Source organism: Tachypleus tridentatus, chromosome 6 (assembly GCF_004210375.1).
Source record: "Tachypleus tridentatus isolate NWPU-2018 chromosome 6, ASM421037v1, whole genome shotgun sequence".
Lineage (NCBI taxonomy): Eukaryota > Metazoa > Arthropoda > Merostomata > Xiphosura > Limulidae > Tachypleus > Tachypleus tridentatus.
The window spans coordinates 27,138,979-27,210,204 of NC_134830.1; the positions used below are offsets into that span (position 1 = coordinate 27,138,979).

General features: G+C 33.6%; 1 long non-coding RNA gene across 10 annotated transcripts; it reads left to right on the forward strand.

Moving 5' to 3' along the window:
- The first annotated feature begins 46,846 nt into the window (after window positions 1–46,846).
- Window positions 46,847–59,905, forward strand: LOC143252128 (uncharacterized). Of its 10 annotated transcripts, none has more exons than XR_013028848.1 (7): window positions 46,847–47,082; window positions 50,403–50,501; window positions 52,554–52,624; window positions 52,971–53,076; window positions 53,604–53,686; window positions 55,223–55,376; window positions 58,846–59,905. It is a non-coding gene; the product is annotated as an uncharacterized LOC143252128 (long non-coding RNA). The 10 variants fall into 10 exon arrangements; XR_013028844.1 differs by having other exon boundaries at window positions 46,849–47,082; window positions 50,403–50,519; XR_013028846.1 differs by lacking the exon at window positions 46,847–47,082 and adding an exon at window positions 47,475–47,586 and having other exon boundaries at window positions 50,403–50,519.
- Window positions 59,906–71,226: the final 11,321 nt, after the last annotated feature.

Sequence of the window (71,226 nt, forward strand, 5' to 3'; positions counted from 1 at the left end):
ATAAAACAGCAGAATCCATGATTTTTCTTATTTATGCAATATAAAAATCTCTTTTTAATTATCATAAAATCACCGATAACAAATTTTACTTAATGATTCACTCATAGTCTCTTTCCCAATCACATACACATCTCTAACAAATAAAAAGGCCCGGCATGGCCAGGTGGGTTAAGACGTTAAGGGTTAAGGACTCGTAATCTGAGGGTCGCGGGTTCGAATCCCTGGAGCACCAAACATACTCGCCCTTTCAGCCGTGGGGGCGTTATAACGTAACGTTCAATCCCACTATTCGTTGGTAAAAGAGTAGCCCAAGAGTTGGCGGTGGGTGTTGATGTAAAATTAGGGACGGCTAGCGCAGATAGCTCTCGTGTAGCTTTGCGCGAAATTCCAAACAAAAATAAAATATCTTTAAAAATGTTTACATTCACGACAAAGAATGGGCATCTAATCCAGTGTGCATTTGTTATTAATTTTACACATTAAGTTTGTTTCAATGTACGTTTTTTTTACTGACTGATTGATTGAAAAACATTTTACAATGCGCCATATGGTATATATTCCATAAAATGTATTTGCATGTCAGTCATATATACTAAAACTTCTCTGAGGGTTTACGACACAAAAAAAAATATTGGGTTTCGACGGCCGCAATAGACAAAGAACAGATAGCCTTTCGTGTACTTAACAGCTGAGAAACCATCTTTTATAATATAGTGATATCACGCTGAATGCCCTTCATATGCTTGCAAATAGTGATTGGTTTTTTTTCTTCTCAAAATTGTATCTATTTTATTTAAAATGTTTTATGAACATGTTTTCTAAAATTAATTATAATCTAGTAATAATGTATGTATAAAGAATGAGTATTGTATTTCTAATATTTCACGAAAAAACATTTTTTAACTGTGGTTGATCATCTCCTTTAATATTCCATAATTAGCAAAATTCCTTATAGATTGAAACTTGCGAAAAACCGAGTCTCAAAGACTCAGTTAAGTGTATGACTTTTCAAATTTTGGTGATAAAGTCAGTGAATTTTATTATGAATTTCAAGGTCTTCTCTTTGAACTGTCTTCTTGCAGAGCTGGAGAAGTGCGCTTTAATTCGGGCTTCCTCAAAATTGAAATGTGCTGCGGGTAAACCATGCAGGTTATTATAGAGTTGTAGGCAAGGGTTCGAAATGGACAAAATTTGATAAATTTGTGTCGTTGTATCTCCTTAACAACCAAACAAACGGAATTTAAGCCAATGATTACGGTTTTTATGCGCTAGCAATATCATGCATAGAAGTGAATATAACTGATTAAGTTTCATCACTCATTACGATCTCTGCCAACCTACCCTCAAATCAGTGTAGTGTATCGTCCTTATATATATATATATGATTAGCAGAATTTGAAAAAAAAATTGTTGTGGCAAAAAGCACCGTCGTTTCATGTAAGTCACGTGTCGATCCGTACCGCAACGACCGATATATTGGCGTGACAGACGGATGGTTTTTTGGCTTTTGTAGTAGATTTTACATATATAAACACTGAACATACAAAAGTTTAAAAACGCGCTAACAATACTATAAAAAAACACTAACAATACTATAAAAATACTAACAATACTCTAAAAACACACTAACAATACTATAAAAACACACTAACAATACTATATATAATAATTTTATTTGAAATATTCATAGCACTTTATTTTAACAGCTTATATTGCTTCACTTCGTATGCATATTACAAATAGAGTATCGAGTTTTCCAATATCAGTTATCCATTTTATCAATGCTGATTTAATATATATTTATATATCATTGAAGAGTGGTGTTATTTTATTTGGAAAATTATTTTTAATTTCCAGTTTAACAAACGTTTCAATCGTATATAGAAATAAAAATTTGGTTTTTGTGACCCGTGCCTGTATAAACAAGCTCACCACCACATGCTGAGAAAACTCATTTACAAGTAGCTTAAAAGCGAAAAACGTTATTTCTTTAGAACTTTCGGAAGCAACAAAATCTATTCATTCAGCTAGAAAGTTTTATCTATTAAAATATTAAAGTTCTTCTATTCCACTATTTATGTCCCGGTAGCTCAGCAATAAGTCTGTGGGTTTATTATGCTCTCGCAGTGGGCTTTTGTTTGTTTGTTTGTTTGGAAATTTCGCACAAAGCTACTCGAGGGCTATCTGTGCTAGCCGTCCCTAATTTAGCAGTGTAAGACTAGAGGGAAGGCAGCTAGTCATCACCACCCACCGCCAACTCTTGGGCTACTCTTTTACCAACGAATAGTGGGATTGACCGTCACATTATACACCCCCACGGCTGGGAGGGCGAGCATGTTTAGCGCGACGCGGGCACGAACCCGCGACCCTCGGATTACGAGTCGCACGCCTTACGCGCTAGGCCATGCCGGGCCCTCGCAGTGGGCAGAACATAGACAATCCAATTTGCAGTTTTGTGCTTAATCACAACAATAGTGGCAGGGATTTTGGTTTAAATTTATGTGACTCTAGGCCGAAGCTTAAGAGCGTGACCCGGCATAGCCAGGTGAATTAAGGCGTTTGACTCGTAATTTAGGGGTCGCGGGTTCGAATCCCCGTAGCACCAAACATGCTCGTCCTTTCAGCCGTGGGGGCGTTAAAAGTGACTGTCAATCCTACTATTCGTTGGTAAAAGAGCAGCTCAAGAGTTGGCGGGGGTGGTGATGCCTTCCCTCTTAACAGACCTGGCCATGCCGGGCCTTGTATGAAATGTAACTTAGGTTGTTATGCAGTTTTATAACTAGAAGTCAAAATTTTAAAATAAACCACAATATTCCCCCATAACACTAAAAAAAATGATTGTTTAATGGATTTACATACAAGGATTAAGACAGATAAATCTTGCTAATCATTTCAAATTTAAGTACTCCAAAAACTACTGCCTGGACTAGGCCTCAGTGGCTGTCTACTGATCGAAAGTTCGAGATGTAAAGCTGCTTTCAGCCGTGGAATCATAATAAAAATAACAGCCAGTAGAGTTACTTAGTTAAAAGAATTGAACAAAACACTTCTGGCGAGAATGCTGCTAAATGGTGGTCTACCCCTCTGGTCAATTGTTCAAAATCAGGGACGACTATACCTGAACCACAGGCGTCACTAACCTTTTAACTCACGTGCGTGCCATGATACCTGTATCAACAACATATTTATTAATATGAGAAATATGTTCATATAAACACTGCACTGACTTAAAAAAGAAAATCATTAAATAATATTTACTCTGTGTATGCGTGCTATTTATTACCTTTTGACAAATTTACTGGATTGTTAAGCCTAAGTCTTTCGAAAAAAATTGTTTTCCGGAGAACTACTGTATACACAAAGACTATTCGTTTTTCATTATTCATATAAATAAAACTCCAAACTAAATTATATCTAACTTAAGTATAAATTATTTTAAGATTTTCACAAACGAGTAAGTTACTGAATAATTTAATTAGCATTCATCAGATGAGAGCACGCTAAACAAAAGCAAAGTCGTAATTAAACCACAGTTAATTTCTTTTTTTTTCAAAACAGTACGATAACACTTCGTAATATTGCTTCTTGGCATCTTTCCAACTGTGACTTAATAATACAAAATATTAACCAGTGGTGCGGTTAAATTTTCTATCGAAAACTAAGAGATAGCATATTCTGGGAAATCCTATACCAACTACCTGGCATGGCCAAGTGGGTTAAGGCGTTCGACTCGTAATCCGAGAGTCGCGAGTTCGAACCCCGTCGCACCAAATATACTCGCCATTTCATCTGTGTGGGCGTTATAATGTTTCGGTCAATCCCACTATTCGTTGGTAAAAGAGTAGCCCAAGAGTTGGCGGTGGGTGGTTATGACTAGCTTCCTTTCCTCTAGTCTTACACTGCTAAATTAGGGACGGCAAGCGCAGATAGCCCTCGTGTAGCTTTGCGCGAAATTAAAAAAATAAAACATCGAACGTAATACGTTGAGACGTATATAAAAAAAAATACTACATTTGTATAACAATTGGTTGACTAGACTCTTTATCTTTGGTATGTTTTACATTTTGCATATTTCTTGTGTATTAATATATTTTTGCGGTTAGTTTGAAAAATTGATTCTTAGATTAGCTACTTCATTTTATATATTACACTACCATTAGGTTGACATATTGCATCCAATAACATAATATTTTTGTTGTTACAACACTAGCGCTCTAATCTGGCCTGATCGTTGGGGATGCTTGACTCCCCAACCTGCAGACCACGGGTTCGAGTCCCGTCACAGCATATGCTCGCCGTTTTAATTGTGGAAAGAGAGGACAATAAGGTGAGGTCAATCTCACTCTTCGTTGGTAAAGAAATAGCTCAAGAACTGACTCTCTAGTCTGTCACTTCTAAATTTGGGTACTTAAGTAGCTCAGAGCGAAATTCAGCAGAACAAAACTGGATATAAATGACTGTCTAAATAAGTGTAGGTTATGTCATTTCTACTCATACTCACGCTTGAAATCCCAGCATTAATTAATGGAAGTAACTGAGGTATTTGTGACACAATTCTTTTTAAATTCTGAAGGTGTAATTTGATTTGTTTGGAACTAAGCACAAAGACTACACAATGGGCTATCTATGCTCTGCCCGCCACAGGTATTAAAACACGGTTTTTATGGTGAGGGTCCACAGATATACCGCTGTGCTACTAGGTGGCCTGATGGTGTGGTTTCGTACATGAAACTCTCTGCTCCGATTGCAGCTTTTCAGTTTGAATGAAATAAAGTTACGTTATTTTACAGTTTATTTAGTAAAGGTGGTAAATGTTAAAAAAATCTATATTCATGCAAAACCAAAATTTTCCTGCTCCGTGATAGAATCAGGTTCCTTTTAAACACCAAACAATTGGCTTTGTTTGGATCATTGTTTTGTGAAAGTAAGTTATTTTTGATTACTTTCAACAATCGGATTGCTATTCTTCTGATTTCTCGAAAAAATAGATATAAAAAAATGTTGAGATTGAATATGAATAGAGAAGTGAGAATAAACAATTTAAACATGATTTAAAACAGTTTATCTTGATCTTCAGGTATAATGATCAATAACAGAATTCTTCACTGCTCACTCGACTGAGATGAAGATTTTGAACGTGACATCAATCACCAGACTGAAGATTTCTTTATTTCTTGTTAAGTGCAAAGTTACACTATGGTCTATGCCCACCACTTGTATCGAACCCAAATGTTTAGCGTTATAAATCCTCAAGTTTGCTGTTGAGTTATCAGGACTTTTTGGAAAAAAGATACATATAATTGATTGTGATATTAGTGAATAATAATAACGACATTATTATTGGCTGTTGGTTGTTCATTCAAGTATTTCATTTCGCTCGTAATGTACATAACGTTTCTAATTATTCATATACTAAAAAATGAACCGTTTTTTTTAAATGAAAATACCAATACTATCAGTACTTACCTATATCTTAATGTGACATGCCTAAATGAAATTATATAAAAGATACATTTGTAGATGGGAAGTCTATGAAAGAGGCCCGGCATGGCCAAGCGTGTTAAGGCGTGCGACTCGTAATCTGAGGGTCGCGGGTTCGTGCCCGCGTCGGGCTAAACATGCTCGCCCTCCCAGCCGTGGGGGCGTTATAATGTGACGGTCAGTCCCACTAGTCTTTCCTCTAGTCTTACACTGCTAAATTAGGGACGGCTAGCACACCCAGCCGTGGGGACGTTATAATGTGACGGTCAGTCCCACTAGTCTTTCCTCTAGTCTTACACTGCTAAATTAGGGACGGCTAGCACAGATAGCCTTCGAGTAGCTTTGTGCGAAATTCAAAAAACAAACAAAGCAAATGGTCTATGAAAAGGTGAGGAGAGGGGAAAACAAACCTTTGTGAACGGCGTATGCTAGTAACATGATAATGAGGAACCATGTTGAATATGCAATGATACAGTTCTTTAGAACTTTATCACGACAACACATTAATCACAATTAAAACTGATGTGATAGATTTATTTTTTCTTCTTAAAAATACATTTTTCAATTACTGGTATTTAATTTTCCTCATAGATTTAACTACTAATTCTTTCAACAATAAACATTTGTTTTTATCAGTACATTTTTCTTATACAATTGCGTATTGTCGAATTATTGAAACCGATAAATAAATACCGTGTCTGAGTATGTTATAACTGTATATATAAAAAGGCAGGTTAAAATTCGTGTAGCGTACGATGAATATTCTTCCAAGTTTGTTGTGATTCTTTCTCAAAACATAATCATTTTGTTGTTTTAGTTTCAAGCTTTTATAAATTAAAATATGTGTTTTGCTCGTTCAAAAGTTTGTAAATACAATTCTTACGTATAGAAAAAGTTCAGTTACCTTTTGAAACTAGATATAAAACACATCTTACTAATTGAGAATGCGTAATAGTAAATACTGAAGCAAGAACTGAGTTGAACAACTTACTTTAAAAATGATTGGGAAAGTCTCGTTTTAAAGTTCAATTCCATATGACACACTTTGTTACCCAAACAGTGTAGAATAAATTATAAAGTTATTAACGTTCTTACATCGTTAGCTCATGTATTAAAAAAAAAGAAATACACACACAATATCAATTTCATTAAAATGTAATTTAGAATATTTTAACAAATCCTACAATTTAATAACTTGTGCAAAATTCACCCTTGAAGTGGAAGATTGTAATTGTTCGTTTGGAACGTGATTAGAAAAATAATTGTAACACATATAACATAGTGTTTGTCCACTGTCTAATTAAGTTTAATCTGACTGTTAAAACAAGCACTGGAAACCATCGTCCTTATACACTAGATGAATTATAGGAAACAATAGGGGAGCATTGGTTTATTTTAGAAATGATAGTCTTACGACGTAGCGTTTTGAAGAGAAACTTGGTTTCAGGACTACTGTGAAGAAAGAGTACGATCTAACGTGGCGACATGGGCTGTAACGACATAGTGGTGCTCCAAATATCTTTTTTAATAAAATGCATTCAACGATCTTCTCTGCTGCAGGAAGTAAAAGTAATCAAATGTATGACTGACAATTTAACGATCGTACGTTCAGCTTATATATAGCACTTAATCAGACCAATCTCCTTTGAATTTATTATTAACTTTTTTAGTATTTAGACACTAATCACAACGTGACTTTCATTTTCAAAGTTCAATATAATGCCATTTTAAAAAGTGATCTAGACGAAGAATGATGGAAAACTAGAAGGCGGACGATTTTTCAAATGTTTCTTTTCATGCGTTTAAAGAACGGATTGGAAAACAAATCGTCCTTAACATATACTTTATTTGTGACCTAAAATTATTTTGGCATTACTGATGGATTCGTTGACCATCGGGTGTGTTAAAATAACAACCTAATCAGACATTTTAGTAACGAGTTTCTAGAAATACAAAATTAGAAGCTCGTTACATCGGCTGATCTTATATGAAGTATTAATTATATTTGTAAAGAAGACTGCTGGGCTTATACACATAACCAGTGTTAGGAGATGCACATATATGGCTTTCAGAATAAAGCTACAACAACATAATTTGGAGCGATAGGCGCTCGAAAAATTGGATTTCAGGAGTGAAATCTATGTTGACGCAATAGAAATGGATAAGTCGAGGTATGTAAATGAACAAACCTGCATTTTCAAGTGAATCACACAGCGATGCAAGACATCTCTTATGAGCTTGTGTTCTCAATATTTGCTTACAGTGGATCAGCGGTAGGTTTATAGACTTACAACGCTAAAATTGAGGGTTCGCTTTCCCGAATGGAGAGGGCGCTGTAATCAATTATATAGCTTTTATTTTCAAAAGAAAAAATGCACAGTCTAAATAGAGTTTCTTGCAAATAATAGTGATGAGTTGTCAAATGTAATCATTGTGTCTTCTGTCTTCACTTCAGGTTTTCTCAAACTTTTTTGCTATAGTTGTCTTCCTCATTCCTTCAAGTCCTTCATATCTTAATTCATCAGTCTTTAGTGCACGTATTTCACATCTTCAACTCTATTAGATTAACCTGTCGACTGCCAAGTATTTCAGCTGCTACAATACAACTCTAATGCTTCTTCACTTTGTAATTTTATTTGGAACGAAAGTGAAATAATTTGTAAGTAGGTCGAATGAATGTATGGTGCTGACATCTAGCATTGAAGTTAGGTGTTATTGAGAACGAATTAACTCGTCCGTGGCACTGTGTTACCGATCGGCTTGGACGAGTTATCTCGTTTACGGCACTGAACAGGTTAAAGCCTTATTTCTATTTCTTCCTGCGATTCGTTTCTCTTCGTATTTGTTTTTCTTGCAGCATATGAATTGCTTCTTTGTTTTCTCGAAGACATTTTCAGGTGGTATTTCTTAGCATTTTAAAGGTTAGGTATATACATTACTCTTCTTCTAAAGGGTTATTAATCAAATAAGAGCTTTATTTACACTGAATTTTATACCAAGGAAAGTGGTCAGTTCTATATATCAACTTTCTGCTAGAGAAGGGATCACTGTGATTAAGTTTTGTTTTTTTTTTAATTTCGCGCAAAGCTACTCGAGGGCTATCTGCACTAGCCGTCCCTAATTTAGCAGTATAACACTAGAGGGAAGACAGCTAGTCATCACCACCCACCGCCAACTCTTGGGCTACTCTTTTACCAACGAATAGTGAGATTGACCGTCACTTTATAACGCCCTCACGGCTGAAATGGCAAGCTTTTTGGTACGATCGGGATTTTAACTCGCGACTCTCAGATTACGAGTCGCACGCCTTAACCGACCTGGCCATGCCGGGCTATGTAATTAAATACAGAGCATAATTTCATTATGTACCCTTGTTTAAAACAATGAGTACTTTTTCAAGGGGCTATGTTCATTACAGTCACACTTTTATGAACAGCATAACACTAGCCCACTGCATTCTATCTCAAATGATAGCTTTTAATTTCTAAGTCTCTTCTAAGTCTCAATAACTTTAAAATTCTTGATTGTTAAAGGAATGTCACTGAAATTTCAAGCACTCGCCAGCACTTCCAGACACTTTACTAAGTTCCAAACCACTCTGACCATGATCATGTTTATATTTTAAACACAAACCTGGAAACACCACAGGACAGTGAGTCACACATTCTGTCTGTCATTGAAAGAGTTTGCTTGGTTTGTTCTGAATTTCGGGCAAAGCTACACGAAGACTATCTGCGCTAGCCGTCCCTAATATAGCAGTGTAAGACTAGAGGGAAGACAGCTAGTCATCACCACCCACCGCCAACTCTTGGGCTACTCTTTTACCAACGAATAGGGGGGTTGACCATGACATTATAACGCCCCCACGGCTGAAAGGACGAGCATGTTTCGTGCGACGAGAATTCGAACCCGCGACACTCAGATTACGAGTCGAACGCCCATCTGACCATGCCGGGCCCATTGAAAAAAGAGACACACATTTGATCCTGAGCAAAAATAACCTAAAAAAGCGTTTCTGTCACAATAATACATGTAACTTGAGCTCATTTATACCAGTATCAGTTAGTTTAATTGTTTTATTTTAATAGGCTTGCTTAAGTATATTCATATATATACTTGGTAAATAGTTTGATATCAGCTGTTGAATGTGCTCAAGTGAAAGATTGGAATAATTATTACATGTAGGCAGTAAACTTTACTTTTCTATGATAAGCTCTTTCTACAACTTGATTTTAATCTTATAAATCAATTATTGCTAAATTATAGCCTTTATCTTTGTATTATCAAACCTTTTAGCTGTTACCAATCTACTGTCTCTGTCTTCTTGCTAATTCTTTAGCTCTTGGTAACCATTAAATTAAGAAGACACAGAAATAGTTAATTGTAGTTTGTTTTCTGACTGGTGTAATAGGCGTTATTGTCATCGAACCTAATATTATTTAATCATGTTTCAGCTTCTGTGCAGCTCAGTCTACTCTCTGTATCTAAATACTGAAGATCAGTAGTAACTAATTTCCTATCTGAGCAAAAACAAAAGTTTAGTTTGCATTTAATTTAGTCGTGTAGCTAAATCGATAAACACTAGAATTTCACAAACAAGAAAGATGTTATTAACGTGATATAGAAATGTTGTAATACAATGAAAGTGAAATTGAGCTACACGACTAAATTAAATATCAATACCCCCCCACCTGCCATATGTTCAAATATATATTATTCATTTTTTATTTCGTTTTTCTTTGGTGAGGACCTCGTGTGTGCCTTAACATATTAAATTGGATACACGATTATGCTAGCTTATATAAGATTCTCTTTCGTCAGTGATAGTTTATAAAGTTATTTCAAAGCACTTTCAAAACGGAAAATAAAATAAATATTTCTGCCTTTCCAGCAAAACTTCTTTCACTTAATTAAAGCTTCACAACTGAACATTGTTGTTATCATAATTATTATCTTGGTTAAGCGAACAACAATAAATTGAAATTTTGCCATGTACATTTCAATATATTAATTCCCTTAAACACGGGATGCTAAGAGGAAAAAGTTATCTTATAATTTCTCTTACGATTTGAGATTTCACTCAAAGCTACAAGATAGTTAACTGCGCTAGTGGTCCATAATTGAACAGGGATATATTTGAGGGAATGCAACTAGTCAAAAACCGTCCATCGCTAACTATTGCGCTACTCCTTGTCAAAACCCGTCCACCGCTAACTATTGCGCTACTCCTTGTCAAAACCCGTCCACCGCTAACTATTGCGCTACTCCTTTTACCAGCGAAATATCGAACATCATTTTATACCACCTTCTCTTGAATGGGGTAGCATGTTCGATAACAGGGATTCGAACACGAGACCCTCGGGGTAGGAGTAAAGCGACTTAACCATTGGGCCATGCTAGACTTTACATGACAGCTTCTAAATATCATGAAAGCATTAAATCGAATAAAAATAGAATTTTTTTATTATTCTATGATTAGATCTGAATCCGAATCAGTGCGTTTTTTATTTATATGTAAAGTCTGATTAACTAAACAAGAAAATGAACATAAAACTCTCCGAAACTTTGAATTAATTAAATATTTTCCAGAGCTCACTTGAATGCGATTAAACAGGTCAATTTTGCTTCTTAAGTATCCATGATTTAATTTGAACACAAGTCTTTCAGCTGTAACTGTGCTGTGGGTAACTAATATCTCAAACATTTGCATTATAACGCAGTTAAAAAAATAATTCAGTTAAAATCAACAAAGTAAAATAATTTACTATAGTGATTCAAGTTGGATTATAAGTTTGTTTGTTTTTTGCTGATTAAGCAAGAAAGTAAAAATAAGTATTCGAAGTTAACACTGACTTCATCTGAATGTAATCTGGAGTAGATTTAGAAGGTCGGATGCCAACTACAGCAATAACAAAGCTTTCAGATTTTTTGGAACACATGAAAAAGAGACGGTATCGTAGTGCTATAGTTACATATTTTCTTCCTTATGCCATAAAACACATTTAAGACCATCTGAAAATCCAAGATCTTTACATGGCACTTACGATTACAAATTCCACCGTATGGTAATGGTGCACAAACCGTATAAATAATAGTGAAGTTATTACTGCTTTTAGGGGATATATCTTATACTGAGTGTATCTTAGTTTCATATTTACTGTGTGAGTATATATCTTTATGAACAGGCCTAGCATGGGCAGGTGGGATAAGGCGCACGACTTGTAATCTGAGGGTCGCGGATTCGAATCCTGGTCGCGCCAAACATGCTCGCCCTTTCAGCCGTGGGGGCGTTATAATTTGACGGTCAATCCCACTATTCGTTGGTAAAAGAGTAGCCCAAGAGTTGGCGGTGGGTGGTGATGAATAGCCGCCTTCCCTCTAGTCTTACACTGCTAAATTAGGGACGGCTAGCGCAGGTAGCCCTCGTGTTGCTTTGTGCGAAATTCAAAAACAAACAAACAAACTAACACTGCTTAATTAAGGACGGCTAGCGCAGGTAGCCCTCGTGTTGCTTTGCGTGAAATTCAAAAACAAACAAACAAACCTTATTAACCAACAAGACCTTAAGCCTTTTTATACTGGATCTACAATGACAAATAAATCTTACCATAGCAGTGTTTACAGTTGCATATCCCGTAGACCTGTCACAATTTCAGTTGATATATTTGATAGTTAAGGTTATAACGAATGAACATTACGACACAAATTCTTGATGACGAGAAACCCACTTGAAATAATCTTTGTTAACCTGAAGATGACCAAGAAAGGTCGAAATGTTGTTCTTTGCTTACCAATAAAAGTGTTAATACCCATACCAGCTGTTCTGCGATACATTACGACACAAAAATTTACTGTTCTAAGCGACTTCGTTTAATCTGAGGGAACCAACTATTTTCATACGATTAAGAATGCATGTTTATTTACATAAAAGGTTAAACTATCTTCTTATTGAAACTAAAATATACAAAACTACTGAGTTTCGTACCCTTATTAATGTTAGTGTGCCCACATTTTGTGATCTTGCAACGCTAAAGTTTCAGGTGTTATGTTACGTACTTAAACAAATCAGAAATGTTATTTCGTTAGATGAACTTCAAAGAGGTTAACGAATCCATTGTCAGTTGATTGTTTGTTTGTAATTAAGCACGAAGCTACATAATGGGCTATATGTGCTCTGCCCACCATGGTTTGTAGCGTTGTAAGTCCGCAGACATACCACTGTACCTGTAAATTTGCATCTTTAATCTATTACAAATATTTATATTGGTATTAAGAATTCCAAGGGATTGTTGTTATTATTGTTTTATTGCAAACCTATATAATGCCTAATTTATGCTCTGACCGCCACGGGGAATTGTATCCCGGATTTTGGCATTGTAAATCCGTAAGATTACCCTAATCGACAGGATTTGTTTATTTTTAAACACAAAGTGCTATCTATGCTTGTCAACCACGAGTTTTTAGTAGTGAGAGTTCTCAAACGACCCTCAGGAAGAAGCTGCACATCTAATAAAGGGTTTTACATCAGTATAAATTACGTATAAAAACAAGTTACACAGTTTATGAAAAACAACTTCAGACAATACTGCAAGGCTTTATTGATTTTTAATAAAGCAAATAGTGTCAATTTCAAAGATGTTTCATTTAACGTAAAATGACAAACATTTTTTTACTTTTTATTACTGATTGCTTAAGATCACGCTAGCCGGTCATCAGTCAATCTTATGTCTGCAAAAAATAAAAAATAGCTGATAAAAACAAAACAAACTTGAATTGCAAGCTGGAAACACAAAGCAGACATTGTCTGATAATTTGACTTAACTTAGGTCGACATATATATCCTAATAAATCCATAATCAATAACATGTTGTACCAGAAACAAATGTATTAATACATACATATACGTATATTTTTTAAATAAATATATCGCGAAATTGCACAAAATGTATAAAATAATAGTCATTCACAACCAATATTAAAGTAATACGGTTTCCAATTTCGTGTATGTTTTATTTTTTTATTTATTGCTTAAGAGCCAAGATAATTATTATTAATGCCGGAAAATACTGTAATCTATTTATGGCTGAAACTTGCGTTTTGAAGTGTCTGCGCACAGTACACTGCCTGTATATTTGTTTTCGTCTAACACCCAAAGTAATAAATAAGTCGATAAAATCGTATATCAGATATAAAGTGAATATTTTGAAATATTTGGAACTGAGATTGCTGTTTCGAAAGGTTCTATTCCCCAAACGGCGTCCTACGTTGCAATCAAATATTCACTCTACCTGATCTGGGTCTTATATCATCATTTTTTTTTTTTTCAAATTGAGTTACAGCAAAAATGGTTCACAAAGTATATGTTTTAGCATAAGAGTTAAGGTTCTTCTTGTTTTTTTTATGTTTCTGATATATATATTTACAGAATGTTAAGAGACAGCTCAAAGTGTACGCTACCACGAAAATGTTTTATCTTATCTGGAGCGGGGCCTGGCATGGCCTAGCGCGTTAAGGCGTGCGCTTCGTAATCTGAGGGTCGCGGGTTCGCGCCCGATTCGCGCCAAACATGCTCGCCCTCCCAGCCGTGGGGGCGTTATAATGTGACGGTCAATCCCACTTTTCGTTGGTAAAAGAGTAGCCCAAGAGTTGGCGGTGGGTGGTGATGACTAGCTGCCTTCCCTCTAGTCTTACACTCTTAAATTAGGGACGGCTAGCACAGATAGCCCTCGAGTAGCTTTGTGCGAAATTCCAAAACAAACAAACATTATCTGGAGCGAGTTGTTTTTTCATACAGTAAGAAACATTTCGAAAACAAGCGTATGATTGTTTTTAGTATTTCTTGATGTTATCAGAAAAATATGTTTAACTAATATATATAAAAGCAATAATTTACAAAGAATGGATAGATAAATAAATAGCAGTAATACTGTGTATTTTAAACATAGATATGTTTGTTACCAAATATTCAAAAAATTAATAAATTGTTTGTATGAGATTTACACTCACTTGAGTGCTACGAGCCCATTACTTATCGCCATCTAGTTACCGTTTTCAATATTAAATCTTTAATGTTTCGAATCGCATCCTTTGTCTGCTTCTAATAAAAGCTGTTAACAACTAAATATGTAACGCCAATAAACAACCAGAAAAACTTAATAAAAGATAATATCCCCTCTTCATTTACTTATCACATTACCTGAGAATAAACATCATTCTGGTTCAAAGTGTTTTGCTTAAAAACAATTTAGTTTCTGAAGTATATCTTCATTAAGCAATATGTTACACTTCCACTTTATCTCAACCAGGCTTACAATGTTAAAACAAATCTGGGGTTCGATTCTCTAGCGCGAACATAATGCAGATAGTTCATTGCGTGGCTTGGCACTGAGAAGATAAAAAACACTTTTTAGTAATACATATTTGTGTTTGTATCCTGAAATATCTCACATTCAAAACCGATACATAAACATGCATTCCTCATCTTTATCTGTACGTTTTGTACCTGCATGTAGCAGTTATTTGAGAATAAAACCGTTTTCTACAATTGGCTCTGTGGCAATCTTAGATATCGAACCCTAATTTTTGACGTTAGACGTTTTCCAGCTAACCAATGGGAATAGAACAATAGAAATGTAAAATTACAAAAAATAAAAATGTTATACTGAGTTTCTTGTAACTTAGGCAGTATTGTACGATAATAATTTTGTCTTAGAAATTTTCTAAGTAATTTTCAAACATCAAACCATCTGTTACTTTAAGGCAAGCGTCTGTTTATGTGTAGTAACTTATAGTGTTTTACAAAAGCAATGACTACGTTTGTGTGCTCAAAATTAAACCCACTTATACAGTTTTCTAGTTGTTTAACAACGCCTCTGTATAACAAAAACATAATTTTTGGTAAAGACGTTTTTATGAAAAATAATAAAATTTCAATAGAGAGCAGTTAGTATCACTGTTGACATAAAAACACCAATTAAACCATCTAAAAACTATCCAATGAACAATGTACTTCTGATAACAGAAAATGTCTTGCACAGCTTTATATCCATGTTACAGCTTCAGATAAAGTTAAAAATTAGTTTGTTCTCTAGATATGGTTCAAATAAGCATAGTTAATTTTCATTAACCATTTGCTACTTTTCCTCTTGAACCAAATCTTATCTTTACAATCAATATATTCAGAGTTTGGTTTAACAGTTATAAAGAAAATAAAGATACCTCAAATCAAATAAATGTTTAACTTTATTACAAAATACCCTCCTTTATCTTGACGCGTTTCAGTTCACCAAAACAATGCAAGTTACGAGCGTTAATGTTTAATAGCTGTACAAGTAGGGTTTAATTCAAAATATTAATATACGCGAACTGAAAAAAACAACCTTATACAAATAAAGCGGTGTAAACTAAAGATATCAGTGCCCAAGCTACAATAAATTGTGAAGCTATGATATAAGTACAAGGCATAACAATTCACTTAAGGTATTATCTATTATTTAATTAATGCTTCCGAAGGTATACCATAATCCTATCTTAACCTAAGGCAACACCCAATACCTGTCTAATTTATATATATGAGTATTCTTAATGCCATACGTGTATACTTTAACAATTATAATAAGTTATATTCGATATCTTAAAAATAAAAACAGTAAAATTTGTCCTTTATGTCTTTCATCCATCGATTTTTAACATGAGATTTTTCATAATGGTTAACTTGTAAAAATATAATGCAAAGTATATCTCGCGAAGTCGGTTTTTGTTTCTTAAATTAAGTCTGTTAGACACATCTATTTTGCTTTTTCGATATGGATTCTTCTTTTAATAATTTGAATCACAAAATCCCATACTTAAGTAATCATACTTAGAAATAAAATATTCAAGGTCAATAAATGCGAAGTGTTTACGTTTCATGCGCTTGTTTGCGTGGTTTCTAATTTCGCGTAAAGCTACACGAGGGTTATCTGCGCGAGCAGTCCCTAATTTAGCAGTGTAAGACCAGAGGAAAGGAAGCTAGTTATCACCACCCACCGCCAACTCTTGGGCTATTCTTTCACCAAAGAATAGTGGGATTAACCGTGACATTATAACGCCCCCAAGGCTAAAAGCGCGAGCATGTTTCGCGTGACTGGGATTCGAACCCGCGACCCTCAGATTACAAGTCGAGTGCCTTGACCATCTGACCATACCGGGCTTGTTTCATATGCAAGTCTTCGGTGAATCAGAAGCAGGTTTACTTATTTACAAGCTAAAAATACGGGGTTCAGTTTCTGCGGTAAACATTGTGACTGTGCGATAAAACAATAGAAAAACAAAATAATTCATATGTTAAGTAGGACAATACTTAATTAAAAAAAAGATAACCAGTCTCAACAATCATTCCAAATAAAAACAAACAAACAAAAATACATGCTATAATTTATCTATATCGTGGATTTCAATTGTGCTCATATGTATAATTCGGAGCTTATTATAATATTTTCTCTGAATAATTATTTTAATCAGGAAATGCCGAAACCTAAGTATTACGGAACTACTTTTGATTCTTATGTTTGAAATGAGAACTAAGTGCACGATGTTTTCTATCTATGGTAATAGAGGTGATGAACATGTGACTGTGTGTGTACATAATCTGAGTTGTACAATATAAACATCATTGTTTCTGCATTCTAGATCACTTATCAGCATATTAGATACTGAGAAAGGGAAGCTAACAAATTTCTTGCATGACTGTTTCCTTTACAAATCATGTGTTGAAGATATCTACCTAAAACGATTCCAATCGACGTCTCATGTAAGGAACAAAGGGAGGAGTGACAATGCAAGCAAAACTCAGCTTTTTTCTGTAGAAGACACATGAATGTTTTTTATATTTGTTTAAGAAACTGTTTGTTATTTTTTTAATTTTGCGCAAAGCTACACGAGGGCTATCTGCGCTAGTTGTCCCTAATTTTAGCAGTGAAACACTAGAGAGAAGGAAGCTAGTCATCACCACCCACCGCCAACTCTTGGGCTACTCTTTTACCAACGAATAGTGGGATAGACCGTCACATTATAACGTACCCACGACTGAAAGGGATAACATGTTTGGTGCGACGGGGATTCGAACTAGTGACCCACAGATTACGAGTTGAACGCTTTAACCCACCTGGCCATGCCGGGCCGTGTCTCATAGCTACAAAGAGATTTTAGTAATGCTCAAAAGTTTGTGATTATATGAAAAAATAAATGTCTTATTGCTTAGTTAAAATTCGTATTGAGTTTGTGTATTTTATTCAAAACTACTCACGTGTAGCAATAACTTTGAAGTAACAGCTAAATTATGTATTCCAATAAATTACTCCTATATATGTGTAAAGTAGAAAGTATAGATCCAAATGGTTTGCAACTGCTCAGAAACTGAATAATGTAAGTGTGTTATACTGATAAAGTAAAAAGTTACAGATATTATCATTTTCTTCGTATGCTTTACAGATAACATTGCAATTCGTCTTTCCTTTTGATGCTAAACGAAAAAAGATCGCTCGGCAAAAACCAACTTGAGTCAGTTCTGTATGTGAATAGTTGAATACCCCAATAGCGAACCTGTACCGTGATCAAACCTTTTTCGTCAGTAGTTTTCTTACCTCACTGAACTGGAGATAGAGATGACTTATATTAGCTTTACGTTCAGTTGTGTGATAAAAAGGACACCTCACGTAATATCATCATATTTATAGGTTTGTTTGCTTGTTTTGAATTTCGCGCAAAGCTACTCGAGGGCTATCTGTGCTAGCCGTCCCTAATTTAGCAGTGTAAGACTAGAGGGAAAGCAGTTAGTCATCACCACCCACCGCCAACTCTTGGGCTACTCTTTTACCAACGAATAGTGAGGTTGACTGTCACATTATAAAGCTCCCACGGCTGAAAGGGCGAGCATATTTGGTGCGAGCGGGATTTGAACCAGCAACCCTCGGATTACAATTCGAACGCCTTAACCCACCTGGCTAGGCTAGGCCATTTAAGAAAGTACTAACAGAATAGATGCTACTCCATCACTCTATGACTTCTTTTCACCTACTATATAGGCTATAAACCGGGTTTCGATACCCGTGGTGAGCAGAGCACAGATAGCTTCGTGCTTAATTTCAAACAATCTTATAAATGCTTGTGGAATACGTTACATATAGGCTTGTTAGAAAGTCCTAAAAGCAAGATACGGTGTCTCACTTTGGAAATGGATGTCTGAAAATAAATGTAATGAACTGTTTTTACTAACTTACCTTCCTGAAAGAAGACGTAATTGACTGCACCACCACTTACTTCGTACGGGCAAAGCTTATACCAACATTATATAACATCATTGTTCATTCGTTTGGTTCGTTTTGGAATTTCGCACAAAGCTACTCGAAGGCTATCTGTGGTAGCCGTCCCTAATTTTGCAGTGTAAGACTAGAGGGAAGGCAGGTAGTCATCACCACCCACCGCCAACTCTTGGGCTACTCCTTTACCAACGAATAGTGGGATTGACCGTCACGTTATAACGCCCCCACGGCTGGGAATGCGAGTATGTTTGGCACGACGCGGGCGCGAACCCGCGACCCTCGGATTACGAGTCGCACCCCTTACGCGTTAGGCCATGCCGGGCCATCATTATTCAATACGCTGGACGTGTTACTGAAAATACTTTGAACAACAAGATCTCCACAAGCAACCATTTCAGAGAAACAGCATTACTGAGAACAATGACAAGAAGGTTTCATGCTCTCACACCCAGTGGTACACCGGAGCGTCTGCAGCCTTACAACGCACACCACACTGCGTTGCTTTGTGCCCAACTTCAAACAAGTAAACAAACAATTTATGATTTTACGATTACAGGTAATCACATTATTTAACATTTAGTATATACACGAAGTGAAATTTAAAAAAAAAATAATTTGAAACTTGTAAAAGCATAAGTGTGTTTAAATTAAATGGTTTTTTGTTTGTTTGTTTTTTAAGTGCATAGAAAACCAAGAATAATTCTCTGTCGTGTAAAAACAATAAAGACAAAAATTCCTGGACTTTTCCATCCTCTGTAATTGAAATTCTTCAGTTGCTACGGAAACTCGAATTACTTTGGGGTGGATCGCGCTTCAATTTCTTGTCAAGATTTCTCTCTTCATTACAGTCCAGTCGAATGACTGATTCACACATACTTTCCTACAGCTCGTTTCACAGAGTTATCCCACCTTTTCTTCTTCAATATAGCCAATCGACTTCGCAAGGTTTTCTTTGATCAGCGCACTCTAAACGAGCTAGAATAACTGACTTTCTTTGCACATGTGCACTTCATAATTGCGCACGCAGTAGGCAGAAACGCCCCTAACACGGGTGCTCATCAGACCACAATTGACAGTGAGAGTAGTTATCACCATAAAACCTTGCCAAAAACGAAAGGAAAAAAAATAAATAAAACTTTTACCACACAGACTGAATGAATGTGACCACTGTTTGAACGTCGATCAAGATTCTGGGCGAAAACCTAAAGTGTGTACTAACGTTTCTTACTACCAAGCTTGTCTACGGAAGTTTGTGGAATCCTTTTATTCGCCTTCTAGGTGATATGCAATTGCCGTGTTCAAAACCAAAACATATACGTATAAAAAGAACAAAAGATATTTATTTATCTTAATAAGAAATTATTAACCTTTAGTAAAACTCCTTCATTTGTAAATGATATTAAAACTAATTTAGTCTGTGAAACATATAATGTAATATATAGTTCATTATAGTTTTTATTACAAAGTACAATGACGATACATTTAAAATATCATAGTTTTGATTCTTACTTATGTCACTAGATGGCAATAAAATACTATTGCAGGTTATTAACCCTTTTGAATAAAGTAACTTGGTGACGCCCCTTGAACAGAAACCTATTGACTGTAGACAATCTACAAAAATGAAGTAAATGTTTGAACGCCCCGAAACTACAAATTGTCATAACACTTACGCATTTCATTTTAATGTTTCACCTGTTGGTGCGAATATGTCCACGCAGTTTTCTTTTTCAAAATCTGAACTAGTTTCCAGTATTAGTTAACGGGAAGATAGGCTGTGTGGCTGTATCAGACGAAAATTTTCAACAATATTACAGTCGTTCAACACGTTCAAATCGAAATTCAGGATGTGGAAAAAGATACAGGGAAAGTTTATATATATATAAGTTTTGAAAGTGCTGTAGTGATAGAAACTGATACATCTATGGGATTCTGTAACCAAAGCAAGCCTTTTCTTTTCTTTTATGTAATGGAAGAAAAATATAATAAAATGCGAATGTTCGATATTACATTACAAAATAATACTTTGTGGATTCAGAGACTAATTAACGCAGTTAGAGTATAGGCTTTGACTGTGTTGTGTTTTGTTGAAACTTTTGCTGAGCACCTCGAATTCATTGCACTGATTTCTAAAAGGAAAACATAGAAAAAACTAAAACTCACAAGTTAATTAATTTCTCAGGTCAGGTACCAAAATTGTTGGTTCACATTGAAATATCAGTGTGTAATTGTCCACGTGGATGTTGTTCCTCCGAAGGGTGTGGTTGTTGTGACAGGCGTAAAAGGTGTCAAAATTTTAGAGCACTGGCTTACAACACCCTCAGTCTGATGTTATGTTTTTAGTTCTCCAACTGACACAAGGTTTTTAACCAATATTCCACCTCCCATTTTTTCTTAAACAACTGAAAGTCTTTCTTTAAGTGCTTTCAAAGAAACCGTATACGTAATCGAATTTGTTCTCCTTTCACACCAGTACCTTAATTGCTATAGTCGCAAAAGGGTGATAAATCCTCTTGTTTTGTTTGTTCGCTCTTTTCCTTTGACTATAACAAATTAGTAAATTTTATGGAACACTCGGAATATTTAGAATACTTTAGAATGATGTGCTAAAAGAATAACAGACTTAAGCTATCAATATATCGTTTTCAGTCTATCTACATTCGTTTCATAGTAAAACGGTAATATCAGATAGTTCAACATTGATATAAAAATAGCATAAACAGTTATATAATGAGTAATATCAATAAAATAATGTAATTCTTAGGCATTATTGATTTATTTCAGAGCTCGATAATATATTTTACAATATAAACTGAACCAGTGATGTTCTTAACATAGAAAGCTTTGAAGTGTTTAAGAAATACTCAGGTAGGAACATAAATCATTAAAAACGAAAAGAGAAACTTTGTTAGCAACCTCATTATTAGACAGTACTAAGATTAAGTAATGATGAAAAATAATATGTCATCGATGTGAGGTACACATTATTTGGTATTCCAAATCTATCGAGTGAAGTTGGGATGGATTATTGTGATAATGTTCTGTGGTGGTTGTTGTATTAAAATTATATAAAACATTTATATGCCAAAATGTTCCAAAACATATCAGAGTATATATAGAAAATTGTTAGGGGCCACAAAAATCATAATAAATAAACTTTTATTCCATAATACATATAGTTTATTTATTAATTAATTAAAACAACTGTTAATATACTGTAACAGTCAAACATAAGAAAACATATAAATGAAGGAAACTAAAATTTAACTTAAACTAATCAGTAACATTAACTGGGGCTAGAAATATAACATATCTTCGCATAGGTTATAAGTATTATTTGCAAAAATGTTTAATGTGATAAAATTTTAGAAAATATGGGACTTAATTAACATATAACTGATAACACATATATTTGTTGAATTGATGTGAAAATACAGTAATCACTATTTCGGGTATTTGTGGTTTGTTTTGAATTTCGCGCAAAGCTTCATGAGGGCTATCTGCGCTAGCCGTCCCTAATTTAGAAGTGTGAGACTAGAGGAAAGGCAGCTAGTCATCACCATTCACCGCCAACTTTTGGGCTACTCTTTTACTAATGAATAGTGGGATTGAAAGGGAAGCATGTTTGGTGGGAGTGTAAAGGGGATTCGAACCCGCAACTCTCGGATTACGAGTCGAGTGTCTTAACCACCTGGCCATGCTGGGCTCCATAGGTATCGAAACCATATGCTAGCGTCATGAGCTTTCAAACATACCTCTGATTACCGAAGGATAGAATTATTAATTTGGGGAAATTGAGGGAAATTCTAAGAAATTCTGTATTAGAGAGAAATTATCACGGTTCGATTGTTCTCTTTTTAGCTGAGTCTGAAATTATCTTGTCCTTATAACTTTGAAAAATTACTTTATTTTCTCCTTTAACGTCTCTACGAGCTTGAAAACTCGTAGACTGTTGTATTGTATTGTGGGTTTATGTTCTAACAAAATCAAATGAATGTAAAATCAACTTAATTATATAGAGCAATTCGAAGAGCATGATAGTTGACACTGGCCCGGCATGGCTAAGCGCGTAAGGCGTGCGACTCGTGATCCGAGTGTCGCGGGTTCGCGCCCGCGTCGCGCCAAACGTGCTCGCCCTCCCAGCCGTGGGAGCGTTATAATGGGACGGTCAATCCCACTATTCGTTGGTAAAAGAGTAGCCCAAGAGTTGGCGGTGGGTGGTGATGACTAGCTGCCTTCCATCTAGTCTTACACTACTAAATTAGGGACGGCTCGGTGTAGCGGGCTAACAACCTACTCACTTAAATATCTGTTGAAGAATCCGCAAGCGATTGCGGCCCTATGTTCCTTGATGGAATCTAATGGTGAATGAATGAATGATAGTTGACGCTAATTCAAGTCCTTAATGGAAAAACATGGATTGAGTCAACTCAATATCTTAAAACGACTGCACACGTTCCACAAATACTTCATATTTGTAATCTAGTTTCATCAGTCAAAAATAGTGCTCTTTAAAGAATGAAATTCGTCAAAAGAAATAAATAACGAGAAAGGTAGATAATAACATTTTCTAAGCAATTACTAAAGGGGTTTATTTTGCAACGTTTTGTTTTCACGTCCACTTAAAGATAGAACAAAATATAACTGATTATGGTAGAGAGTCAGTTAGAATTTGAACATAGTTTCAAATATATAAGATAAAACTGACATCAACTTAGAATTCTCCAGGCCTGTCTTATTGTCACAGGCTTAGTAACTAACAAACAAGTTACAACATTACGAATATAACTCACAACACTGCTTTTTTCCTAAAGTGTGAGGTCCCTTGAACAGTCCTAATATAAAATTAAAATATTATAATAAATGTTATTTCACCTTTTTTGGTGGTCTTTCTTCTGAGGCCCATGGTATACAGATGTGATGGCCTCTTCTTCTTCTTACAAACCATTCTGTTATAGTAGGGATTTTCCTAAAGTAGGTAGTGGAACAAATCCACTGGCAGCTTCATTCTTCATAAACCATTAAAATAGTCTTAACAGAAACTCTGTGTTCCTCAGTAGATTTAGTTTCCATTAACAAACTCTTCTCGCAAGCAACCCAACTGGCTGCTCTTCCACCAATGTACTGCGAAAGATATTCACAATGATAACTGTTAACTTTGATCGCCTGTTCTTTGACCACCAACCTAAATTTGAGAATTGTTCAGCCTTACCATGTCACTTTAATGAAATTCAATTTTATCAGCGTTTACATTATAACCACATTTTCTCTTATCTCAAGCTGTTTTAAAGCTTCTCTAGGTAAATTCATGTACACAGTCTTTACTTTTCACATCTGAGAAAGTTTTTTCAACCATTATTACTTCAGAACACACTGCAGTATTTGGTTCCATCATGGAACCGACATGGCCAAGTGTTTAGGTGACTGACTCGTAATCTGAAAGTTTTGAGTCCAAATCCCCGTCTCGCCACACGTGATCAATCCTCCAACCGTGAGGACTTTATAATTTGATGGCCAATCTCACTATTCGTTGGTAAAAGAGTAGACCAAGAGTTGGCAGTGGGTGGTGATAACCAGGTGCTTTCCTTCTAGTTTTACACTGCTAAATTAGGGACGACTTGACTCGCACTCTGACGATAGAGGTTTTGAATCTCCATCATACCAAACATGCTCATCCTTTCAGCCGTGGGAGCATTATAATGTGACGATCAATCTCACTGTTCATTGGCAAATGAGTATCCCAAGAGTTAGCAGTGGGTAGTGATGACTGACTGCCTTTCCTCTAATAGTTCACTGCTAATTTAGGGACAGCTAGTACAGATAAACTTTGTGTAGCTTTGTGCAAGATTCAAAACAAATAAACAAACAATGGTTCCTCTACACCCCAGTCAATAAATAATAAAATGTTGCCATTAACAACTGATATGAGTATATCACTTCTTGGTGGTATGAAAACCATTATCCTTATTTCCACTGAACGTTTAACCTCTGGTGCAGTAACTAACACTTATGGAATATAGGCTATGAAACTAGCCTGTCCTAGCATTGTGAGACCAGAGAAACTTACTACAATAAGGGTAACTTACAACTTCCGTATTGAGTAATTCCAACTAAACATCTTCTAAGTCCGACTAATTCCCATTATTTTATGTCATATTACCTCTGTCTCTTCAGCTTAATAATAGCTGTTGATTTCTAACATTCTCGGCTGTGATGGTCAGGTTCATCATTACTATAATAGTTACTTCTGTATTTTTAGTATTATTTTCAGAGAAGCTCTTATTTTGCCCAAGCTCTATTCTGCTGTTCATGACATTATGTCTCTTCAAGTTACACTTCAAACATCCATTATCTTTTGGTGTTTATTACTTCAGTTCTGTTTCATTAGCTGCCTTATTAATTTTGTCAGTTCTTCTTCACTATTGTTGTGTGTGAGTGGGTGTTGGAAGGTAATGTTTGAATACTATAGGATCTGATATCCTATAACTTCTAGATAGTGTCTCTAAGAGCTCGTCTGTGATCTTAATGGTGATAATTCTCTTTCCAACTACAAAGCTTCCTTTAAGTTCATCAACTTTGCTACAGCTCAGTTCTCATGAATAATAAAAATAAATAGTAACAAAACGAACAAAGCCTGCCAACATGTAAAACATATATTTCACCTTTACTAACTAATAACATAAATTTGAGACTGGTTGGCCTTCGATACCTCCAGTAATTTAGTTATCTACTGCATCTGCCTCGTAAGCACAATCAGAGGCTCAGATATCATTACTCACTTTTTCCTAATAATATATTTTAATCCTATTTGATTATTTCAGCCATAACCGCCTTACTCCGAAATTCCCTTTATGTGATATACGCAAGAAGTTTCCTCTGCTTTTTAAAGATTGGTTGAAGTTAGATTAAGAGATGGTTTGAGTTCACTTATCAAAAGAAACTCCTTTATCGAAAGAGTTATTTCACTCTCTGCTTAACATAGGATACTACAGTCTGCGTCGATGTAGGTAGATGCTGATTGATTTCATTGGTTCCATTCAGATGTTCATAGTTCCTGGTGTTGAGTGTTTCTTTTGCCGTTAAAGTGCAAAGCTTCGCAGTAGTCTGTATGTGCTATGTCCACATCGAGTATTGAAACCCGAATTTTAGTGATATAACCTTTCATATTGGGCCCGGCATGGTCAAGTGTGTTAAGGCGTTCGACTCGTAATCCGAGGGTCGCGGGCTCGAATCCCGATCACACCAAACATGCTCATCCTTTCAGCCGTGGGGACCTTATAATGTGACGGTCAATCCCACTATTCGTTGGTAAAAGAGTAGCCCAAAGGTTGGCGGTGGGTGGTGATGACTAGCTGCCTTCCCTCTAGTCTTACACTGCTAAATTAGAGACGGCTAGCATAGATAGCCCTCGAGTAGCTTTGTGCGAAATTCAAAAACAAACAAACAAAAACAAACCTTTTATATTTACTACTACATCACTGGAAGAAAAGGGCAAAAACTTAAGGTGACGAATATAATTGCTATTTTTAATGGTCAGTTTCTTCTAAAAATTATATTGTCAGTTCAGTCATAAATATAGAATATAAATACACAATTAATAATATAATAATATAAATACACAATTAATAATATAATAATATAAATACACAATTAATAATATAATAATACAAATACACAATTAATAATATAATAATATAAATACACAATTAATAATATAATAATATAAATACACAATTAATAATATAATAATATAAATACACAATTAATAATATAATAATATAAATACACAATCAATAATATTTTACCAAATTCACTTAAAATATAGCAAACTGCCATAAACCACAACATTACATGTGGTTTAGACCAATCATTGCACTTGCTAACGATTTCTTTGTTTGGTTTTTAATTTGGCGCAAAGCTACACGAGGTCTGTCTACGCTGGCCGTCCTTAACTTAGCAGTGTAAGGCTAGAGGGAAAGCAGCAAGTTATCACCTCTCACTGCCAACTCTCGGACAACTCTTTTACCAACGAATATTGGCATTGACCGCAAATTATAACGTTCCCACGGCTGAAAGGGCGTACATTGTTGATGTGACAGGAATTCAAACTCACGACTCTTAAATTACGAGTCGAGCGCCCTCAGCGATTCTGTATGTCTACTTAAAAAAAAATGATTCACTGCTAATTTAAGAATATTTATTTCCTTCCTTTATCATTATTTTTCATTGAAAACAATTAATTATTTGATTCTTTAAGAATGCAATTAAGAGATATTTCCTGTTTTGTTGTGAGTAAAACTTTAGTTATAAACTATTGGTAAAAATGGTTCATTCATTTTTTACTAGTTTCAAAATAGACTAAATTAAGTGGCCCGGCATGGTCAGGTGGTTAAGGTGCTCGACTTGTAATTAGAAAATCCTGGGTTTGAATCCCCTTCACACCAAATATGCTCGCCCTTTCTGCCGAGATAGCGTTATAATTTAACGATCAATCCTACTATTCGTTGGTAAAAGAGTAGCCCAAGAGTTGGCGGTGGGTGGTGATGACTAATTGCCTTCCTTCTAAGCTTACACTACTAAATTAGGGACGGCTAGCGCAGATAGCCCTCGTGTAGCTTTGCGCGAAATTCAAACCAAACCACACTAAATTAAGTACGTACATTTAGGCCTTGCAGAACATTACATGCATTTACCTTAAACTGATGCCATTCGCCATTTCATTAATTTATAAGGTAAATACATATTTATCATATAATTGATCAAAATTCCCTCATCTTCATCATTTCCATCCATTACAACTGCTTAATTTTCATAATTCATAATAGTCTGAATAATTTCAGAAGTGAATTGTTGTCTTCGCTATTCAAGTTCTATTTGCTGTACAAATACTATCTTTATCCTTTTGCCTTTTCTGGTGAAAATCCAGAAAGTTTTACTGTTCTTTATAATTTAACTTTGCTGTAAATCAAAACTTCAGCTACTGAACATAATAAAACGTTTCTAACAAGACAGAAGTCTGAAGTATTCATGAGGTTTGGGAAAGCAAACATTAAAAAAGAAACAGAGATGGTAAATAACTTCGCGAGACTGCTCAGTGAGTAAATGACTGGATTCTATGTTGCGGATTGATTACTGAGGTTAGTGAATGTGCTACGGTATTCTTATGTTAAACTACCTTCTGCAAGAAAATTAGGTAAGCTCAAGATGATTCATGAAATAATATTGAATTTAAATAAAGTGATTTAAATACTGGTCATGATGTGTCGTACAAAATAAAAACAATATTCATCTATTCAAAATGACAAAAACACAGTGGGCGTAATTCTATTGTACAGTGCATGGTCACTTATTACTGTATCACAATTTGACCAAGAGGCTTTTCTTCCTCAAAATGTTTTCCAGTTGACCAACTCACTTAAGATCCTGTACATTAATGTTTCAAACAGTTACTTCCTTAATTGGAAATTTATAATTTATACCTGAAGATTAGCACTACCCATGTAACTAATTGTTCTAATTCAACATATGTGAGACCGTAACATCATGATATCATCTAACCTGCCACTGAAAGGCACTACTGTCGATATTCTTACAAAACATGCAGTATTACAGCAATACACTCATAAGTAAGAATAAGTATCATCTCCAAAGAATAAAGCAATTAGAGAGAAGTCAACTTAATAATTTCCACACATGTAAGGGAGTTACACAAGTTTAAAATCAACGGAAACTTTTAAAAATTATTCATTAAATAAAAAGGTAAACTTTCAAACCACGATGTCAGTTAGTCAGTTTTTAGTGACTTCATAGATACAAATGGAAACTTAACAAGAAAGTAAATGTTTAATTCTATTTGTGAAGTAAGCCTATTAACAAAAGTAGTGTGTAAATTTTATATGTTAAAGTCAAGAGAAAAATAAAAATACCACTTTCAATATCGTTAAATGGAAATGGCTTAGCATAATTTTATTTGAATGATTAGTGACAAAAACTGTTACAAGGGTTTATCGCATATGTACCTCATGTATATTTAATAAATCTCTTTCCCTTAAAAATCACATATGCATATTACTCCCAGTCAAAAGTTTTAACATTTAGTAACTTCTTTAAAAAAATATTCATGCAGAGAGGACTCACCAGCCTCGTGGCAGCTTATGCCAATAAATGGTTAATCATATTCAAAAGAACAGTATTATAATCAAAACTAGAAACAGGAAACGAATACTAACCATTGGGTTCTAACGTGTGTTTTGATATGTGGACCTGAATAATGCAGACGTAAGTTATATTTTTAATGTTTTAATTTAAATGTTAGTTAATAAAATGATGAAATCATCAAGAAGAAAAATCACTTCATGAGCACAGTAGGTATTGAGTTCAGGTTATATGATTCAATACAGGGGCACCGCTAAGCTCTGACACACGGGCTCGTGTCCCATATCTACAATTGGTGTCTCAAAAAATCAGAAAAAATATAATCAGTATCATGCTCAAACGCCAAAAAAGTCCCGCAGTTATATCCCCGAGCCTTGAATCCTCTAAGTACCTAGGGACTCTGATTAAGTGTTAAAAAATGTATTCAATGAGTTATTACGTCTATTCTGCTAATCAGTGTTCCATAAGTGAATTATACATTTTTATTTATCATCATCAATTGCATTTGACATAATTCTTGGTCTTCCGCTGGGAAAACGGTAAGTCTTTGGACTTACAACGCCAAAATTAGGGGTTCGATTATCCTCGATAGACACAGCAGATAGCCCGATGTGGTTTGGCTATAAGAAAAAATACAGATACATAAATCTCGAAGTTTATGTATGAATATTGTACTTGAAATTAGGTCTACATTTAACTGTGAAGTTTGCATGGAAAAATTAATTATGAAATTAAGCCAGCAATGAAATAACTTAATGAGTTATTGATGAACTGTAACTGACATTATTTTAAACAAATAACCTAAGAAAACATTTCCAGTGACAGATTTGTTTGTTTGTATGTTTGAAGTTGGGTACAAAGTTACACAACAGACTATCTGTGCTAGGTCCATCTCGAGTATCTAAATCCACAGACTTATAATGCCAATGGGGAGTTCCAAAGATAGAATGCGTTAAACATTGACGTCAGGAGTAGGATTGTTTTGGTTAACATAAAGAGAGTTTTGACCGAACTTCAACATATAAAACATGAAAACACAGGCACAAAGCGAGATAGTAAACTTGTTGAAGATCTTCTAGCGAAAAGAACAAAATCTACAATATTGAGAAGAAGAAAGTTACCAAAAGTTAAAAGGCCAAGAATAAATTTATTAAGATTGAAAGAAGATAAGACACGGTAATTTAAAAAAATAAAAGATAGAAGCTTAATATACAAAGAAAAAGAAAAATATTATGGAAAACAAAATCGGCAAAATTCATAGAGATGTACAAAGGGATTACAACAATATTGAAGTATAGAAAAACGTATCGATAAAATCCAGAAAGATTTCAATGATAAATTCAAAGAAATACAAAAAAGATATCACTGATGCAGAAGAAAAACATCAGTGATGGAACAGAACATCTTGGAAACAAATTGGTGGCCGTAAATATTAAACCAGCAACACTTCTTTCTGTATCTGCCCAATAATTTCAATCTAAAATACTATCTACTATAGACAAAGAAATAGACAAATTCATTTGGTATACGCATATTACCACTATTAATGTACCGTCTGATACTAAAAGATCTTACGAAACTACTCCATCCATGTCACTAACAAATTCAATTCTAGAAGTTATCTGACCAATTCATCAACAAATTGAATATCCTATAGGCTCTGATGAATAGGCTCAATTCAAACTGATTTCCAAAGTAAATAGATGTAATAATGGACAACAAGTTATCCATCTTGCTACTTATTTCAAGGGGTCACCTTTAATGACATCAAGTAAAAAACATTCAGCTAAAAGCCTTAATAACTATCAAGCAGGTTTAGAGTGACACACCGGAAGAAAATACAGAACAAAGTTCTAAAGAGGGTACAGAGCAGGCTTTAGCCAATCTTGCAGATGTGGAAAGGCTTGAAAACCCAATTAACTTTATTCAGATGCTCTTCTTGAAATTATGTATTGATTTAGTATATGATCTATTCATAAGTTCCATAACAAATGATGACATGAGAGTCAGGTTGAAGCAGAGTTGGAATAAATTTTGAAAGAAAACTCTCCAGTTTGAATTGAAATCGATTAAAGTCCCTTATAAACTGCTAAAGGCACCAACTAAATGTCAAAGAACCATCAGAACATGTGGTGTTAAATCGTCAACACCCCTACAAATAGTTTAGAAGAATTGAAAGAATTAGTCAAGCAATTAGTTGTACAGAATAGGGGAAGTAGGTAATCGGAAAATAGGTGTTTTAAATGCAGCTTGAAAGGATGTATTGCGAATAATTGTAGCTTAAATCCTGCTTGAAATAACCATTCTTCAAAAAAATATTAGTGGAAATAAACGCTTATAAATCTGAATAAAATAGCCACTAGAGCTTGGACTGAAATAAATTAACAGTTTTTATTTAACCAAAGAGTCAGTATCCTGAAGAAGTGTCTCAAAGTACAAGTAGATCAAAGAAACCACTAAGACATAGAAAACATAAAAACTAAGAAGTTTAATGTTTGAGAACATGATGTATAGACAGAAACTACTGTAGTATGTTAATCAATACTTGTTTCACAATTACAAAACTTAAATCCAATTTAGCAATGAAAAGTGACCTAATTCCCTCCAAATGGTAAATAACAAAGAAGTGATGTGACCAGCAGGTGGACATAATGTTACGGCAAAGAAAAATTGGAAGTTACCTTTACTGAATAAAGCTTTTCTATACTTCAATTCACATATTGATAACTGAATTCACATGAAGATGTGGATGAAAGATTGGAGTAACTTTAAATAGCTTTAGATTCTATGATCAGGATATCCTTGTGTACTGCATCACAATTACTGCACCAGAGATTGAACTTCAAGTGAGAACAGGAAGGGTGGTTATCGTACAACCGAAAGGTGAAATACTAATACCAAGAGTTATTAGCAATAAATCTTCATGGAAAGACAGGAAAATAATGGGACCAAACACTCTGGCATGTACTGATAGATTAATGTTATGTACTGATAGATTAATGTCATGTACTGATAGATTAATGTCATCTACTGATAGATTAATGGTTGAAAGAGATTTCGTAAATATGAAGACCATCAATATTCTCTATGACTTTACTCGGAAAAGGCATGACTAAATAGTGATAAAATGCAAACTCACAATAATGTTAATGCTGGTATGGTATGACTACATAATCCATGCCACAATAAAGGATGAACTGCGAAATTAAACAGATATTGGAAAGGGCTGTATATGGTACTGAAAAACAATGATGTGGTTTATATAATCTGAAATGACAGGTAATTCAAGTCAAAGGTCACCTACCATGATCATGTTTCTAAATAAATCAGTGAGAGCATAGAGAACAACCACTTGAGTAACTCCAAAGACAAATTTGTCATTGGAATGCCAACTTGATAAGAATTTTATTATTCCTTTTGTGACCACTCCTGTAGGTTGGAATGACCAGCAGATCTGCCCAGATAGAAACTCAAGTGACAGTACAGAAAGTGACAACAAAGAATTAAAGGCATTGCACCAGTACAGTATAAGCCTAAAAAAAAAATCATTAAAAATATTTGGTGAAGGATAGTTTAGTGTAGTGTTTTATTTTTGTATCACAACTATTCAAAGTACTTTACACTCTAGGATGTGGCAGTGTTGTAGGCTATATTTTCAACATTTTAATTCAGATTTTCCTGTATGAAGATCTAATCATGATGAAGAAGAAGTAATCGAGGAGATCCTTATGGTATAAGAAACTATGAAAGTTGTGATACACATGCAGGTAAACTACTCAGCAAGTTATAAGTATGAATAACCAGGTGAGAGCTACTCACTGTTCAGTATCGGAAAACATTCCCGGCGAGAGTTATCATATTTATACCGTTATTCAGTTACTTGATGGGTGAATTACTTGTTTGTTACCTATGCTGAAATGTTGAATTTGAAATTAGGTCTAAATTTAATTAGAGTCTATCTTGAAACGTTAAAGGTCCATATATATATATATATTTAGCTCTAAGCTTCTGAAGTGGTTATTAATAATTTTTATGAAGTTTTCATCAATTTCAATTCTCAAAACCGTTGGTTTTTACAGAATATTATTTTAAACCAAGAATTATTTAATATATTGTTCAATTGTAGAGCTAATTTCATAAGTAATTTTGAAAGTGCTTTTATATACTAGATACTCCTTGGCAGAATCCAAGGTTTGCATGAGAATAATCAGGAGTGTGTCTATGGTATAGTTTTCAGAAAAAGAATCAATTCCATATTAGAGATAGTTTTAAGCGTGTATGGTATTACATGAAATTGAAGATAGTCTGAACTAAACTTGCACAGTGTTGAGTGAGAATGGGAAATAGGAAAACCAATTTATAGAATATCATTGCAGCTGTTATTCTAATGACCGGATTGTGGTATATTTAGGTCAAGCTGAATTAATGTTAAAACAATGGGACAGGTCCACTTAATTAAAGGAGGTTCAACAGGATATTTATGAAGAAGTACTACTAAATCACGAAGTACAACTGCTTTCATGAAAGCAAGAGAATTAACTCAATGTAAATTACAAGTAAACATTCCTTATTAATTCACAAAAATAAGCACAATGTGTGTTTACTTGCTTTATAGACATGGGTAAGTTGTTTCCACTGGATTAGTTATCGTCAGCATGGAAATAATCTGTCAGCTTGTTTATTCTTTAGCAGGTCGCTTTGGATTCTTCCTGAGAAACTAGTACCTGTGACTGACCATTCTCATTGAAACGTAATGGAAGCTATGGCTTTAAGATACGAAATGAATTATCATTGAAATACATTAGTTGTTATATTTCTTACACAACATTAGACAATCCCTACAAGCTAGAGGCAAATCACTTGTAATATAAACAAAATTACAAATAGCAAAGAAAATTAGAACAAAACCAGTTTCTTTAAATCTCAACCAAGTCTTATTTGAAACCTGCATGTGTACAGAGTAAATGGCAAAATCATAATAATGCTATATCAACATAAAAAGTAAAAATCCATGGTACATTTGTATGCCACAGGAATGTTAAAAGGACAAAGAGAAAAGTTCAAAGTTCTAGTTGAAATTAAAGTATAGAAGTGTTATATATGAAACTTGATATTAAAAATGACTTTAAAATCCCAAATTATAAGTTACATGATAATGATAGAATTATTAAAAATGGGTAAGTGGTTCTTTATACAAAGGTTAAATGTAGTATTTTGGGATAAAAGACATAAAAATATTTGTCAAGATGTAGAATCTATATGGTTTGTTTTTTGAATTTCGCGCAAAGCTACACGAAAGCTATCTGCGCTAGCCGTCCCTAATTTGGCAGTGTAAGACTAGAGGATAGGCAGGTAGTCATCACCACCCACCGCCAACTCTTAGTTAATTATTTTACCAACTAATAATGGGAATAACCGTCACATTATAATGCCCCCACGGCTGAAAAGGCGAACATGTTTGATGTGATGGGGATTCGAACCCACGACCCTCAGGTTACGAGTCGAGTGCTTTAACCACCTGATCATGTCAGACCAATGTTGATTGAAAATTATCATAAACAACCTGATTGAGATGACCAAGGTCAATAAGAAATTGTATAAGATCAGGATAATCACCGATATTGTATTCAGGTATACTGTGTATTTTCTCCCTTATTATTTAATTAAACAAATGTTTACTTAATTTGTTTTACATGTAAACATAAGTGGAGTTAATACAGGATTATGGTCAAGTAAGTATTAAGTTTCTTTCACCCTTTTACTTACTTACCTGTGATATTGTTCACTTATTCATGGGAAGATTTCTGTAAACTTAAACATACTATGAAAGTAGACAACAATATTTTACACTGGCATGTCAGGTATAATTCAAGGATACAGTCTCCCTTATTCTTAATATGAATGACAGGCAAAGAGATCAGTAGTCGCATCGCAACAGTTTGGTGCACCCAGAGGCAAAAGGTCCAAAGTATGTCTTCTTGGTAAATCTGAAAAAGAGAACGTTTTGATACGACTAACACTAACTAATAACTTACACATCCACTTTGGCACCCATTTTGGGTAAACTCATATTTGATGTCACCCATGTCACTGCTTTCTAGTGGTTTTCTTTCCATATTAAGTTATGTCAGGTCACAAAGATAATTTTGAGACATACAGGCTCTCAGACAAGTAAGAATTAGACTTTAGCTTGACGAACACTCTCAAAGCTAGAAACGGACGCACTGGTTGTCATCACTATTTCTAGTGCTTCCCTGAGGTGTGGCAAAACGTCTTCTCCATAGGACCCCTGGCATTCAGAATATCCTAAAAGTGTCTTTTATTGTAGATCATTTCAAATACGAAGGAACATCCAACATTCAGCTTGTTTAACAGCACTGTTCCACTGATTGTTTGTTTGTTTAGAATTAAGCATATAGCTACACAACGGGCTATCTGTGCTCTATCTACCACCGGTATCAAAACCTAATTTCTAGTGTTATACTACCAAAAACATACCCCTGTACCACTAGGGAGCTGTTCAACTGATGTCGCCATCATAACAACTCGCCATATCAATGCAGCTGTCCCGAATACACTACTCACCAGCTATTAATTTTTCCACATCTAAAAGACACCAAAATCGATGGTGAAGTTCATCAAAGCTATAAAATTATTCACCCATCTCTTGGGTAATTTATTTAAAATACTCTTCATCACACGCTGTAATCCTTCCTCTGTTGTTAGACCAGCATCTCTCTATCCACCCTTCGCCTCTGCCTCACATTTCTTGGGGTGTTTTGGATTATTTGAACTTCTTTGGTATCAGCAATAACAGTCTCGTCTTCAAACATATCTCTCAGAAGACCCAGTGCTTCTTCCAAAGATGCAGCGTCTTTCTCATTTTTTCACGGAGAAGAATGTATTTGAGGAAAGCCTCTTTCAAAATCGCATTTTCTCCTTAAAATTGATGAGGAAATACCACATAACATGTGACTACCAGTCTTGATAAAAAAAAAAATCCAGAATGGGTCTATAATATTTACTTTTCTTGATATCTTCTTTCAGTTTCTCTTTCACTTTCAACCTACAAGCCATACAAATTAATTTTGGGTTTCTTGTGACATTGAGCTAGTGTGTAATTTGGTGTAATCTAAGTTGGCCTTTAAAACTTGGTCTTATTTGGAATCAGTCGAAGAAGTACAAGGAAGTTCTCAGGTTTTGAAGCTTGATTCAATTTCTACACATGATCCTTAAAGCAAGGTTCTGAGAAGAAATATATTTTATGCCGTCCACGACTATCTTCATCGCCTTCTTCCGCTCTCCTTCCATTTTAGTTTTCAAGCTCCTTGTCAACTATAAGGATAAGTTTAAACTAACAGATAGATTGTAACACTTACAGATCTAAAAAAAAAAATATAAATTTGGTTAAACATTAAATCTGGAAATTCAATAGGGCTTCTGAAAAACAATTGGCTAATGATATTAAAACAATTAGCAACAACATTTTTCTAAGTACTTTAAACGTGCGAAATATGTTAAAATAGGATTTTAAAGGATTTTAACCATGAAAAAAAGCTTAAAGATTTAGACTGGAAGGACATGATTCAGGTATTCTTCGAACTGTTAATGTCTAGATATTCCTTCTTCCTGTCTAGTGGAAGAAACATTATCGGAAGTACTATCTAGTGTTGTTGTTTTTTTACACCCAAATACTAAATAAAGAAACGAACATAAACAAACGCAAAATTGAAGAAACCTTACTTATACAACAACTCAAGCCAAAAAATATAAAGGAACACCTTTATACCTATATTAATAAATATAATCAAACATCTAAGCACGCCCTCTACATTCCTACACTCAATTACACAACCCCTTCAAACACATGGTCAGCTATCGGTCAGTTGTCTCTTTCTTTCTTTGTGAATCTGACGATGACCGAAGAAGGTCGAAACGTTGTTCGCTCCTCTACATAGAGTTTTTCTCTATCCATACCAGCCGTTTTTACATATATATTTTTCTCTACAAGTGGATTTTCCCGTCATCACGAAATACTCACAGTATTATCAAATAAATCATGACTCTTGCTTTGTTTCTACTTACTAAAACAAAACACAAACACAGGTGGAAGTATGATGCAGGAGCAGAATTATGCATCTGTATAATAACAGCATTAATTCACCCACAGAACAAGACTATTAAACTGCAAGTTCGAAAATGTGTATGTGATTTTGTAAGTTTAGCACAAATGACACTTTACATGTATTGTTAACTTACAGAATACTCTATTATTAATACTGAATAGAAAACACAATTATTAACAGATCAAGCTACATAATCATGATGTTGTCATAGAGTTATCGTAAACCAAACTAAGTGATCTGTATACAGTCTTAAGATAAAGTTAACTAAAGTATGAAAGTTTGAGTTATGGAAAACATCAGACATAAAGAAAGCAACCTACTTTCTAAACTGGTATGTTAATATGCCTTTCATTCTCTGACTATACCTATATGTTCTGACCAGTTTTCCTCGTGTTCTTTATATCACCTTTCCCTTAAAGCATATTTTATTCTCCTCTTGTTCTTTGGTCATCGATAGTCTGATTAATTATTAATTGACGTCACACGCGTATTTTATCACTACACCTATCTTTTCCTTTGTCTGGAATGTTCCTTCTTCCACAAAACCTCAGCAGAGCCTAACTCTTTCTTTTCACCTACTTCCCATTCCTGTATTTCTCATCTATACACTCGCCCTGATCTGGATAGACTTCAGTGTTTCAATGTACAATGTGTGCCTTTCGTTGCTATATATCCCAAATATATTTCTTCCATTGTTTCTTTTTTTGTTGCCGACTATGTATCTCGTGGCAGTCTTCTTCATCTGAAGATATATCCTCCTTCTATCCTCACCATCTCCGTTCATCATTTGATTCAGTTTTCTTCATCTGGAGATATATCCCCCTTCTATCCTCACCATCTCGGTTCATCATTTGATTCAATTGGCATATTCTTCGTTGTTCCTTCCCGCAAAAAGTTGTTCGTAGTAACTTTTCGTCAAGTTTAACGTCTCAACATTTTCTTAGTTTCTCATGTTCACTGGCTATTGGAGAAAATCTCGCAATTTCACATTTGGGCCACACCTAACACATTCATCTTCCATTATTTACATCATATTGCAGTTTCGGCTTCATTGGGATTTTACCTTTCACCTGTGGCTGTTATTCAAACTTTGGTGTGACTCTAAGACTGAGTAAGTCTATATTTTAGGAACTCGTCCTTCATATATTCATTACAAGGATTCTGCTTTTTGATGAGTAGTTTCTGGATGGGTATTCGACAATTCAAAATCTATACTGTACAGCCATGTTGCCTCGTGCCTTTGTTCTGTAGTTTCGCATTGATCACTGTTGAGTTAGAATGTTTCACAAAATCACTTGAAGGTGAATAATCTTATGATGTTGTTTTATCAATATGCCTGTTCTGAACCGTAACTCCTAAGAACTTCACAGGTAAAGCAGAAGAGCATAGCTGCCCATCCCTGCCATACCTTGAATGAGTAAATTGGGATGGTCTACTTTTCAAAATAGTGTTTATTGTAACCCATGGCACTGTCTCAAGTGATGACATTGTTTTGGATGCTTCTATGCATTTGCACATTATTTCTTTAAATGGAGTATGAGAGTCCTTACTGGTTCCAAACCACGGTGTGAGTGACCGTGGAGGCCTCCTGCTGAATGTGTTCCACACAAAAAAGACAATACCATTCATTACAGAGTAGAGTATCGATATTCTTCCGGTGTAGACCACGTAATATTATTTAGTGCACATCACACAATTACTATGGAGTGAAACGGCAATTTGTAGTGCAATCCTTATCCGGAAATGGGTTTTGGATTCAGAATGAACCAATGAACATCAGTCTCTCCCACATGTACAAGGTTGTCTATCTCTCGCCTTTAGTTGTGCTTCACCAGTGTCGTAGGCCACAATTAGGGCAAGGGATATTGTTCTGGTTCTACCATTTTGCTTTCCCTCATGCACCTTTGGCTGAAAATGTTAATGCTCATTGGATGGTTCCAGTTGGTTTCACTGTTGGGTAAGTAGATTTTGTTTACATAAAACTATTTTTGATACAGGATGTCCGATTCCCAGATAAAGATATTCCTCAACTAACATGAGTTTCATGCCATGGAGTTGGAGTGGTTCCAGATTCCTTCTGGTTTCTGGGGCTTGTGGTGAAGATGGTACAATTTACGTCCTATCTCCCCATGGATGTCGGTTCCTAGTGGCATGTGTTCTGGCTGTAGTTGAATTAAGTGTGGTCAGTTTCACCCTAGCCACTCTCCACCACTGTGCTCAGCTTTTGTTTACCAGTTTTTCTGCTTCGTGGGATTGACTTGTATATTTCTATTTAAGCGTTTGGATACCTATTCTTCCTCAACTCTCTCCCACATGGATGTGCTCTTATCCTTTCTTCGCCCTTTTACTCCACTCTTTAAAAGGGGCAAAGAGTAAAACTGGTCAGGAATGGTCCTGTTTCTCTATTTAGATCTTCCTTTTGACTCACTCATCCAAGGAGGTATCCTTTGGACACTTTCAAGGGGTATATCTGTTTCTACTAGTACCTCCTCCTAACCAGTGTGGGATTCTAGCTAATCCTGTGAGACCGAGACAAGTACCATATCAGAAGTTATAATTCTCCTTTATTGAAGGTGTATTTCTGATAGGTGTTTTCCTCCTCTCATATTTCCCACACTACTATAAACTCTCTCAGTGCTTCCATTTTCTGCTACATTACGAAGTGATAGTTCATTAAATATGCATAGAGGGATTCACTTGCGTTACGGGAGTATACTATACTCTTATTAGTGGAGAGATGACGCATGATGATTTATATGACAGACACGCTGGAATCATTCGATTCAAATAGGAGGGAAGTGGAAGATTCGTGACATGTGAAAAAACAACAATTCGCATAGAGGGAGCATCAATGAATGAAGCAGCTAATATTGTAAACAGCTGGGGTATAACTGCGAAGGACTCACGAGTGTTTGAGTTGCCATTCTCATATGCCATTGAAAAAACGATGTCTTTGACTTGAGAAATATCAGTTTTGGGATAAAAACTTGCAGAGAAATATTCTTATTTATAATTACTTAAAACTCAGTATTTTGTTAAATATTTTTCAATCCAAGAAAATAGTCCTGTAATTTCTAAATAAATATCCTCGAGTTTTTTTCTATTTGCACATATTACTTTTTAATATACTTACTTGGTAGTGTTAATATTAGAATGCTGCAAGAAGGAAAAACTACTTTTCTAGGAAAAGTCATTAGTCAAAGAAAATAAAACAATAAAATACAAAATGTAAAACCGTAAATTTGGATGAACCTCCTCACGGACCCAACAAACATTCATGCCAAATTTGGTGAAGATACATCAACAGGGGCAAAGTAGCAATAAAAAAAACATGCAATAATACTCGAAAACAGAAAATTCAAATTGAAAATTTATGTGCATATTTCCATTGACCTAATGAACCTCCTTACCAATTTTGGTGAAGATCCATCCACACCCTGCAAAGTATTTACATGGACCTTCAAAAGACAGTACAGACTGTACTATCACATTTATATAGAAAACTCAAGTGCATGAGGTCTACGTGTGATGTATTCATCACGTCATATCAGCACCCTGAGAATGGAGTAAAATAAGATTCTCCGTAACAAGAAACGGAAGCAAAATGGAAAAATCGTAACCCCTATTGCAACTTTCCATGCACACAGGATAAAAGTTTCGCGAAGTTGGAGGTTGCACATCGCGTAATAAAAAGGTTTTTCCAGTATCATTCAAACAAGAGATCAATTTTAGTGTGACGAATCCTTATTGAAGGTTGTTGCTTCTATCTGCCTTATCTTACGTCATTAGTTCAAAAAGTAAGGACAGCTATAACTATGACCTATTCATTTAGCTCATGTGTCATATGAGGTGCCTTCGAAGTTGAAAGTACTGATACTTCTGCTGTACCTCAAAAGATAATATTTTTAGTATGCTGCCCACTACAAAGAGTTCTTACTTGAAATTTATTTAATCGTGGCTTCAAACAGGTTAAATTATCTTTCACTAGCGAAAGTATCCATCAATGCTTGGCTTAAAAGTAACTTGTTGCGTAATATAATTTGTCTCGGACGAGTCTCTGATTTATTATGTTATGTACATTACGTATTACGATTTCATATAGCCAGAAATTTGAATTTAAACGTTAATTAAATGTTTATATGTATCAAATTTAAGATATTTGCCAACAAGATTGATACACACAATTTTCTTTCTTAACATAAACATACTTAATGTACAAATAGCATTGCAATTTACAATAGCGATTATTACAAATAATGATTTCTATACAAAAGTTTTACGAATTTATAGAAATAATGAATCTTTTATCTGGTCCAGAACTGAATATTTTATCGACGATTCACATTAAGTCTGTGTTAATACATGAGCACACTTTCTTTATGAGAAGTTAGTTAGCTCTATCCTTGGCTGGTTTCAAGCCGTTTGCGAGATAATATTTCGCCGAAGAAGACATTTAATGTGCTCGTAGAAATACTAACGCCTGAAGTTAATTCTCTGTTGAACGGTTTGTAATGTTCGAAATCTATAAACGTTTCTGGTAAAATACCTGTAGCTTTATGATTGATAAGCGTTTATCACAATTATAGCTTCCAAGGCTTATAATATACCGACTGTAGACAGACTATCAATATTCTGTTGTCTCTGGGTGTTGTAATAGCTAGCTTATATACCTATTAGGAGAGATTCTCGAAAATTCACTTTGCGACAATATTCGAAGCAATACTAGTGCTTTCGTAAAACATATATTGTTGATTCTTGTATCCGAAAATCTTATCTTCTACAAGTTTAGAGGACAGGTAGGACCTTCTAAATGCTCATTTAACAATATAAGTTACACGCATATCTAAATATACATTAAACTGAAACAAACACAGATATTAAATATATAAAAATAAGTCCGTTATAAGTGATATAAATGAGATCGTAGGTACCAACCTTTTGTATTTTGAGTCATAACACAATAACTTTATTTGCCTTTCAAACATTCAGGTTGAGCAGTATGACAAATGTCAGCAAACTTCTTGATCAAACAGATTCGTGCATGAAATGGTGTTATCCTGTCGTGCATGAAATGGTGTTATCCTGTGTTGTGTTGCCTACTGAGATTGTTCCTGATTACATTATGCCTATGGTAGAAATGAAGAGTTTTTATTTCACACATTATGAGAAAAGAAGACAGACATTATACATGTGTATCATTTTGCTGCAATCCAAGTTACTGTTGTGTTCTTATGATGCAGTGATTTTAATCATTACCGATAGATGGCAGCACTATTGGTCATTTCGTGATTTAGGACTGATCGCTTCGTTAAGTTGTTTTATGTTTTTGAGTTTCGCGCAAAGCTACTCGAGGGCTATCTGCACTAGCCGTCCGTAATTTAGCAGTGTAAGACTAGAGGGAAAGCAGCTAGCCATCACCACCCACCGCCTACTCTTGGGCTACTCTTTTACCAACGAATAGTGGGATTGGCCATCACGTTATAACGCCACCACGGCTGAAAGGGCGAATATGTTTGGTGTGACGGGGAAGAAAATAGGTTCTCATCACCATTCATTACAGGTGTTATTATTAGTATTCTTACTGTACTCAAATTCTAGCTTAAGTTTCTTTTGTGAATCGTCCAAATTTGACAGAGTAATAATGGTAGTATATATTATTTTGGTTTTAGTCGTAAATCCTATTTATACATGTGTAAATACTAAAGTAACTAAATTTCCAGAGTAAGAAACTGAAATGTTTTATTTTTATTTCTGACGTTTTAAAACCACAAATTAGCAAGATATATTTAAATCATATGCAGTTAAAACACGTTAATAGATACGATAAAAACATGACTAAGTTGTTTGAACCTATTCAAAAGAAAAATGTTGGTTCATTGTTTTATATTCAAAGTTCAATTCTTGCAGCTGCTCAATGACAGTTTAGATAGCAAAAAAAAGCTAACAATTTTCTACAGGTCGTAAACACAAGTTCATCTGTGCACTTGCAGCTTGATGTAACTTACATGCAAGAAATTGAACAGAACCGGCAATATTTAATGCCTATTATTGATACTGTATTGCTGTGTGGGAGACAGGGTTTAGCTTTGAGAAGAAAATATGATTCTGGTTCAATGTTTGTTGGTGAAACTGATGAGGAGCCCATCAATAATGATGGGAATTTTCGGGCAATTTTACGCTCCAGGGCAAAGGGTGATGTCAAGCTTTCAGCAAGCCTTAAGAGTACAAAGAGGAATGCTATGTATCTGAGTCCTTAAATTCAAAATGAAATCATCAATGCCTACAATACTCATGTTCTTGATGCTTTGGTCAACAGGGTTAATGCTGCAAAGTGTTTCTCAATATCAGCTGATGAAACAACAAATATTTCAGGCATTGAATAGTTTTCGTTGTGTGTTAAATATTTGCATGCCAATGACAACTCCGTTGCAATGAGAGAATTAATCAATGCAGTTGCAGATACTCTTGAAACCATATCAGGTTGGCAAGACAGAGATTCTGCCACGCAAGCCAATCAATTGTTGTGTTCTATAATACAGCCAAAATTCATCATCACTCTACTTACCATTGCTAAATTGTTTTCCCTTAGTTTACCTCTGTGCAACTTACTGCAACAACAGAACATTGATTTAGGTGCTGCGATGCATCACGGAAATATAGTGGAAGATTTAATCCGTTCACTCAGAAATAATACTGTGAATGAATTTAACAACATTTTCTGTGAGGCTCAAACTCTGTGTAGTGAGCCTCAAATTGACATCATAATGCCAAGGCAGGCTAAAAGACAGATGTACCATGCTAACCCACAAACCACTAGCCCTGAGGAGTACTTTCGTATTGTTGTATTTGTACCATTTGTTGATCACTTTCTTTCACAAATATGTGACCGTCTGTCCAGCCACAAAACTCTCCTTACAAACTTCATGTGTCTACTACCATCAGGATCTACCACAGAACAGTGCAGTAGGTGAACTTAGGGTTTGGTACAAATCACTTGCGAACAACAGACCAAAACATGTCACAGATGCACATGCAATGTGCAATGCAGAAATGTTCCCAGTCATTTCTAGACTGTTCAAAGTATTTGCCATGCTGCCTGTGTCAACGAGCTCAGTGGAGCGTTCGTTTTCAACTCTCAGAAGACTCAAAACGTATTTGAGATATACCACCACTGAAGGTCGATTGAATGGCCTGGCCTCATTATACATTCACCGTGATATTAACGGTGAACCAAACTGTGTTGTAGATGTCCTGGCAAGAACGAACAGGAGTTTGAGCCTTTCATAGATATTCGATTGTATTTCTCTAGTTCTGACAAAACTTGCTGTACTGAAAGAGTGTTCAATCAGAAATTTGCATTTGACCATTTGTTGTGTGTGAAATTATCTGCCATGCAATCACGGATCTTTTTGGAACTTCACAGGTGGCAATTAAACTTGTCTAAAAAGTTTGGGTCCATGGGAGAGGGTAATAGGTAATCTTATTTCAGTAGTCCTATTTGTGAGAGAAATAAAGAAACTGATAAATAACAGTTAGTATCATTTTAAATTCGTTTGTAGAAAATTCCATATAAAGTGTTAAAACCCATTTATGTAGTAAAATGCAAATAAGTAGTTAAAGATTGAAAATGACATAATACAACTTTATAAATAATTTTTAAGAGGTCTTACATAATAGAAAAGTGATAGTCATAAGCCTGAAAAGATTCACTTGTTCTAACCATTTACACCACAAAACAGTAGCTTGTTGTCTGTCAGTCAGCCATAGACACTAAAATGATGTCACATATGGGATGTTCACTATTGCAGTTTGTGTTGTCACAATATCAGCAAAACATGTGCATGCCATGAATTACAAGAAGAATTATGTGCTCTGTAGGCCATAACATGACATGATACGTGAAGTTCAAAAGCAAGAAGTAAATATATTTGTTGTTCTTAATTTTGGTTTTATTTATTTCTGAAACAGTCCTATCAGGACCTTGTGGAAGGGAATATTGTATTCTTTTGGTTGTATATAATTTTAAAACAGTAGTCCTATCAAGACCTTGTGGGAGGAAATCTTGTATTCTACTAAATACCTATATAAGATAATTTTAAAAAAATGTACCAAAAATTGTGTTTCTGTGTAGTAAATATAAAAATAAAAATTTTACAAATGGGTAGTTTCAAGATTATGTAGGTAATTTTAAATGTTACCTTATGTAATCTCTTACATGTCATAATCATTGGATATTTCTTGGCAGTTTTATGCAAACTTACATCCCTGTGCAAATTAATTGAAACAAATGGTCATTTTACAATATTTTCAACATAGCGGTTGGTGTAGGCTCACTGGACCCGCTGATTTCCTTTAATAGTCATTTTTTTCACACAGACTGCATCATTAGCTGTGTTTTGCGGTACGGTCGATCTATTTTTGGCATATATGACGAAATTTTGAGGAATATTACGTCATTCGAAATTGCGTTAGAAGAGCAAGGAGACCAGTCAAAAAACAATTTATCAACTCAATGAAGGAAAAACGGTATCAATGGTGTCTGAAATACAAGAACTGGACGCAAGAACAATGGAGGAAGGTGTTATTCAGTGAAGAGACTCATTTCTTCGTACAGGGTCAAAGAAGTCTCCATGTTCGCAGATCTCCAGGTGAGAAACGTCGAAAATCTCACATCATTCAGTTCGTAAAACATCTCTTGAAGAAGATGTTTTGGGGTTTTCTCAGCTACTAGTGCGTCGAAGGCTTATATATCATAGAAGGTATAATGCGAGGATCACAGTGCATCGCAGTTTTGCAGAGAAGAGTCGTTCCAGAATTGAAAAAGAGATTTCCAGATGGATCTGGCATTTATTCAGCAAGATCTGGCTCTGTGCCACACATCAAAACTTGTGAAGAATTTTATGCCTACAACTCGAATAAAGGTGCTGAACTGGCTTGGAAACTTTCCGGACTTAAATCCTATTGAAAATCTTTGGGCGATTTGTAAAGAAAGATTTCGGGGAAAAGACCGTACTATGAAAGATAAGCTGATTGAAGCCATAATTGAGGTCTGGTACTACGATCCAAAAATTAGTAAAGATTGCAGTCAACTCGTGGACTCGATGCCAAAGCGGATTAATGACCTTCTGAAAAATAAAGGCGGTCATATCATGTATTAATTTGTAATTTTTGGATTCTCAGAAATAAAACGCAAAAAATTGAAAAAAATCGTCATTTTCTGTCTTGTTTCAATTAATTTGCACAAGGGTTTATTTATATTAAAGCAAACAGACTTTGCAATAGCTCATACTTATAACGTGTACACAGTAAAAGTAACTTTTAGCTCCTAATTGTATACTTTTCTAAATTATAATTTAAAAAGTCATCAAAATGTATTTTTCTCTCTTAGCTGAAATTATGTTTTTATGCTAACCATTTAGCTTACACTGAAAGCATATATTAAAAGTTGTGTTATTGCAAGAAGATATTTCTGAAAGAGTTTTTTTCTGAGCCACCTTAATGATATTTTAATACTTTTGCTTAATATTTGCATTATTTTTAAAATCAAATTTATTGTTTATTTGTAATTTAGAAATGGTTGGAAGGGTTTAAATTGGGGAACATCTTTATACCTATATATACATATATATACATGTATATATCACATTTGCATATTTACACAAAAATATGTGAAATTATGGATAAGATACTCAAAACATGGAAAATGTGGATATTATGTAAAACTGTGATGACGTGAATTTCACCACATTTCATCCTACCATAAATAGAATAGAATATATCTTTATATATATTCAAATTATTTTCAAAGTTTTCGTGCAGGATCCACATATATTTAGTGTCTTTTTTACTAAACCATATTGATGAAGTTTATAAGTATATGTTAATACCCTTGCTTTGGTAATAGTTACATTCTTCAACTACTGTTCCATAGAAGCTTTTACGTGCTTGGCACTGGGTCTGTATTTGTTCCATTGCATTGGATTAAGCTGATTTCAGGGGTGGTGCAGATACTTGAACAAGTTAGTATCAGTTTAGGATTTACTTTTCTTATGTATGTTTATTTAAAATAGTTGTTGAAATAGGTAAACTAGGAATTGTAAGATACTTACACTAGGATGTGCAAATAAAATGTGATATATAATATTGCCTTTTTGCTAGTCTTACTTTAATCACACATTTGTAATTGTCACTACATGTATGTCTGACAGTTTATATGAGATACACAGATATTAACAGGGGAATGCTAAGGGGAATGATGTTGTTTATAAGTTTTTTTTCTCATATTTAATATTGAGAATGCTTAGACTAGGGAACATAAATATAAATTTTGTCAGAACAGGTGTCATCTTCAGCTGAGACAGGTTTAGTTTTCCAACAACATAATTAGTTTGGTTTTGGAACAGGTTGCCTTCAGGTGTGGTGGATCCAGTAATTTAAAAGAAGGTTTGATAAATATTTGAAAGAAAAGACTATCCTTGAATTTCTTTGTTAAAAATTTAGATTGAATGGATGGGATGGTCCAGGTAGATCAACAGTTTCATTTTGTACTTTTGTATTAAGTTTTATATATGTCTAAACCATTTCTTTGGGTCTGTAAGCCTAGTTTAGGTGTTTTGAAAATACAGTTTGTTTAGTGTCTAAGGTAGGACAGAATATGTATACAAATACACAAAACAAATACCAAAGTTATTGAATAAAAATATAACAATTTCTATAGAAACTTTAATGTAGATGTGTATTTTTGTAATAGATGTCCTATTGTGTTTTATGCTAATAAGTTCTAATAGTTGAATATTTTATTCAAACTATATTTTTATTTATTCATAGTAAATAGCAAATCTCTAAAACGAAAATTTTAACCTTAAATTGAAAATATATTTTCATGAACAAAATATGTTGAAAAAATTTGACTGTGAAAGTAAAGAATTGTGAGTACACTATTTTAAGAAAGTTATTGTAAATGATATAATGACTAATATATTGAGAAAAATTAGAATAATAATTATACATTTGGGTCATTCCAACTCGCCTAGGGCTTCCCAGTTCGTGTAGTAGATTTTCTTTAAAAACTGTAAGCAAAACCTTCAGTTTGGTTTATTCAGCCATGCAAAATTTCTAAAGTTGTACTGCATGGCTGAATAAATCAAAATGAAGTTTTTACTTGAATTTTTTTCAAGAAAATCTATGACATGAACTGGGAAAAGCTTTTTTATCTGGGTGAGTTGGCATGGAATGGCCCGTTTATGCTTTATAAGCCATAGTATTCACTTAAGGTAAGTATTTGGACTTAAAAAAAAAAAAGACATAAGACAGGGAAACAGATTTAGTCCTGTTAGTGTCTTGAGATCCAAAAGTCCTAGACGCCAACATGGAATATTGGTATCATGACTTCTTAATTCCAACCCCAAGTTGTGCAACCTCAGCTACTTGGTCAAGGCTGGCCTATAATGATGATTATTCATCTACTGTTCTACCCTTGATGCAGGAACTAGATTCTGAGTGAAAGTACATTTGTTCTGGAGGTAGTGTAGTTCCCCCACTCAGGTACCACTCATATCTTCCCTTTTTTTTTTTTTTTTTTTTTTTGCAGATGCTTTCTATACAGATAATGCCCTCACTGGTCTGTATGTTTTTTGAAGCTAACATTTTCCTCAATTGAATATGTGTTTAAATAATACTTGCATCTTCTGACACTCTACTGCTCTTACTCATCACTAAGAGACTGAGATGATGTTAGACTCAAGAGTGTGAAATTATCTGAATGAGTTGCTTAGCACCAGGATAGAGGGCACATGGACATAGGTGGAGAGTATATTGCCAAGGGCAACTGAATGGAACAAATAAGAAAAAAATCAGACCAATGCTTAGATTGGCAAGGTTGAAAAATAGCTATAAGCATCAGTAGAGGTACATATTAATGGAAATATATTTTTAATTTTTTAGGAAATTTGTAACTCTAGCAAGTAATAAAGTTTAAGTAATAACTTAAACATTGGAATTTTGAGATCATGCCAAAATAGATTTTTTTTTCTTACAAGATTTGTTGATTTTAATCTATTGCCAGTAAAACCTTCTTTGCATTAGAGGAATTATAGCCAAATATCCCACATTATAAATCAGGCAAGAGTAGTTTAGAAGTTTCTGTTAAGTTTTGTTGACTGTAGCTACTTACTTTTTAGTTTCCTAGTTTCAAATTAGGTATTGTATAAATGGACAGCCTTTGTGTAGCTTTATGAAAAATTTTGAAACAAACGTATATTTAATTATTATAATTGTATTGGATTAGGGTATAGTCTGTAATATGTGTTAAAGTTTACTTGTAGTTAACATTTATATCACATACCTTTTATAAGTAGTCTTTTTAATTTTGTTATTTATATGTTAAAATTCAGGGCCTTCTGTTTTAGACATTTATGTCTAACATTGTTTATTTACTGAAGACATGCAGATATGAATAAAATATCTTTAATTCAAAGCTTTATTAAAACATTGTTTTGACATACAACAGCCGTATACAGTTTACTATCAGTTTGCCACATTTCAAGAAGACACATTTTATAAGTTTGAAATTCTAGTCAACATTTCTTCAATGTAGAGTGTATCCAGTAGACCACTCATTCTGTTAAGATGCAGAACTTTTGTCAGTTATTTAGCATACTGTAATTAAAACAAATTTATTATTATTTTCTTATGAATTAAGCAAATAGTATGTTGTAATTGCTTGAGAGAATGAAAGGATAAACTTCAGCTAGCCCCTAGTGGCACAGCAGAATGTCTGCAGACTAGCACGACTAGAAACCGGGTTTTGATGTTCATGGTGGGCAGAGCACAGATAGCCCATTGTGTAGTTTTGTGCTTAATTCTAAACAAACAAACAAAAGCTTCAGTTAACCATTCTAACTGAAAGAAGAATTTTAGCACAAATACAAATTAGATTTGTTTTATATGATTTATGGTTGAAAATGTGAATAAAGTAGAAACTATAGCTTCCAAGAATAATACTAAATGCAGGTACTTAAGATCTTGTGTTACTAAAGGACAAGTTAAAAACCCATATTCATAGTGATAGTTGTACTTGTAGTTAAGAGTTCTTTGAATGAAACATATAAAACAATTTCTTTATGTAGTTTTTATTACTTTTCTAATATCTGCAATTTTAATTCATTATGCACAATTCAAGTTTGACCAGGTATATTTGATGTTTGCAATCTATAATTTTATGAACATGATGCTATTTTAAATCTATATTTAAAGTTCTATACATGTATGGATAAAATGTTCCTATATTTTTCTCCAGTACTTAAATATGGAATAAATGGTTTATTTTATTTCTTAACAGGTGTGTTTTAGAGAAGCTAGAACACAACCATGAAAAGGAAATACTTGAACTAAAGAAAAAAAAAAAAAAACAGATGAAATATCTCACCCTGAACAGAAAGTATTTACACTAGAACAAGTAAATTAGTAATTTTGTAATTGTAATTTCATAAACTTTTTTTTCATGAGTCTACTTTGGCAATATACTGATCAGATGTAATGATTAATGAGAGATGTTAATAGGTAGAAAATGTGTTGATAATTGGTAACCAGATTTATCCTTTTGGATTAATTTCCATTTGCCATTATGGCATATTCAAGTAGGACTTAACTACTGAGTTACACAGGATAGGTCCATTTTAAGTGGAGACAAAGACATAACTAGGCACTTAAAATATTCAGGTCTCTGACCCAGAAATCATGGAAATATTAGGTATTTCAGGGTGATATCTGTCATAACTTTCTATACTAATTTTTCAAGATACCAACAGGGGATTCAAAGCACTGTCAAATAGAATCATAGCACGAGCCCTTTGTGCTAGAGTCTAGTGATGCTTCCGACTGGGGTTTCTTTCAAGATATTGACAACAGAGAAATGCTAAACCTTCTTCTGAATGGATTGATATTAAATGAAATAAAGAGACTGGACACATAAAAATTAAACACAAAATACACGATCCTTATTATATAATGTAATGCAAATATAATTTGTTTGCCTACTTGGATGCTCAAAACACATTGAACCATCATTTCATACTAGCTCTTTCATAGTTTATTCTTGAAATCCAATTACAGACTAGACTGTATTATTAAAGAGAAAGTTTCATAGGTTTTGGGTGGAATTGAATTCCAGAGTTTAAATGCTCCACTTTTTAACTTCTAATAAACTTTGCATTAGTCCAGAGCAGCATGTGCTACCCACATAACTGATCATTTTCATTGCAGTATAGGCAGGGCCATAACTTTTAGACTTTATCTAAATGACTATTAAAGGACACTGCTCCTTACTTCCTTACATTATGTGTTTTATTAAGCAGTGTTCTTCTCAAGTCATAACAGGTATTCTCTGCTTTTGAGAAATACAAAGTTAACTTGAAACAAGATAATTTTATCTTATTCTTAAGATGTTTTGTGTGAAACCTGCTTATATTCATAATAAAGAATAACTTGAGAAACATTGAATATATAAGTAGCACACCATTTTTCATATTGATACAGTGAAGTTTTTCTTAGAGTAATACAGAATAGATTTTGTACATCCAATTGTAAAGTACAGATTTTTTTCATTTACATTCATTTTATGTGATTATGCATTTGGTTCAAATTATTTAAAGAGATCAGATTGTATTTTTTTCATCTTATTTAACCTTCATAGAAGTGTGTTATAATGCATTTTAAACATTTTGATTTCTAGACTTTGCTATTGTAGAGGCATTAAAATGACTTAAGTTAGTTTATGATATAATGTATGACTTAAGTTAGTTTATGATATAATGTATGACTTAAGTTAGTTTATGATATAATGTATGACTTAAGTTAGTTTATGATATAATGTATGACTTAAGTTAGTTTATGATATAATGTATGACTTAAGTTAGTTTATGATATAATGTATGACTTAAGTTAGTTTATGATATAATGTATGACTTAAGTTAGTTTATGATATAATGTATGACTTAAGTTAGTTTATGATATAATGTATGACTTAAGTTAGTTTATGATATAATGTATGACTTAAGTTAGTTTATGATATAATGTTTGGTAAGTAATGGAGCTTATTTTTCCAGATTGAAAAATTCAAAGATCAAATTCAAACATTTAAAAATTTTGTCCCATATTATTTCTCATTATATAACATTATTTGAAATTGTACTTATAGTGAAGTTTTCTTATATGTAAAATAGTTTTTTTCATGATTGATGTGATTGTATCTCTGCAAATACTAGTGAAGAAAAGGGTAAACAAGTATTTCAGAGTATCAGTTTGGATTCACAGTTGAAATCAAAGTGCTTAAATTAATATCCACGGAAGAATATTGTTTCAAAGTACTAGTATAAGTTTTATTTGTTGCATAAAGTATTCATATAATATATATATATATATATATTTAAGGCAACGCAAACGTTTTTGATGACTGTTTTATTTTGTCTTAAATAATTTTCATTTGACATAGTTCTTATAAATTTCGGGAGCTTCGGACTGTGAGAAAATGGAGAAGAAAAGAAGACATTGTGAAAGATCAGAGTAATGAAGCCCATAAACAAGCTTTTTGTCTTGATTTCAGATAAGAAAGATTTAAATTAAAAAAACAACTCAATACTGAATAGTTTTTAAATCACTGGAATAATAATAATTTACATGTCTTTTTGCATTTTTCCATATTTTCAGCTTCTGGTAAACTTATATTTTTACCATCACCTTTCATAAATGAGCTAATTTTGGGTCTTCTACAGATTGAAAGATTTTCATTATTGTTTTTTTATTGATAAATTTAACTCATTTTGTATTGTAAATATTGATCTAGTGTTCATATAAAATATAATGATAATTTTTAAGATTGTAATTTTTATATATTTTTTCTGTTTTTTAGACTGTTGGTGCATTAAATGAAGAAGATAGTACAACACAAAACAAGTTAAACCAGAGAGTGAATGAACTGAAAGATTTAATACCTAAAAGAATACAATGAAATACAGGTACATTTTCTGGTTCTAGTGTTTATTTTTTAGTAGAACATACTGTTTATGTAGAAAAGTGATTACATTAATATATAATATACTATTACCAAGTGTTTTTGTGTGTATTTATTGATGAAACTTTGCTAAGATTATGATTACTTTGTAATCTAATCATTGCAAAGAAAGATGCCCATAACATAAAATAATACTTCTAATAAATATTAATTGTAATTCAGTACCAAAGAGTTCAAAGTGAATAGCATAGTATCAAATACAGCAAAAAAACAAAAAAAAATCGCTAATGAATGCCATGTATTTATATTTTCCTAATGATATTTTATTGGCTAAAAATGTGACCAAAATGTTTGAGAAATTGATATGGATATTAGCTTATGGAGTGTTTGGGATTAGCACTTCCTACAAGTATGTGTACATTTAACTCTTTTAATATTCATATATGTCATCTTAGTACTTTACATGTATTGTAACTGTGATGAAATTTTATAATTATCTGTTGTTTCCATCATTAATGTTCATTATTTTAGGTAGCAAAACAGAGGCCCTCTAAACAAGATAAAAAAGTTAAAATCTTAGAAGTAAAATCCAAGAAAAGAGGCAAGAATTCAAGGTTTGGTTCAGACTTTTTGTAAAAGGGATGAAAAGATACAACAACTCAACAGAATATTAGTAGATAAATGTGATGTTATAGAATACATTGATGCTTTTTTCAGTAAATCTGTAAACAAGGCTACTGTTGCAGATGCTAAAGTTGATAAACATGGTAATGTTGCAGAAAGAGAATAACTTAAAATATCATTGAAGAATATTATCTATTTAATTTACATATAGTTTATATATTTAATTTAAAAATGTATTTTTAGAGCTATATAAATTATGAAATTAATTAATTTTCAATCTACATTATAGACCATTTAAATCAGTTCTTCTACAAGTGATAGCGATAATATACCCTACCAGAACTATGTATAGGTATCATGAGATTATTTATTAATAATCTTTAGATAATTGAAGTATTTATGCATATTTAAATAAAAAAATAATAAATAGTACTGGCCATATATATTTGTGTAATATCTTGGTCATAGCTTGAATAATTCAAAATAAAGGATTTTTGAAATGTTTGTTTATTTGTTGTTAATAACAAAGCTACACAATGGACTATCTGTGTTGTACTCACCTGAATGAGTTTGTTTTTTAATTTTGCCCAAAGTTACAAGAGGGCTATCTGCACTAACTGCCCCTAATTTAGCAGTGTAAGGCTATAAAGAAGGCAGCTAGTCATCACCACCCACCTCCAACTATTGGGCTACTCTTTTACCAATGAATAGTGAGATTTACCATCACATTATAATGCCCCCACGGCTGAAAGGGGCGAGCATGTTTGGTGTGACGGGGATTCGAACCCATGATGCTCGGATTATGAGTCAAGCACTGTAACCACCTGTCCATGCCAGGCCCAATCTGGAGAAATAAAACCCAATATAGAGTATTATAAGCCCTCAGACTTTCTCTAAGCCAATAAGAAGCAATTGTGAAATGAAATATTTATTGCTATTATCATATAGCCACTTTTAAGCATACTTATAAAAAAAAAAAAAAAAATTATCAAAAATATATCATTATCATTAATAATAAACATAATGGTAATACCACAAAAATTGGTCTAAATAGTCGCCATTTCTAAATATGTGAAAACATTGTTTTTATCTGAATTCAGAACATAGTAATGGAGCATGTTAATAGTAAAAGTTTCTCAACAAAAACAGATATGGCCAATACTGATTGGTTTTGTTGTGTTCTCAAATCAAAGAATTATACACATCAGTGCCAGCACTCCATAATTTTTATTTCTAAACGGATGTTAATGGAAAACATGCTTAAGAACTTTTCTGTCATTCAGAAAAATGACGATAACACATCTACCACTTGACCCTAATCATTCTGTAAGATTTCACACTATTACTTGTATGAAGAATACCTTTTGATAATGGTTTTGTAATTAATGGTTTGTGAAATTAAGATTTAACAGATTTTTTTATAAATGAAAGAATACTTTAGTTGGTAATGCATTTCTCTTTTAAAAACTGATTTATTTCTCATTGTCTGATACGTTTCAATAAAATTTAACTCTGTGCTTTTACAGGCCCATCTTGGCAGTAGAAAAAAAGGTACAGACACTTCTAAAGGTTCAACCAGTTTTTCTCAGGAATACTTATCAGAAGAGGTACAGAGGTTAAGAACTTCAGTTGCAGGAAAACAATAACAAAGTAAATATCACAGATGAAAAAGTGTTTTAGGTATGAGATAGCTTAGCAATACACACAGGTCAGATAATGCAAGACCATCAGCTGAGTAAGAAATATCTTGAGATATTCCTATAGCCTTCATTGCTTTATATGTAAAATGTATGTAATGTTAAAAGATTTTTGATGTAAAATTAAGAAAGAAAAATGAAAGGATGTTATTTATTTCTTAATCTGCTTTATTAAACATTATGACTTTTTCATGGTTCTTGTTCTTTTTTGTTTTCTACTGAAAGTAAGAAGAAATAATAGAAATGTACAGAATAGATCTTGCTTTTAATATGCAAAGGATTTCAAATGTACTTTAATGTTTCACTTTTTAATACTTTCCAAATCAAGGTAATGGGTCATGTGGTGAGTCAAAAGTAAGTCTACATACTTAAAATGCTAAAATCAGGAGTTTTATTATATGGGGTGAGCAGAGTGAAAATAACCCATTCTTTAGCCTTGAAACAAAAAACAAACCAATATGAGTGGCCTTGGGAATTTCCAGTACTGTAAATGAACTAGTTAAGAGTAACAGAACTGAATTTGTTAACTCAAGTTGTTCAAATAATGAAAATATAAAAATTAGTCTCATAAGCATATAATTTGATCTTCTACTAAATTAGATGTAACAAAGTCTGTTTAAACCTTTGGTGTCTGACATGGTACACCTATAGCCCAAATTTAGGTCAAAACTGCACCACTGAATTGAAAATAAAGTTCTAACCCTTATTCCCTACTTATTTCTTATTCTTTAGAGTTAAAATGTTTAATACAGTATTTATTTGACTAATATACACATAAAATGTTGGTAGTTGTTAATTATTATTTTAACGTACCTTGAAGATAACCATTAGTGTTTGTGAATCTCCTAAAGTTTTCTTGAAAATAATACAGCACTTTTATCTCTGTGAAGGCTCATGTCGGCCATGGCAAGTCTTTCTGACTGGACCTATGCCCACAGTTAATTGTATAAATTTAGCTTAGTCAGTTATGCTCCATATATATGATATATACATCACAATAATTGTAATAAATAGTATGTTTTATAGAAGACAAAGTAGTCGCAGATACATTTTGCAAAAAATAATAACACTTTGTTCTATAATCAACAGAAAATTATAAATGTGAACACTTCAAAATATTGTTGATTTTGTTTTTTGCTAACACTTTTATGCTTGTAATAATTCATTTTTAATCAATTAATCTTAATTATAACTGAAATAAGGAAACTAAACAAAGTACAAATTTATGGCAGTCTCTTTTGCAAATTGGTTAAGTTTGGGGAGCTTCAGTTCTTACCAAAGTAGACTAGGAACTCAGTTTGTAACAAGAAGTCTCGTTGTTATGAATACAAGAAAAGAAATGATTTCAAAGAACATGTATGGATGAAAAACATATCAGATGAAGTGTAGAGAAAAAAATATGGAGGACTTGTGTAACTTCTTATGAAGGGACAAGAAAGAGAAAATAACATATGATATCAAGCTCATGGCAGTTTGACATTGTTATTTTGTGATATCAAACTGATGCCAGGTTTGACATGGTTAGTTAAACATATTTGGGGGACCTGAAAATTTCTGATTCATTTATTTTTACTAAATATTAAAATTTTAAATGCAAGATAAAATTTTCAAGCCTATGACAGGCCGAGATATTTGTGATTTGTCGCAGCTGCCACACTCTCTGCACAATATTGCTTGTATCTATTTAAGAGGAAAGTGAGAAGAACTTTGAACAAAACTTGAACCTCATAACTTTTAGTTGGGTTTTACAACTCTGGCCAGTCACTGTTTAACTTGATGTTTTGTAAACTGCCATTATCTCTTCTTTGAGAATCATAAGCTAGTAAATAAAGCTTTTTTTCTGTTATTTTTGCTTTCAGTTGTCCTCAGTTTAGTGTAGATTCTTGTATAGACCAAAGGAAAGTGATAACTGAAGTTTTAGCTTAGTAATATGTTTCCTAACTTTTTAAAGCTTGCTTTAATGTTTTATACTTTAATTGAATTGTACTGTTTGTTTTGTGGAATATAGATAAGATTGAGAATTGTTAGGCTTAGATTATTTTGCACTGAATTGTTTCAAGTTTCATTTCACTAAGAAAGTCATTGGTAGGTCATGCTTACATTAAGCCTCATTGGCTTGGCTTGAGTTATTGTTTGTAAGTTTTTAAATGTATTAAGTCCATGTGTGCAAGCCTTTCAATAAAGTGAGTAAACAGTTTATGAATTTACTCAAAATTCCAGCCCACTTCTCCAGTGCTTAATGCTTACCTACTTAACAGACTGTAACCCCCAAATTGCTGAATGTTACAAGGAATATCATTTCAAAGCATATCCCAAGATACATTTCTTAGCCTTGTGTCTATATCTTTGTAAATGAAACCCCTTCTGATTAACAGTTAAAAACACTGACCTGCTTGTTTATAATTTTGATAAAGAAAAAGTTATTTTTATAGTAAAACAATGATCATGCAAATAAATTATGTGCAATGTTTATAACATCAAATAAAAAAGTACAATATTTTAAAGAAAACATTTCATAAAGAAATATTTTATATTTTCTAAAGATGAGAATTCATACAATATTTAAAAATATTATAGTTTACTTTACAAAGGTTTCATAATCTTTTACATAATTTATAGAAAGTTCATATTAAGTTCCAAACAGTTTCATCCAGTAGTTTACTTTTTGCATTGTAATAGAACAAATGATAAACCTGTTTATTTTAAGTGACACACCCAGGCATTTCAAAGTTAAAAGAATTATCTACAGAGTTTCATATTGTGGATATAAACAACAAAATAATATGTTGTAAAATGAGTGATATATGTGTGGTGAGCTTTGGTAAACTCCTTGAGAACTGACTTTCTAATTTCAAAACAAACTACAGTGCTGAACTTTAGCCTCTTAAATACAAAATAACATAATCCAGTTTCATCATTATCTTTATAATACTTTGAAAATCAGTATGACTGGCCTTATGAATGTCCAATGTTAAGATCATCTTGTCAAACCTATTAAATGTTAAAAATTTCAGAAACAGAGAAACTATACATGTTGAAAACTAAGTTGCATTACTAACAGAAATTTAAAAATTAGTTTTATAAACATGTAATCGAGTTCCTAAACAAGATATATGATTAAATCTGTTAGAAAACAGAACAACCACAGAATTTTGAATTGTTGTCAAAAATAATGATGCTGAAATTAAAAGTTTGAAATTGCGTGTTTTGAGGGAGTCTTTAATATAAAATGGAACTAAATAGTGTTATTTACTATTTAAATGCTTGATAGGTTTTGGTATAAACATTTTACACTTACAAAAGTCTTCCTTTGGAAACTAAAACTTTGATCTGACATAATTAACAAAGTAAAGCAGGTAAATTTTACAAATGTCAATCCTATAATTACATAATGTGTTCAGTCATTGATTTTCAAGTTAATATAAACAATTTTTCAACTTTTTTTTCCTAAGGTATAAGAACAGCAGTCAGAAACTCAGCTTTATGAGGTCCAGAATTTGCATCACAGTCTTAAATTAATGCAAAAAGAAATGTCTGAGTCTGTTCAGCTATATAGGAAAGTATGTTCAGAAAAAGATACCATGATAGCCCAGCTGCAACATTCCATTCGTAACACTCAGAACATTATGGATTTTTGGCTGGACTCTGTTTTAAAGTTTTAGCTAGTGCTGGCTTATCCTATTGCTTAATGTATCTGCCTTTTAGTATCACAAACCATTTGAAATTTGTATTACATATATTAAATTTTTAATAACACTCAAGTAATTGTGGAACTATGTATATTTTGATTATGAAAGAAAAATTATTTTGGTGATTGTAACAATGATGAAATGCTTATAGTATTATCTGCATGTAAATTCCCGAAAAACCTATTTTAAATGTACGGTATGAGTAAAATATTGGGAACAAATACTTATAAATAGCTGGTTTGTCATCTTGAAAACTGCTTTTATTCTATATATTTTGTACATAATATTGACCAAGATACCTGTATATAATTATATGTGTAATAATGTTGTAAAATCTTTTAAAAATAAATAATTATTTTTAAATGTAATTAATATCAGTTCTGTATTCCTTGCATAATTACTTCATTTTGTCATGTACTTACATTGTCTGTGACTTATTTGAAAGTACATATTTCTTCAATGTAACTTTACTAATATAACTAAAGACTATAAATGTAAAACATTAATTTTTATTGTATTTTTAAGAGGTTATTTTCCTTCTTGTATGTTTTAATAGTTTTTTGTTGTTTTTTAATTTCCTTGGCAGAAATTTTGTAAGTTAAATGATAATATAGAAACATTGAATAATTTATACAAAAACACCCAAAAGTCTGTTTAGAGCAGTAGATTTCATATTATAATGTAGGTGTGTATATATATATATATGTGTGTGTATGTGTATATATATAATATTTTTGCAAAATTTATCTTTTCGTTATGAACTTAAAAATTAGTGTTGTGAATGTAACAAAGCATGGAGGTAAAATCTTTAAAATCATCAAGATATACTTTACTAGTGTGTCTCAATCGTAAGGAATAAGTTTGTTATTCAAGAATTACATGTGAACACTAATAACCAAACTTTGTTTCCACACAGTATTTATCAAATTAGTTGGGTTTTGTTCCCAAGCAATAATTAATAAAAATTTTGCCAAGCATAAGGGTGAAAGCCCTTTTAGCATAAGAATGTATTACTAATACTTGAGTTTAAATCTCATATAAAGTATTTTGTAAGAAGATACTTTTTTAAAACAGTCCTTTTTTCAAGCAAAACTCTATTCTGCAAAATAAAATTTAATCTGGATCACTGAGTTGGATTTGAAAATAGAAATATTGCATATAATTTACATTTCAACTATTGGTTAAGTGGATTGAATTTTAATTAAATTTTGTTGCAAATGTAAGGATAACAAGGAGTAAAATATTGTCAGAATGTACAAATATTTAAGCTCATTTAAAGACATGTTCTAATTTAATGAAATTTTGTTTTCTATAGTTCAGTGGATAAAAAGATATTTCTATGTAGAAAAAAATCATATAGTACAAATAGTATCATATTGGTGCTACATTCTCTTTCATGCTTACATATATGTAATGGTAATTCATATTATCACATATTTTCAGTGGATATGTTCTAATAAACTTTTAGTTCGCATACAATATTTCTAGGCAATTCGTTAAAAAATAACTGAGGTATAACATCTCCAATTTTGATTGATTTCTTTTCCTATTTTATTTTTGTTGTCAACAAAAGTACGGAAACTTTACTTGATATAAGAACATGTTTCAGATCTGATTTGTTTTGTTGTTGTTGTTGTTTTTTCAAATTTGGTACACTAATAAATATTTTCAACCTACAATTAGGAGTTTCACTTGTGTAAAGTTATTCAATGAAAACCGTTCGAATTTGATGAAAATTTTTGCGCAAGTCTATTCAAAAAGTCACGTGAGCTATCGGTGATGTAGTTTGTCGTCATTATTGTTACAAATTTTTTCTCAGGTGTACATGACTGAAAGTCTCTGATCTAGTTTTTAGAGTTGAATATTTTAGATGGTAAGAGAGATGATGTATAATAACCCACTGAAAATAAACATAGGTTTATAATATTTGTTTTCTGTGGCAAGAAATATTGTAGAACTACAATCTGCTAAGAACAAGAAAAATTCATCTTTGTTTTTTGATCTCCATAGGCACTTGAATGTGTGGGTTTTTAAAAGATAAACTCTACAACATACATGTAAATGCTTCATAATGGCTTGTAACATTATTATTACAGCTTCATCTGAATTTCTAGGTTTATTTTATTTTTAGTTTGGCAAATAACTTTATTGTGAGCATGGTTTTAATAGTGGTGTTAACATTTATTGAATTCTGTAATATTGGCATAATTTTACGAATAATTTTGTTTAACAAAGTAAAATACAGTTTTAGAGGCTAATGTGTCTTTTAAACATACAATCTGTAATACAACAAATAAAAAACACCAGATAATCATATGAAGTTTAAAACATAGTTTAATAATAAACTTGCAAGCAAAAGATTTCTTGGCAATTCGTTAAGAAATAACTGAGGTATAACATCTCCAATTTTGATTGATTTTTTTTCCTATTTTATTTTTGTTGTCAACAAAAGTACGGAAACTTTACTTGATATAAGAACATGTTTCAGATCTGAACTATGTTTAGTTTTCGTCATTCTTATTAAAAACGGCTCATTTATAGCAGCAAACCTATGTGTAGATACACAAGAATCAGTTAACCCAAACAAATTAATTTAACAGTTTCTATCTCAAGTTTTCAAAAGAATCGCACAGGTGGATAGTTATTAGTGATTATTCGTTGCCAACTTTTTAACACATTTACTCAATTTTATCAAATTATCCTAATTAAAGAGCGTTTAATGTCACGTGATATTTGATTGAGCAATTAGCCTAAATACGAGGTCTGCTAAAAAAATACACGGACTGTTTGAATTGCGCGGCTCCAGTTGGTTCCAGGGAAATCCGCTTGGTCTCGCTAGGTTCGCACAGATCAGCTGATTACGACTCCATTTCCCGATTGCAGATATCTTCATTTGTGTAGTAGCTACGCGATTTTAAGTGAAGTGCGATTTTTTCGTTTGGCAGATTTCAGAATGAATGACCTGAAGGAGCAACGACTTGCTGTGAAATTTTGTGTTAAACTTGGAAAATCTGCGACTGAAACTTTTGCTATGCTTAACACGGCTTACGGTGATGTTGCTATGAAGCGTACGGCATGTTTCAAGTAACATGAACGTTTTAAGGATAGTCGACAGTCCATTGAAGATGATGAGCGTCCTGGACGTCCTTCCACGTCAAATGATGACCCACACGTCGACAAAATCAACACCCTGGTGCGGGCAAATCGACGTCTGACTGTCAGGGAGCTTGCTGAAGAGTGTGGGATATCAGTTGGATCTTTTTACGAGATTTTGACCGAAAAATTGAAGATGCACCGCGTTTCTGCGAAATTTGTGCCTCAGAACTCGTGAGTTTTGGCCAATCACTCGATCACTGTTCTTCCCCCCCCCTACTCACCTGATCTTGCTCCTTGCGATTTTTTCTTGTTCCCCAAACTCAAAAGACCCTTGAAAGGAAGAAGATTTGAGACGATTTCCGAGATTAAGGCAAATGCGACGAAGGAGCTGGAGGACATTACAAAAGAAGCGTACCAGGACTGTTTCAACAAGTGGAAACACCGTTGGGATAAGTGTGTGCGTTGGGGAGGAGAGTACAATGAAGGGGTCCCAGACCTGTAACTTCTAAATGAAGTACATTTTGTTTTATGACGTCAGTCCGCGTATTTTTTGAACAGCCCTCGTAATGATGCTTGATATGGCTGTACCGACTGCATGAGGTAATTACAAGAAACTGTTAATCTAAATTCCATGGCGTTATTAAATAACACATTTAAAAATTTGACATTTTTTATCTATATAAAAAGTGGGAAGACTAGTCAACCCCTGAATCAACCATTGATCTTTTTTTTTCTTACAAAGTAAAGATCTGTTTCAAATAAAGCGGGTTACTAACGTGTGCCACTTTTTTACTTAGTTTGGTGTGTTGACAAAAAGCCATGATATCTAATTCAAAAACCAACAACACTAAGTGTGAAAAAAGGGTTGATTGTACGAGTTAAAGGAATGATATCCAAAATTATAGCTAAACTGGCTGCTATATTTATATCATTAATAAAAAAATTACAACAAAGACTCGTTTATTAATTAGCTTCGTTGCGAACTTTGTTTTACCTACCATCATGCCATTTTGTAGGTCATCTTGAATACCTCAAAACCTCCAAGCATGCAGAAGTTTCACACTCTGTATTCGTAATTAGCAATCTCATAAAAAAACATCAAGAAATATACGGTTAAACATAACTAACATCTTTGACAAATGTGAAACTCGACTTCACACACTATTCAGTTTCCTTTTGACTTCATTCTTTGTTCTTTTAATTAAAGAGTTCATTTTGAGCTTTATGGTGGACAGTTTCCATATTCGGGTAAGTCTGCTGCTGACATTATCATTAATAGGGACAATATGTATGATAAAGTTGTTTTTTGTTTAATTTGTGCTATATACACATATCTTTGTAAGTTAACAGCTTGGCATGGCCAAGCGTGTTAAGAGTTCGACTCGTAATCCGAGGGTAGCGGGTTCGAATCCCGGTCGCATCAAACATGCTCGCCCTCCGAGTCGTGGGGGCGTTATAATGTTACGGTCAATCCCGCTATTTGTTGATAAAAGAGTAGCCCAAGAGTTGGCGGTGGGTGGTGATGACTAGCTGCCTTCCCTCTAGTCTTATACTGCTCAAATAGGGACGGCTAGCGGAGATAGCTATCGAGTACCTTTGCGCGATATTCAAAAAACAAACAGGCAAATAATCTTAGGTTAAATGCCATTAAATTAAATGTGCTGGTTCATTGATTTGTCTTTACTGATTAGTCCCAGGGCCCTTTATGTAGCACAACTTTTTTATCACTGAAACTCCGAAATATTCTCCCACTTTCACTAATTCAGTTATTTTTAATACATATATCAAGCATGATTTGAATTATATATTGTATAGTTACAAGTTTTTGTTGTGGACGGTTTGTGGATTTCTACTCTACACATTGCTCCGAGTGCGTCGGTGTCTTTAAGCACAGAAGTCTCATTCAGTTAATTTCCGGATCAATTGAATATTCAAAAAGTCCATGGGAAGGATGTCGTAATCTTCAGTGTTAAGGTGAATATTGGTAATATGGTTTGAAACAAGAATTTTTGTTATAAGTCATTCTTAAAACTACAGAAAACAACACAGCATATATCATCTAATGTACAGGAATTGCATTTCTGTATTAACCGAAATATTGTTTGAACAAATATGACAGACTTCGTCTTTGTCTTTATATACTAATTACAATATATCAGGTTGGCTGGGCCAATGAAGAAAGCTTTAATGGAAATTGTTATCAGTATTACGATGACGTAGGGTTACACAAATTACTGGCCAATAGATGTCACTGCCAACGAGGCCTTTCTTTCAAAGTTGGTAATTTCTTTTCTTTATTGGTCCACCGGAGAACGTGGAGTTATGGATCAAAGATATCCAGATATGCAGTCGCTTCTAAACTTTACAGTGGAATTGTTCTCAGATACCTAATTAAATCGAAGATAAAATAAAATTTGTGCAGTAAGACTTTTAGGTCTCTTAAAAATTTTGTTTGAAGTTTAGTACAAAGCTACACAGTGAGTTATCTGTGCTCTGTCCACCACTGGTCTCGAAACATTTTCTAAGATCTGGTCGTTTTTATATTCATTTAATATTTTTATCTGCACATTTATTAACACTAACTTCTTTAAAAATTAAATTTTCTTCAGTGCTTTAAGTATTGAATACATGAGTTAAATCAGAGAAGTGTTTAAATAACGTACTTGTACGTTAGTTTCAAATATGCCTCGTGCATTGTTGTTGAATAAATACTTCAATAGTTTATACGTAATTAGAATTGTGTAGCATAATAAATCTAATTACAGCTTTCCTGAGGAATTAATTTCGACTTATATTACAATTAATAAACTCAAATGAAACAACTGAAACTTTAACAAACGATATTAAATGCTGTAGAGACAACTGTTTTTCACACACTTTCTTTCATAGTTAATACTCTGATACTTTTCTTGTATTATTTCAACAGTAACTGTGAAGAATTACAATCACCAGACAAGTTGCGTACTTGTATTCCATTCGAGTATGTAACGTTAGGTCCTATAACCATGAATTCGGCATGGCCACGTGGGTTAAAACATTCGACTCGTAATATGAGGGTCGCGAGTTCGAATCCCGCTCGCACCAAATATGCTTGCCCTTTCAGCCGTGGGGGCGTTATAATGAGACGGTCAACCGTTGATAAAAGAGTAGCCCAAGCGTTGGCGGTGGGTAGTGATGACTAGCTTCCTTCTCTCTAGTGTTTCACTGCTAAATTAAAGACGGCTAGCGCAGACAGCCCTTGAGTAGCTTTGCGCGAAATTCAAAACAAGCAAACAAACCTATAAATATGATGATATTACGTGAGGTGTCCTTTTTATCACACAACTGAACGTAAAGCTAATATAAGTCATCTCTATCTCCAGTTCAGTGAGGTAAGAAAACTACTGACGAAAAAGGTTTGATCACCATACAGGTTCGCTATTTGGGGTATTCAACTATTCATATACAGAACTGACTCAAGTTGGTTTTGCCGAGCGATCTTTTTCCGTTTAGCATCAAAAGGAAAGACGAATTGCAATGTTATCTGTAAAGCATACGAAGAAAATGATAATATCTGTAACTTTTTATTTTATCAGTATAACACACTTACATTATAAAGTTTCCCGAGCAGTTGCAAACCATTTGAATCTATACTTTCTACTATACACATATATAAAAGTAATCTATTGGAATACATAATTTAGCTGTTACTTCAAAGTTATTGCTACACGTGAGTAGTTTTGAATAAAATACACAAACGCAATACGAATTTTAACTAAGCAATAAGATATTTATTTTTCATATCATCACAAACTTTTGAGCATTACTAAAACCTCTTTGTAGCTATGAGACACGGCCCGGCATGGCCAGGTTGGTTAAAGCGTTCAACTCGTAATCCGTGAGTCGCTAGTTCGAATCCCCGTCGCACCAAACATGTTATCCCTTTCAGTCGTGGGTACGTTATAATGTGACGGTCAATCCCACTATTCGTTGGTTAAAGAGTAGCCCAAGAGTTGGCGGTGGGTGGTAATGACTAGCTGCTCTCCCTCTAGTTTACACTGCTAAATTAGGGATGGCTAGCGCAGATAGCCCTCGTGTAGCTTTGCGCAAAATTCAAAAAACAAACAAATAAGCTATGAGACTAAATTACAAACAATTCAATATAAATGTTTTGTTCGATTCCACATATTATTAAGATTACGATATAAACTGTTGTCAAGGCTTATGTTTTCGCACCAGAAACAGATTAACGCTTTTTCACGGTTAATTTTTATATTTCTTCTTTTTTCACTAAATGTTTTCAAGAGAAAATATAAAATGTAACGGTACTGTAATTAATAGTGACAGCAATCGAGCCTTAAATTAATATTATATGTATATATATTTGTAAAAATAATTACATTTTAATGAAGTTGACTGAGTAAAATCATAAGAAAGTACTGTGTTAAAAACAACAAATCCAAACCTTTTACTAATTATATAATTTGTTATTTTAACTCAAAAACAGATCAAACAGAAAACGCTACATCAACTGAAAAGATTTCAGAGTACAAGCTACTACGCCGAATTATAAAATGTAACCTGGGTTTTGGAGGTGACGGCGGAAATAGGACCCACATAGCGATGGGAATACACTATCTATCAGTGTTAACCTCCATTCGCCATTCTCACATAAAGAAATTAAAATAAAAAATTTAAAATATTACTTTGTTTATTTATTTTTTATTCTTCATTTCTTCATTTTTAATTCAATTAATTCTTTATTTGGATGAGTAGTCACCTTCCCACAACTGTCTGCAGGCAGTGAAGGGATATAGATGTGGAATGTTATGGGCCTGAGCACCCACATTTCGCTCTCCTAATTTATATTTATATTTTTAATTCAATACTGTTCCTTATTTCTTATAGGAGACTGGCGAATTGAGGTTAAGACTGATAGACAGTGTATCCCCACCGCCATGTGAGTGCTATGTATGCAGTCACCTGAGAGAACAAGAGATGGTGCTTCAATAGTATGCTTATTAGATTTAACGTGTTTAAAAGTTTATGATCATTTTAACTCGTATGCTTCTTATACTCGGTATATTAATAATTTGAAAAATCTTTATAGTTTGAGAATAAGTTATTTTATAATTTTTGTATTGTCAAGAAAAATTAGATGCTTGAAAAGAATAAATTTATTTGTCCTTACATATTGCGCTCTATAAAAATTAGGTGATAATGTCATTATATCAAATTAAAACAGTTAAAAAAGTTCATGTACACTAGCGTACATACTACTAGATTTGTTCAGAATAGAGTTTCGAGAATGTCTGTTCAAATGTTGTTGTAATGGCCCTTTGTATAACCCACAAATTCCACTCAAAATCTTTGCCTTGAATATGTAAAGTTGCACTTATAAATTGGTAAGATTTTAAAACAGTTTTGAACTTGATTTCATCTATTCGAAGCAGACTCTTAAAAGCAGCTTTGAATTTTCACACTTAAAAAGCCTGATCCCTATATTTTCTTTGTTAGTTTGATATTACCCGAAATCATTGTAATAACTGTTTGAAGACACAGATTTGGTCCATCAAAATGCTGATACTGTTAATAATCCTCCCTACCGAATTGATATTTTAAAAAAATCTTATAAAAGTCTCAAACAAAGGGTTTGATTTTTAGTTTATTCAGGAAGTGTTCAATCCAATAAATATCTAGCTGTGTGTGCTGTTCTTTAGCGTCTTTTTGGTCAAAAGTAACAAAGAAATATAGGTCAATGATTGTCCAGCCGATTTGGACTCTTTGTTTTACACACGTGTTAAGGACACTTAGTTAAGTTTTCTCAAATCTTCTGTAGTTTCTCTGTTCTGCTAAACTCAGAACATTAAAACATTACGTTCTCATGTGAGTTTGAATATCAGCACACTTCACTTTTTTGGATATTCTGATTACAAGTTCTAATAAAGTTTATATTGTTTTTATAAGCTCACAGTTACCGGTTTATTTCTAATTTTCATAGTTTTACTTCTGAGTTATAAGTTAACATTTAATGACTCTTAATTACTAAAGAATATAATATTGCCAATTCTGTTCATGCCTTTAACTCATAAGAAACTAATTTAAGGAAAACAGTACTTGAAGAATGATATCCTATTTAATATGTTGATTGGTAGTTAATAATTTATCGAAACATTTTTAAAAGAGAAGAGAAGTTAAAATAGTACAATGGAGCGTAAACGTAGAGCCATCTGTCTCTTTGGCTTATGTTGGAAAACTCTTGAAAGTACTTCTCGTGAACATAAAAAACAAAAACAACAACTAGTTACTTCTTGTTTCCCACAAGTTTCACGTGCTGTTGAATTTCGCAGTAATTTCGTTTCAAGAATCTGTTTCTGATACGATTCAAAACTTAAAGTACGCATTAGTCGTCTATATCGTTACATCGGTCAGTCTTGCCAGGCTTGTTACATTAGTGGTACAAAATGTTAGATATAACGTTCAGTTGCCCAGCATGGCCAGGTGGGTTAAGGCGTTCAACTCGTAATCTGAGGGTCGCGGGTTTGAATCTCGGTCGCCCCAAACCTGCTCGCCCTTTCAGTCGTGGGGGGCGTTATAATGTGACGGTCAATCCCACTGTTCATTGGTAAAAGAGTAGCCCAAGCGTTGGCAATGAGTGGTGATGACTAGCTGCCTTCCCTCTAGTCTTACACTGCTAAATTAGGGACGGCTGGCACAGATAGCCCTCGAGTTGCTTTGCGCGAAATTCAAAATCAAACAAACAGTAACGCTCAGTCTTGCCGGGCTTGTTACATTAGTAGTACAAAACATTAGTTACAACGATATTTCAATAAACATTGTCAGAACTCTGTCTTCACTAACTCTGGACTGTGCTCCCATACAAGTAGCACAGCAGTATGACCTTGGACTTACAACGCTAACAACTAAGTTTCGATACCCGTGCTGGGCAGGGCGTAGATAGCCTATTGTACAGCATCGTGCTTCAAACAAATTCTGCACCTTATATTACTCGCTCAGGTTTTGTAACAGTCTAACTTCATCTCCTGACAGGTGTTAAAGATAACATTCAAATAACCTTTCCTCAAGCTATAAGGGATAGTCTTAAATATTACTAGGGCTAACAGTTATATCATGTTAACCTTAAGATTGTTATTTTACATCAAACCGCTTTCTTTTAATCTTTTCTTAAACCACAAATCCACGAACTTCCTACACGTAAACTTATCAAAACGTTAAAAAAAGTAAATGAACTGACAGATATTGGTTTTTATTTTCTATTATTGTTGATATTCCGTGAAAAAAAAAGCTTACACTATCACGTTCACTATCGTTGTGTTATATTGAGTAATATCATGTTTTATTTGTATATAATTTATATACATGTGTGGACATGCTCAGATGTTTTCGCACTGCTGTTACACAAATATCTATATGGCCCCTCTTTGCACAGTTAATTCGTGTTAATTCAAATAAGACAAAGTGAAAGAAGGCAACATAATAAATATCTAGAACAAGGTACTATAGATTGAGACATGATATATCTTTGGTTTTGTTTTTGAGTTTCGCGCGAAGCTACACGAGGGCTATCTGCGCTAGCCGTCCTTAATTTAAATGGTATTATTATCTGATTAATTATACCATCAGTAGTAACTAACACCTCGTCTCAGTCGCTAGCAATAAGATAATGGATGATATTACAGATTTTTCCTTGTAGTTGTAGCTGTCTTCCAAACCAACTCACGTTAGAGTTAGCAACAAGATAGTGAATGATATTACAGGTTTGTTTTTTTGTTTTTTGTAGTTGTAGTTGTCTTTCAAACCAACTCACATTAGAGCTAGCAACAAGTTGATGAATGATATTACAGATTTTTCCTTGTAGTTGTAGTTGTCTTTCAAACCAACTCACGTTAGAGTTAGCAACAAGATAGTGAATGATATTACAGGTTTGATTTTGTGTTTTTTTGTAGTTGTAGTTGTCTTTCAAACCAACTCATGTTAGAGTTAGCAACAAGATGATGAATGACATTACAGATTTTTTTCTTGTAGTTGTTGTCTTTCAAACCAACTCACGTTAGAGTTAGCAACAAGATAGCGGATGATATTACACATTTTTCCTTGTAGTTGTAGTTGTCTTTCAAACCAACTCATGTTAGAGTTAGCAACAAGATGATGAATGACATTACAGATTTTTTTTTCTTGTAGTTGTTGTCTTTCAAACCAACTCACGTGAGAGTTAGCAACAAGATAGTGGATGAATTAGAGATGTTTTCTTGTCTTGTTTTTTTGTTGAAGTTGTTTTTCAAACCAACTCACATTAGAGTTAGCAATAAGATGGTGTATAATATTACAGGTGTTGTTTTATCAAAGGTAAAACTCGATATATAGTCTGTCACGTAGAGACTTGATATATTTTTGGATTCGTCGCACCCTCTGGTGAGGACTGCAGTTCCTCCTATTCAAGGCTCATCAGCAGAGTGTGGGTCAGCAAACGGAAGAAATTCAGTTAAATTTCTTATAATTAGTAGTCTGTATAATACTTATGGCGGTTTTTTTTTTAACTCGTCGTTTAGTAATGTAAATCATTTTGGGTCTGTGAATAATATTAACATAAATATTCACATAAATTCCATAATTATTGTAAACAAGATACGTTTTGAATCTTTGCAGAATGGACAGCACCTGCCTGTTGTGGAGATACAAATGTAGAGGACGACGTTTCAGGCAAAGACTTTCTGCCTGAAGACGAAGGGCGGAACTTTCGAAACGTCGTCATCTACACTTGTATCTCCCCAACAGGCAGTTGCCGTCCATTCTGCAAAGTTTCATTATGAATACTCTTCCTAAACAATCTATCAAAGAAGATACGTTTTCGTTCTTTATTTATTTTTCGTCAAAGTCGTTACATGGTTACTTTGAACCGATTCGGTTAATTAATGTCAGTATATATATTCCATTATTACAGTGTTTATAGAAAGTATTACAAGAACAAAACGTTTTATTAAATAAAGATCATTCACTCTTTTTTCAGGTACCTTTTTTCCAAATCTTGAAAAACGTCTCTGAACATTT